The sequence below is a fragment of the Pipistrellus hanaki genome, assembly GCF_964339955.1.
Source record: "Pipistrellus hanaki genome assembly, chromosome: 18".
NCBI classification, from domain to species: domain Eukaryota; kingdom Metazoa; phylum Chordata; class Mammalia; order Chiroptera; family Vespertilionidae; genus Pipistrellus; species Pipistrellus hanaki.
Genome location: NC_140520.1, coordinates 37,682,095 through 37,752,059, shown reverse-complemented (window position 1 = coordinate 37,752,059; position 69,965 = coordinate 37,682,095). Strand labels below are relative to the sequence as shown.

At 53.5% G+C, this 69,965-nt stretch overlaps 2 protein-coding genes across 3 annotated transcripts; one reads left to right on the top strand and one right to left on the bottom strand.

Annotated features, from left to right (window-relative positions):
- The first annotated feature begins 26,752 nt into the window (after nucleotides 1-26,752).
- Nucleotides 26,753-39,471, top strand: POGK (pogo transposable element derived with KRAB domain). The gene is made up of 6 exons (XM_084866620.1): nucleotides 26,753-26,870; nucleotides 28,287-28,420; nucleotides 32,777-32,903; nucleotides 33,455-33,553; nucleotides 34,634-36,105; nucleotides 37,802-39,471. The coding sequence occupies exons 2-5, from the start codon at nucleotides 28,289-28,291 to the stop codon at nucleotides 36,091-36,093; spliced, it is 1,818 nt and encodes a 605-aa protein (XP_084722746.1). The 5' UTR covers nucleotides 26,753-26,870; nucleotides 28,287-28,288; the 3' UTR covers nucleotides 36,094-36,105; nucleotides 37,802-39,471.
- Nucleotides 39,472-41,057: 1,586 nt separating this feature from the next.
- On the bottom strand, nucleotides 41,058-57,102 carry TADA1 (transcriptional adaptor 1). 2 transcript variants are annotated; one of them, XM_084866618.1, is made up of 8 exons: nucleotides 56,911-57,102; nucleotides 53,534-53,625; nucleotides 53,237-53,302; nucleotides 47,053-47,150; nucleotides 45,589-45,798; nucleotides 44,183-44,334; nucleotides 42,814-42,976; nucleotides 41,058-42,419 (listed from the first exon to the last, which is right to left on the bottom strand). In XM_084866618.1, the coding sequence occupies exons 1-8, from the start codon at nucleotides 56,982-56,984 to the stop codon at nucleotides 42,267-42,269; spliced, it is 1,008 nt and encodes a 335-aa protein (XP_084722744.1). In that variant the 5' UTR covers nucleotides 56,985-57,102; the 3' UTR covers nucleotides 41,058-42,266. The 2 variants fall into 2 exon arrangements, with proteins under 2 accessions (XP_084722744.1, XP_084722745.1); XM_084866619.1 differs by having other exon boundaries at nucleotides 45,589-45,793; nucleotides 56,911-56,985.
- Between the last annotated feature and the right edge of the window lie 12,863 nt (nucleotides 57,103-69,965).

Below are 69,965 nucleotides of genomic sequence, written 5' to 3'. Positions count from 1 at the left end.
GAGTCAACATTCAGTTCTCTGCGCGCCATGTGCGCACAACTCCGGGGGCCCCGCCTTTCGCCGTCCCCCGGGATTGTCTCCCCCTGCCAGAGCCTGGGTCCCCAGGGTCTGGCCCATAACTTGGGGCTCAGCGCTGCCGGTTCGGGGGTTCAGCCCAGGCTGGGGGTTCTATTTCCTTCCTGCTAGGGAACGCCGGGCAGCACCCAGCCCTCTCCTCCTCTCCGGCTGCGACCTCTCCGTGCGCGTGCGTGCGAGCGCACCGCATGTCTCCGTACCTTAGGCTTTTTTTCAGCTCCTCTGATTTTCCTTCTGGTTTTCTCCCTCCTTCCTATTGTAGAGTTTTCAGTCAGTCGACTACCTGTAGCTCTGGGCAATGTCCATTCTACATTTTAGTTGTATTCCCTTGAAATTGTTGTGAGCTGCTGCGGCTAGGTGTATACCCGAGCAGCCATCTTGGATCCTCTGAAAGGTATTCTTTAAGAAGAGGAAGAAGAAGAATAAAGATAAAAATTATGATCAACAAATACATATATATCAACAAGTGAATCTAAAAATCAAGTGAGTAAAAAATCTGAAGAACAGAATAAACTGGTGAATATAATAGAATCAGGGGCAAAGAAAGGGAGTGGATTGATAATTATCAGGGGAAAGGGGTGTGGGGGTGCAGGAAGATACTGGATTAAAATCGTACACCTGTGGATGAGGACGGGGGCCGGGGGGGGGGGGGGGAGGTAAGGGCAGAGGGTGGGGCGGGAACCGGGTGGAAGGGAGCTATGGGGGGAAAAGGAGAAACAATTGTGATAATCTGAGCAATAAAGATTTATTTTTAAAAAAATGCTGCAAGGAAGAAAGCCCGCCCTTTGCTCCTTCCAGGAAAGACGTAAGTGCAGGAGTGTGAGAACTGAGATGGAGGGACCAGGAACGGCTTCTCCGTCACACAGGCCACGTGTCACACAGGCCACGCGCTGGGCCACCTTTCCGGTGCTGTTTGGACGCTCTGTGCCCAGAGACAAAGCCTCGCTTGCTGCAGATTAGGAGGCCGAGGGAGACTGAGCATCCTCCTCCCTGAACACCTCCTCACCTCCTCCCGGCGGTCCCCCGGCGCTGGTGGGCACTGAGGCCTCGGCAGGGATTCTGGGGCCATGTGGAGGTACAGCTGTTGTGGAGCGGATGTGAGCGACTGACCACTGGAGCTCAGACCAAATTAAAATTTAGGGAGCCTTTATTAGCCAGCCCGGCAAGTGACTAGCCGGGCGACTGCTCTGCCTTTCACTTGTCCACACCGGGGGCTAGCTCTGGATGGCGCGGTCCCGGGAACAAGGAAAGGGCTCTCGTATCTTGGACTCTGCTGGTGGGGAACAGAGACGTGGCCGGCCCGTAGCAGGGGAAGTTAGGAACCAAGATCTTAGACTCCCATCCTTCCTCCACACACACACATCCCTCCGCCGGCCTCCCGGCCCCAGGATTGGAGAGATTAGAAAGGAGGCTTATGTGATGTCACCGCTAAGTGATGTTCTCTGAACGAAGTCCCGATGACAAGTATGCTAATGGCCCAGGGACACAGGGAGCGACTGCCGAGCAAGCTACCACCGCGTCCTGTCCACTGTGGGGCCTGCCCACCGCATTGGGTGTTTGGGGTGGTTTTGTAATCCTGCTGGCAGGTCTCAGCAAGGATCGGGTAAGCAGTCCCTCCACACCCTCACACAGACCTGGACTCTTTGGGGAGACCTATGTTCCCACCTGCTCATGAGAGGAAGAAAGAGGAGCGTTGTCTGACTATCTCTGATTTGATCCCTTTTGGCCACCAGGGGAAGTGGCAGACTCAGTTTACTCTCTCATACAGAGTAAGAATTAGAGAGGTATTCTGTATGTCCTCCTGTCAGGACAGAGCTCACTGTGGAGACAGACGGGACCCCGCATGGTGGCTGGGGCTCAGAGCATTCACCCGCTGCCCGTGTACTTGGCTCCCAAACGGAGGCCACTGAGGCCCGTCCAGCACAGCTGCCATGGAGCTGCCTGCGGAGGCGACCAAGCCCCTCGGAGATGGCGCCAGAAAACAAAAAATAACAAGGGGTTCATTGCCCTCTCCATGTTTCTTTCCCCAGGACTCACTTCCAGTCGGTGGCTCCCCAGGACAGGAGGGACCGGTTACTGTGGACTCTGACCCTGACGGGTCAGTCTGGAGCCTGGGGGCTCAACTTAACCTTCACAGAGGAACTCCCAACTTCCCCGGAGATCCACCCTGTGTACGCCACTCACATCCCTCCCAAACACTGGCCCGGATGCTTCCTTATAAAAAACAGCTAGCCCGGCCAGTGTGGTTCAGTGGTTGAGCATCGACCTATGAACCAGGAAGTCATGTTCTGACTCCCAGTCCGGGCACATACCCGTGTTGCCTGCTCGATCCCCAGTGTGGGGTGTGCAGGAGGCAGCCAATCGATGATTCTCTCTCATCATTCGTGTTTCTCTTTCTCTCTTCCCTCTTCTCTGAAATCAATGAAAATATTTTAAAAAATAGTCGTAGCAGCTAATATTTGTTGGGTACCATGTGTGCGGACGGCTCTGAGTACACAGGACAGAGGGAGACAGCGACAGCCATCGCACCATCTCCACAGGGGGCAGCCCCCCTGGGACAGGCCCTGAGCCTGCTGGGCGATGACACAGTGACCAGCCATGTGCCACGGGGAGCAGATAGCTTTCCAGTCCCGCTCTGTGACCGACAGGTACGGAGAGCTAGCTGGCCAGAGCAACATGTTCTAACTGTTCTTTCTTGTTGTTTTTAATCCTCACCTGAGGGTACTTTTTTCATGAGAGAATGGAAGGGGGGCAGAGATAAAGGGGGGAGAGAGAGAGAGAGAGAGAGAGAGAGAGAGAGAGAGAGGGAGAAACATTAATGTGATAATGTGAGTGAGACACGTCGATTGGTTGCCTCCTGCAGTCTCCCCAGCCAGGGCCAGGGATCAAACCTGCAACAAGGTATGTGCTCTTAACTGGGAATTGAACCTGAGACCCTTGGGTGTGTGGGCTGTTGCTCTAACCACTGAGCGAGCAGCGCCAGCCAGGGCTGATCTGACTGTCCTTACTGCTGAGACAGCTCCCTGAGGCTGCGCTGCACTGCCCTGCCCTCTCTGTGTTTGTGGCCACCTGGTGCCAGTGGCCACTCCTGCTGTGTGTGTGGCAGGAGGGAGCACAGCAGATTGCCCACGTTATGTAGTAAACACTGTGTCAGTGTTTGAACCCATGTGGTACCCAGGCTGGCTTCTTCACTCTACGGCCCATTCATTCTCAACAGATATTTCTCAGCAATTGACAGACTGGAGCACTGCAGAACCCTGCTAGTGTGGCATTATGTGTTTGCTTCACTGCTGATTGCTTGCTGAAGCAAGCACATCGTTCCACTGTACATAAACAAAAGCGGCATTTTCCTATCGGCACTGATACACATTTAAACAGAATGTCTCGTAGTAGTGTGTTACCCCCGCACCCTTCACCAATTGCATACGACAAGGATGTGAAGCCAGAAATATTTTTCAATCAAACTGTGTTTTCTCACATGAAAATGTTTGTCGTCTCAATCAATTTAAAATGTTTGAGTAGCAAACCCCAGGGAAGGAGGGGATCGCTGGGACTAAGGGGGAGAAATCAACCGAGGGACTTGTGTGCATACATAGGAGCTTCATCAATGGCCACAGATAATGGGGGGGGGGGAGTATAGGTGGAGGGTAGGGGATAAAAATACATATTTAAAATAATAATAATAAGAAGAATAATAATAATAAGAAGAATAATAATAAAGAAAGAAAGAAAGAAAGAAAGTGTGAAGTAACCGGAATCCCAAGAACACCTGAGATGAGAACGCCTTCACTGCCATGCTAATGGGCATCAGCTGTACGGTAATATAATCTGAGGCTATTGGGTAAGTATTTCTGGACTTATGTTCCTAACCCTTCACGGGTGGGAGCCCTCACCTGGGCTGATCCTCCTGCCCAAAGTAGTCACTGATGACACCAAACCCCTTGGTCATCCAGGAGGACCACGGGTGGGACAAGGAAGTATAATTACATAGGGGTCACCACCCAGCTGCCATTCTGTATGACACAGAATTAAACCACTGCTCCTTTGTGTGTAAAAGTAAAGAGAGGTTTCTGGCTTGTGAGGACACCAAAGGAAGAGACCATCACTACTTCCCCCTGGGAGAGGTACAGAAAATGTAACGAAGACCTTGTCTATACAAAAAGAAATTGGTAGCCAGTTTAAAATGGAATTGTCATGGCCTAGAGCAAAGAATATCCTTACATGATATTATTCTTCAATGTCATTGTAATTTTTCCCAGATTTGGGTTATCCCCATTACCTATAATAGTTCCTTGCACCATGGGGTATCAATAAAAAAATCATTTTATTATTATTATTATTATTATTAATTAATTAATTAATTAATTTATTTATTTTGGTGCTTGGAGACGAAGGTAACACATCTCTAGATATTTTAGAATTACAACAGCATATTGTACAATTATCCCAAACAAGCTTACAAACCAATCTTTTGAATGTCTGGCAGCAATTTAAAAACGACATGAAAGGATTTAATCCCTTCCACTGTGTAGAGGGCCCCCTGGGAAGGCACCTGAGCATTCTACATTGGCCCGACTTACCCTTGTGGCCAAGAGTGATGCTCTTCTTGTGGTTCAGGTGCCCACAGCTGTTGCCTGACCTTTCAGTTCATGCTGAGGTTGAAGCATCATGCTGGCTGGTACCATGGATCTCTCTCCCGCCCAGTGGGGTGAGCTGGGCCCTCTCTGGAGAATAAACATTTGGGTTCCCCAAAATATGAGATTAGTGCCCAGGCCTCACCAGCAGGTGAGGGGTTCCCAATTTTATGGCAGGTGCTGGGTGTGGAGCCCATGGGGGCATAGGCTACCAAGGAGTCAGAACCAAATCTTACATCACCCTGCTTTGCCCCGGAGGATGGCTGGTTAGCCAGAGATGGGTAAGATTCCTCAGGGAAGGAACAACCTAAGACCGGCACAGTCACAGAGCCATCAAGAGAGAACTTGGGGGTCAACAGAGGTGAGGCACAGACCCTTACACGCCCCCCCCCCCTCCGCCCCGCAACTTGGCACGTGATTTCACTCATGTCTGGAATCTAATGAACAAATTGAGCTGCCAAGCAAATAGAGGCAGACTCAGAGAGAGAGAGAGAGAGAGAGAGAGAGAGAGAGAGAGAGAGAGAGGGCAGACAGATAGCTCTGATGCAGGGAGTGTTGGGGGCGGGGGAGGAGGAGGGATTGAACAAAATGGAAAAAAAAAAGAGAGAGAGAACTCATAGACATGAACAACAATAGTGTAGTGATTGTGAGAGGTGGGGGATGGAGGTAGAGGAGGGTATGGGGGGATAAATGGTGATGGAAAAATAAAATAGAGAAAAAAGACAGTGCCAACCACATCTTTCCTCCCACCTGAGGCTAAGATCATTGAAGAAGCAGGTGCGAAGATGAAACCTTCTCCAGCCTGGGCCCCTGTAGCCTGGTCACATAGCATGAGCTTCTGTGTGAGTCACCGGCAGACAGGGATTATTTGTTACTGCAGCATAACCTAGTTTACACTGATAGGTACATTGACACAGCAATGGTTTCCATTTCTTCATGTTCCCATCACACTTAGTCTACATCTTGTGGCGGCCATCTTGTGTCCACAGGGGGCAGGATCTTTGACCACATGGGGGCTGCCATTTTGTGTGTTGGAGTGATGGTCAATCTGCATATTACTCTTTTATTAGATAGGATGTTCATGCTCAGAAAGTAGTAGATCTCTCTGACCCAAATGAAATCAAAGCTTTACTTCATCATAATGTACACTTGCAGATATATCTACAGGGTACAATTTCGAAGTCAGATTTTTAAGAAAAGTGGGGAGTATCTTGAAAAATAAAACAAACAAACAAACAAAAAACAGCCCAAAATAGTAGGAGGCAAGAAATGTGCTTTAAACATTGAAGGCGGAGAGAGAAGAGTAAAGACAAGGTAACACCATGGCCGAAGCGCCATGTGCGGCCCAGAGGAGGGCCTCCCGCCTCCGCCTCCGCCTCCGCCCGGGGTGGCCAGCTCCAAAGGGAACCAGGGCTCATCCCACACAGGCCAGAGCCCAGCTCTCGGCAGAAATGCCTTTTTAACATTAACGTTTTCTGAAGAGAAAACATAAAATCTAAGCTTAGCACATGATAAGAGGGGATAAAAGAAGTTCTCTATTAGACCTCTAGTAAGAGCTTAACTTCAGGACAGAGAAGAACTTGACATTCTCCCCCCTGAAAAAAGCTGCCTGTCTGAGACAGACGGAGGCGCCGCCGCGGGAAGCCTGGTGCACCCTCCCTGCTCTCTCCGGCGTGGTCAGTGTGCAGGGGCCGCGGGCCACGGTATCAGCTCGGCACTGAGCCTCCGGGTGTGCACAGGAAGGAAGGCACCGGGCGATGGCAGCCAGCAGCAGGGACATGGTGGTGCGTCCAGGGGAATCAGCTCCCGCTGCCTCCTGGGCAGGCAACACCATCCTGCGGGCAGCACCGTCCTGGGTCAGGCAGCACCGTCCTGCGGGCAGGCAGCACCGTCCTGAGGTCAGGCAGCACCATCCTGCGGGCAGCACCGTCCTGGGTCAGGCAGCACCGTCCTGCGGGCAGGCAGCACCGTCCCGAGGTCAGGCAGCACCGTCCCGGGGTCAGGCAGCACCGTCCCGGGGTCAGGCAGCACCGTCCCGGGGTCAGGCAGCACCGTCCCGCGGGCAGGCAGCACCGTCCCGCGGGCAGGCAGCACCGTCCCGGGGTCAGGCAGCACCGTCCCGGGGTCAGGCAGCACCGTCCCGGGGTCAGGCAGCACCGTCCCGGGGTCAGGCAGCACCGTCCCGGGGTCAGGCAGCACCGTCCCGGGGTCAGGCAGCACCGTCCCGAGGTCAGGCAGCACCGTCCCGCGGGCAGGCAGCACCGTCCCGGGGTCAGGCAGCACCGTCCCGAGGTCAGGCAGCACCGTCCCGGGGTCAGGCAGCACCGTCCCGCGGGCAGGCAGCACCGTCCCGCGGGCAGGCAGCACCGTCCTGCCGCACGGCCTCCCCTCACAGGCAGGCAGCCCAGGGACACCCAGCGGCTCAGAAGGGCACTGTCCCCCAGGCCAGGGCTGGGGTTGAGCATTTCAAGGAAACTGCTAGAAGCTCCAGCCCTAAACCTGCCACACACACCTGAGAGGTGGAAACCACTGGCAAAGGTCCTGGCACCTGCCAGTCTTAGGGTGCAAGTGAGGCTCCCACCAGCTCATGACTGTGCAGCCTGGAGCCTGGGCACGCATTGAATTGCCCGCATCTATGAAATGTAGACCTACACCCAGGACTCTCTCCTGGTCCAGCTGGGACACCCGCTGCTTTCAATGCATCTATAGGGCTAGGGCTAGGGCTATGGTTAGGGCTAGGGCTAGGGCTAGGGTCAGGGTTAGCATCTGGGTCTTTGGATGCACATTGGAATAACCTGGAGGGTTAGGGTAAGAGTTAGGTTTAGGGGTAGGTTTAGTGTTAGTATTAGGGCGAGGGCTAAGGTTAGGGTTAGATTTTATGGCTGAGTAAGGTTTAGAATTAGAGCTGGGGTTAGGATTAGGGTTAGGGCTAGGGTTAGGGTTAAGCTTAGGGCTATGGCTAGGGTAATGGTTAGGGTTAGGGTTTAAGGTTAGACCTAGATGTAGGGTTAGGGCTACATTTAAAGTTAGGAATAGGGTTAGGATTATTGTTATAGTATAGGCTCAGTTTAGGTTTAGGGTTATATTTAAGGCTAGAACTAGGTTAGGGATAGGGTTAGAATTAGTGTTATTGTTAGGGATAGATATAGGGTTAAGGTTAGGGCTAAGGTTAGGGTTAGGGTTAGGGTTAGGCTTAAGATCAGGGCTAGGGTTTGGGTTAGAATTAGGGTTAGGATCAGAGATAGGGTTAGGGTTAGTGTCTGTGTCCTTGGATGCACATTGGATTCACCTGGAGAATTAGTGTTAGTTTTAGGGCTAGGGCTAGTATTAGGGTTAAGGTTAGGTTATGGTTAGTGTTAGGGCTAGGGCTAGGACTAGGGTGAGGGTTAGGTTTCATCACTTCTGGTTCCATCATTCCAATACAATCCTATATAATAAAAGCATAGAATGCAAATTGTCCCCTGGACTGGAATTCTTCCGGGAGTTCGACTAGGGATCGGATTGGCAGAGCAGAAGGGAGGGAGGCCTCAGGGGTGGCAGGCGGCCAGGGGGAAGGGAGGGAGGTCCGGTCAGCAGCCGGCAGCCGCTAGGGACCCTACCAGTGTACAAATTTTGTGCACTAGGCCTCTAGTAATTAATAACGCGATGATGTTTCTTTTTGTAAACTATGGCCTATTTTGTTTTACCATATAAGTTATAAGCATTAACTAAACATTATTTTCATTAAAATTTTTCTTTATATAAATGCATTAAAATATCCTTAACATAAAATATCCTGACATGATAACAAATATTTTACTTGTGAAAAGTGAAATAACAACATTACTTAGTCTCCAAAATATTTTCATACTCTTTCCAGTCAATGAAAAGTATTTACTTTGAATGGTTTTCGCAATGTGCTGATTAGTGTTAAAATTCACCACAGACCAGTACCTGTGGGTGTTGTAAATTCTATGGAATTATACCCAGTCTCTTCCAGAAAAGGCTCATGGCAATTTCTTTTCATCCAGATTGGAGGAGTCATGGGAAAGGATTACACATGAACAAATTCAATAATCTATAAAAGTCTTTAAATTGCTGTGAATAGCTTTATTTTAAAGAAGACAGAGGGAGCAGTAAATCTACTTTCAATGAGAAACTGAAGTTAAACTTGGTTTGCCTTCTTTTTAAGGTGAGTCTGTTTTCTTTACCTCATTATATATATATTGCTTTGTGGGAGCAGTCACTAATGTATTCCATCTCATTACGGTTGTGTGGTATATTACTGTCCCAGGATGTTAGCAAGTACAGAAAAGTAGGAAAGCTTAGAAGTGAATTTGCTTCCACAAGTTTGGTTCTCAAGGCATTTATTGGGTATCAGCTGAGTCTCCACTCACGCCAGGTGCTTTTTACTTATAAAACAAGGCAGGCAGGATTATAAATAATAAAAAGATGTGCTCAGTGCAATATAGAGATCTGTGCAGGCACTGCCAGTCACCGTCTTAGGATGGGCTTACCCATCCATGCCTGAGCAGCTCATGGAGAATGTTACACGGAGGGTATTTCTACAGTGGAAACAGCATTTGAAATAAATGGCCGTTTCCACAAGAAAAGGCAGAGGTCCCGTCAGAGGAGTGGTCCAGCGAGGTGGAGTGTCTAACCTTCACAGTCACAGCTGGTGCCTTGGTCTGCCCTCCTTCCGACGGGAGTCTGAGGCAGGGGCTGCGCCGTGGTCCTGTGGCCTCAGCAATAGGCACTGTGCCTGGCGGTAGTTGGGGACCAATACGTGCTGAACCAATAAGTAACAGTGAGTGAGCGATCTAAGGCTCACAGATACTAAGTACTAATACTTAGATAATTTAAAAAATACAAGGTTTTCCCACTTTTAACCCATCTTCATTACATGTGCTTTTATTCTTCCAATTTAAAAAAAATATATATTTTATTGATTTTTTTACAGAGAGGAAGGGAGAGAGACAGAGAGCTAGAAATGCCGATGAGAGAGAAACATTGACCAGCTGCCTCTTGCACACCCCCTACTGGGGATGTGCCCGCAACCAAGGTACACGCCCCTGACCGGAATCGAACCTGGGACCCTTCAGTCTGCAGACCGACGCTTTACCACTGAGCCAAACCAGTTTCGGCATGTTCTTCCAATTTTTATTGTGCTATAACTTGCACATGATATGGTGAATGTGAGGTGTAGAGTGTGATGTAATACATTTATATATTGCAATATGACTGCCATCACAGTGTTAGCTAACCTCTATCACATCATATCGTTCTCATTTTTGGTGTGTGGTGAGAACATTTGAGATCTAGTCTCTTAGCAACATTACAAACTTACGGTTAGAAGATGAGTGAGTTCTGAGCTCTAATGAAAGCACAGCATTGCCACTGGTCACCAATCCTCTGTCAGAAACTTGGAAAAGAGTTAAGACAATTTCCCCCGTTCCTTCAGGTAGCTTGTTAGGTCATCAGCCAAGGAGCACTAGGTCAATGCGGTGAATTCACTCTGCTTCCATCGGCTTTTCTGAGTGTAAAACAGTTACCGTACCTACTGTCGTTGGCCCCTGAGATTTAACCAACTTGTTGGTGTTCCTTTAATTCCTGGTCCAGGACCCCCCTTACCATCAACCGCCATAGGAGTCAATCAACAAACACTTGCTATCACAGTGCCTCTATGACGCCTAAAAAGCCATCACAATGAACTCTAGGGGGTTAAGGCAAATGGAGAATTGAAGAGCCCTTAATGGAAGTCAAGGGACTTGAACTTGGACTGTGGTGGTCCAACTGACTAGCTGAGTTACGTGTGACAAATCCCTACCTCTCTGTGTCCACACACTGACCCAACCATTGGTAAAATGAAAGGATTCAATCTTCTGAATGTTAAAATGTAATATGTTCTGGAAATCATGACCCGATTATGATATAATCTATATATTATTGACTAATGATGATATATTTTTTAGCTTTTGTTGTTTGACCGCTTCCTTGCTCAGACACTCCCCGTGGGGAGACATGGAGTATGTACACGTGGAGAGTTTCAGGGGGAGATGTGGGAGCATGTCCAGAGCGGGACAGTCTCAGAGCGGCAGACAGAGTGGGGGCTGTGACAGCCCTCAGCAGAGCCAGGGACAGACAGGCGTCCGTCGCTGGGAAGGGAGAGAGGTCAGCTTGGTGAAGAGCAGCCGGTATCTCCACAGAGAAGGGTAAATGCAACCAACCACCACCAGCCTCCTGCGTCACCATTTCCGCAAAGACCCCGAGGACGATGTCACGCAGTCAGACCAGGGAAAACGGTTGGGAAGTAAGTGTTCATTCTGGACGGGTCCGAGACAGGTCCGTTGCCTCCTGTAGCAGATCCCTAACCTGCAGTCAGGACCCACAGGACTGTTTGAGTTGACTCCCTTTTGAGCGCCGTGAAATGCAACATTAAGTGTCAGGGCCATTCACTGACCCGGACTCAAAGGCTGCGCTTTCAGAGCACACATCACACACGTTTTACTCTGTGATGAGCTGTCACGCGAAAAGGAGTCCCTGTAACGAGAAACCCCCTTCTCCCCGCTCCGGCACTGACGAGTCCAAGTCCATCACGTCCATGGCCGAGCACAGAAGTCCCGAGGACGCCCCAGCGGAGAGTGTCATCGTGGTTGCTGTGGGGAATCCTGGCGCCGGCGCTGGCATGGGGCTCAGTCACGAGCAGAGCAGGTCTGTCCCCTGGAAACGCCATTTCCCATGAGAAGCCCCTGCTGAGGGGGGACCGCCGGAGTGAGGCCAAGGGCCTGGCCTCAATGTGTTTAAGTCGCAGGAGGAGAGGGTAAATGTAAATCCAATGCCTCCTATCCACAGTGGAAAGCACGCAAACAAACTGTAACACCCAGTGATGAAGTAAGACATTAGCTAGATGAAGGGGTAGGTAATGAATCTGACTTCTCTTGCTACCGCAGTAGCTCCCGGCTCCTGAAACAGACTCCAATGGTGGTAAAGACAGGAAACTGGGAGTCCGTCCGGGATCAGCCGATTTTGGGGGCAGGATTTCAGGCCCTCAGAGGAGGATCAATAGAGATGATCGTGGCTGGTCTCCTTGGCGGGAGGATGGAATGCAGCCATGCAGCCCGCGACGGAGGCAGGTGGGAGGGGGTATGTTCTACTTTACGTATATTTCATGTCACACAAAGCAGGTTACCCAAGAACTTCACTTACAATGGATTATCCAGCATTCTTTCTGCCACTGGGAAATTAACAGTGCTCCGAGTTCAGAAGAAAATGAGTTACCTTTTGAATGCAAGTTTATTAACTATATTTAACAAATTTTAATGGAAAAAAAAAACCCAAAAACTCAACCTGCTAGGCTATTCAGGTATCCTAATCATGTTTACTTATAGATTTTTATTTATAACCACTTATCTTAAGCTTTGAGGAGCAATTGCTATGAAGCCACCTACTAACACTTTAATTTTTTAAAGGTTTGACGAGCATTTTAACAGGTAAATGCATCGTCACCAACCCCCCAGCCCCGTACCGAGCTACCTTCTTCCAGGTTTGATCAACAAGAATTGGGATTCAACATGATTACTTCAAGATTAATGCGACACCAAAATCAAATGAATAATACAACATATTTTCTAATCGTATCAGAATACAGGAAGTTTACAGAAAGATGTGAAAGTGATTCTGGTTGTATGCTATTAAGCAAGATACTAGTCCTGAATAATATGATTAAAAAATATATACTGGTAGCCCATCACGTGATATGGCGCACAGTAGGCCTCCTGCTGCTTCTGAGGGAGCCAGCGGGAACCACAGCACACCAATGGGAGGTGGGCCCACCGTCTCCTTTCTGGGCCTATTCTCAGCTGCGGAGGCTGCAGGCCGGCCCCCTGTCCCTGTCCATGTACGCTCTGATTCTGGGGGTCCAGCCCTAAGCAAGCATTCCGCCAGGCCGCTCACACTGCCTGCTCTCAGCAGCTGTCTCCCCCCCCCCCCCCCCACACACACACACAAACCTCTGGGACTGGGGGACTCCAGCAGGGCTGAGAGGACTGGGCGCTGCCATCTTTCTGATAGAGTGATGGTTAATTTGCATCTTACCCTTTTATTAGATAGGATTTTTATTGACTTCAGAAAGGAAGGGAGAGGGAGGGAGAGAGAGAGAGAGAGCCTGGCCAGGGGGAGGGGACATAGGTGGTTGGCCTGCTTGCCTGCTGGTTGAACTCCTGGTTGGGGGGACAATTTGCATATTAGCCTTTTATTATATAGAATATACACTGAGTGGCAAGATTATTATGCGTTCAGAGATCATAATAATCTGACCACTCAGTGTAAATTAGGAAGGATAAAAATGATTTGATGAAATAACTTCTCTTAGGTTCACTCCAGCACAATCTCATAACCATTGCAGTCTATTCTTCAAAAATCCTTGACTGCAGAGGAGACACCAAGATGGTGGCTTAGGTGAACACCTATACTGCTGCCTTGCACAACAATTTCAAAACTACAACTAAAAGACAAAGCAGACATCACCCAGAACCACTGGAAAGCAAGCTGAGTGGAAATTCTACAACTAGAAGGAAAAAGAAAAGGACACTGAGATTCAGGAGTGGTGGAGGGCAGAGGTGCAGAGATATGGAGACGTGTGTGTGCTCGAGAGGAAGGGCTGGGTGGCTGAATACGCGGCTGGCTTTCTCGAACTGGAGTGAAACATAGACTCCCCATAGCGCTGAAATCCAGTCCCGGGCAAGACTTGGGGAACCCAGACACATAGGGGGAGAAACTGGACTGTCTGGCAGCGGGCAGGGCTCGAGAGCAGCTTTCTCTCAGAGGTGCGTGCAGCCATAGCCGCAGGGCACTGAGACTCAGGGGAACTGTGGAAGACAGAGGTGTGGGACGCAGAGACGTGCACGCAAGAGTGGAAAGGCAGGGCGGCTGGATATGCGGCTGCCTTGTTAGCTCCGGAGGGAAACAAGGCCTCCCGACTGCACCGCACTCCAGTTCTGGGTGAGACTTTGTGCACCCACACTCATTCAGAGAGAAACTGGACTGTCTGGAAGTTGGCAAAACTTGAGAGCAGCTTTCTCTCAGAGCAGCCATTGTTGTGGGATACTGAGATCCAAGCCTCTTAGAGCGGGGCTGATAGGAAACCAAGGCTGCCTACTTCTCCCTGAGACCCCACCCCATCCAAACTGAGCACAGAAGCTCTCCCAGTGTAGACACAGCTAATTCTCACAGCCAATTGGCCTGGAGGTCAATTCCACCCAGTGATAACAACAATAACCAAGGCTTAACTACAACAAGACTGTGCAGCCCATAAAGGGGTGCACCAAGAGTGTCCACCTCAGGTAACTGGGGAGGCCGAGCCACTGGGCCCAAAGGACACCTCAGACACAAAGCCACTCCATCAACTCAGGGAAGCAGCTAAAATGCAGAGACAAAGAGGCAGATCACAAATGAAAGAAATGGAGGAAAGCAGGAGACTGGACATAGAGTTCAAAACCACATTTATAAGGCTACTCAAGAATCTGCTAAAAACCTCTGAGAAACTTAGTCAGACTTTTTAAGGATCTTAATGATAATGCCAAAAAAATGGAAAAGGACCAGTCAGAAATTAAGCATACACTGTCTGAAATAAAGAATATACAGAAATTCAACAGTAGATCAAAGGACCCCAAGAATCAAACCAAAGATTTGAAACATGAGGAAACAAAAAACACCCAACCAGAAAAAGAAAAAGAAAAAAGAATCCAAAAATATGAAGGAGCCTCTGGGACAACTTTAAGCATACCAACATCAGAATTATGGGGGTGTCAGAAGAAGAGAGAGAGAGAAAAAAATATTGAAAACCTATTAGAAGAAATAATGACAGAAAACTTCCCCTACCTGGTGAAAGAAATAGACTTACAAGTCCAGGAAGCGCACAGAACCCCAAACAAAAGGAATCTAAAGAGGACCACACCAAGACACATCATGATTAAAATATCAAGGGTAAAATACAAAGAGAATCTTGAAAGCAGTAAGAGAAAAACAGTTAGTTGCCTACAAGGGAGTAGCCATACGACTGTTAGCTGATTTCTCAACAGAAACTATGCAGGCCAGAAGGGAGTGGCAAGAAATATTCAAAGTGATGAACAGCAAGAACCTACAACCAAGATTACTCTACCCAGCAAAGCTATCATTTTGAATCGAAGGTCAGATAAAGAGCCTCACAGACAAGAAAAAAACTGAAGGAGTTCACCAATACTAAACCAGTATTATATGAAATGCTGACAGGTATTCTTTAAGAAGTAGATGAAGAAGAAAAAGGTAAAGATAAAAATTATGAATAACAAATACATGTCTATCAACAAGTGTATCTATCAACAAGTGTATCTAAAAATCAAGTGAGCCGGGACGGTTTGGCTCAATGGATAGAGCGTCGGCTTGGGAACTGAAGGGTCCCGGGTTCGATTCCGGTCAAGGGCATGTACCTTGGTTGCAGGCATATCCCCAGTAGGGGGTGTGCAAGAGGCAGCTGATCAATGACTCTCTCTCATCGATGTTTCTAACTCTCTATCTTTCTCCCTTCCTCTCTGTACAAAATCAATAAAATATATTTAAAAAAAAATAAAAATAAAAATCAAGTGAATTAAAAATCTGAGGAACAGAATAAACTGGTGAATATAATAGAATCAGGGACAAAGAAAGGGAGTGGATTGGTAATTATCAGGGGGAAAGGAGTATGGGGGTGCAGGAAGAGACTGGATTAAAATCGTATACCTATGGATGAGGACAATGTTGGGGGGGAAAGGTAAGGGCAGAAGGTGGGAAGGGAACTGGGTGGAAGGGAGCTATGGGGTGCGGAGGGAAGGAGAAACAATTGTAATAATCTGAGCAATAAAGATTTATTAAATTTGCCGAAACCGGTTTGGCTCAGTGGATAGAGCATTGGTCTGCGGACTGAAAGGTCCCGGGTTCGATTCTGGTTAAGGGCATGTACCTTGGTTGCGGGCACATCCCCGGTAGGGGGTGTGCAGGAGGCGGCTGGTCGATGTTTCTCTCTCATCGATGTTTCTAGCTCTCTATCCCTCTCTCTTCCTCTCTGTAAAAAATCAATAAAATATATTTTTTAAAAAAAGATTCATTCAATTTGAAAAAAAAAAAAGAAAAGAAAAAGAAAAAAATTACTCTAAATTTTTAATACCAGAAATAAGCATTTATATTCAACAAGCAGCTCCTTACTAGTATGTTAACACAAAGACTGGATTGATAGCCAGGCACCCAACCCCGCCAGCTGGCTGGCCTGGTCACCTGGCTGACTCCAGAGCAGCCTCTCCACACATTGGACAGGTGTGATCTTGGGGTATCAGACGCTCCCAGATGCCTTCTCCTCCCACTGACTGACTGACCCCCCAAACTCAGCCTCTGTTATTTAGCTGCGGGGGTTCCTGTCTCCCTAACAACAGAACCCTCTGAGGTCATAAAGGCAAGGCGGACCCTGATGGTGGACAAACGCTCACACAATGCTGCTCAGGTGGCCGGGCAGCAGAGGCCCCGAACCCACGTCACATGCCCAAAAGGGGAAACAAGCCACACCTGAGAGACCCCTCCTCCCCCCAAGAAAATGCTTCCCGCCTCCGTTAAACTCTCCACACGTTCACTTTGGGGAGGAATTGTCAACATCGCCTTCCGAATCCAATGCCTCCGGGTCACAGCTCTGAAGGTGCCCATCAGCACGTTCATTTGGGTGACTTTTTTTGTGTGTGTGTGTGGGGGTGACTTTTTTAATGAAAGTTATAAACCACACAGGTGCTGGACTGAGAAGAAAGAGAAGTTTTCTTGGAGAGGAGTCTGTGGGTGCGAGGCCTCAGCACCTCGTCTGCCCCGAAGGAAGGCACCTGCCCAGCATGGCACTGTGGCCCGATCCCTGGCACTGCCCTGCGGGTCCTCCAGGCGTCGCACACGCTGCAGGTGAGGAGGTGACTGGGTGCTGGGAGGGCCTGGCAGACGCGGGCTCTAAGGCCTGTCCTGGAGGATGGACCTGCAGCCGCCATGGCAGTCCAGACGCACACACACAGTGCACACCATGCTGAGGAAGGCGCAGCAGAGAGCCCGGACAAGCGGGTCCTCTCCCCGGGCACAAAGGAGCCTCCCTTCTGTCTTCTCAGACAGCACCCAATGGGAACAGCGCCCCACGAGCCGGGCACACTCTCCGACGGAGGATCTCCCCCGGCCGGGCGCAGGGCCGAGGGGGTACCGAGGAAGGAGACTGGTTACCAGCTTAGCATTGGACACGCGGTTTTCCCTGGATCTTCACTATTTTGGAGTCTATTCCAAAATAGTGACAGGTATAAACATGGGACAGCTTGAAACAGGAACTGATCACCCTGCTCAATGACCTTCAGCTGACTGTCCCTTCTCGTCTCAGGTGGCAGCAGAGCTGTGGGCTGGCTGGCCGCAGGCACCCCGCCAGGAGGGTCAGGACCTGCGGCTGGAGTCACACCCTGGACAAGCAGTAACCCAGGGTCGCCATGGCAGCCTCAGTTACACAGCGACACCTGGTGACAGGATCCCAGGCTCCCAGTTTCCCCACTTTACTGCAGTTCAAGCTGGAAGTGCAGCGGCCGGCCCCTGCCTCAGCACCCCTGCCGGACACAGCTCAGAGCACAGACAGTCCTGGCAACCTCCCAGCCCCCTCCCGGGGCTGGCTCGGGCACCGCTTAACCAGCAGACAAAGTCAGGCAAAACCGGCCCCCCCTGAACCCCGGGAGGCGCTGCTGTGTCAGCGCGGTGCCAGCAGGATTTTCCATTCACCAACTTGGCTCCTTGATTCACTCGTCAGTACAAGTGTTCCCTGAGCTCCGGCCTGTCCGGGGCCCTGGGGACCGAGCAGGACACAAGCAAACCAAGTGCCTGCCCCTGAGGAGCCACACACTCGGGGGGCAGGTACTCGGCAGACAGATAAACACGATGCCACGCAAGAAACATGAGGAAAGCACGGGGAGAGAAGGTGTTTTCATGCAAAAAATACCCCTATCGTTTTTCTGCAAAAATTGGGACATGCCACCTCTACTGTGTTGTAAATTCCATGATTTATTTCAGTAACCTACTACCTGGTGTCTCCACATGCTGGGATTTATAAGGATAGCAGGCTGAGGACTAATGGCACAGGAGATGGTAACGAAGGAAAACTTTAAACCACTGAGAGGCCTGAGGGCTGGGAAGTGTGCCCACAGCTCCCCGACATCACTGTCCCCCCGGCCCCCACACCTGCAGTCCCCTCCACAACCAGGCATCACCCGGCAAGCCCTGGCCCAGCCCACACAGGAAGTGACTCAGGGCCTTCTGCTCTCAGCCTCAGGGACCCAGACAGAACATGGCCTGGGAGCGTGGCCTGGCTCCCTCCTTAAACTGACCGATCCCTCCCTGACCACAGACAGAACCTTCTGAACCCCGAGGCATCCTTCCTCCACCCAGCCTCTGCCTCCGACCCCATGCTCACCCACTTCCTGCCGCACACCTGCACCCGGCCTGGCCAATGCGGGAAGGTGGACGGGACAGTGGCACTGAATGCCCAGGCGGACAGCGGGAGGGCAAGAGCCGAACGGAAGAGCCGTGGCCTTGCCCCATCGTCCCTCAGCGGGTGTGGGCTCTTCAGGGAAGCCGGGCTCTGCTGAGCCTCTCTCTCCGCCCACATTTGCCTCCCATTTCTCAGTCCTCACTACACTTCCCTGGGCCTGCCCTCACAGCCCTGGACCATGTCAGCGGCCTTCAACACCCCCTTTCTGTTGCTTTGGATGTTTATTTTCCAGCAAAGTTTTATTCTGCTCATTCCTTCAAATCGCAGACAGGTCCTTTGCTCAAAACTTCATAAAATACAGCTTTCTGAGTCTAAACATTAAAATAAGCATATAAATAACATTAATCAGGACATGATTATTTAAACATATCTGAAAAAATTACCTCTTTGGTATGCTGAATATGAATTGTCCGATTCAACTTTTTGGATAAAAGCATTTTCCTTTTCTCCAGGAATGGGGATGTCTGTGAATCGTGAAACTGAGGAATCTGTTCCAAATCCGAAAGAGAGTTGGAAAGAGAAACCGGGGAGGCAGCAGGTGCGAAGCCGAGGCCATGTTGTAGGAATCTTTCTGGAAACTTGATTTCACTGCAAACTGAGCGCACCACTGCCACCTGGTGGCGGAATTCTGACCCACAGGGGCAGTTTTACAAGGCCACCGAATCCCTTTGGTAGGTGAATATGCAAAATTCAGATTACGAAATGAACCCTATTCGTCCCATTTAACTAGAACTTCTGGGGCAAATCGAGGGCTGGTGAGTAACAACAAACAGTAAGGACAGAAACTGGGACACGCAGACCTTCCTGGGATGCCAGACCGTCATCCATGCATCCTCCAGGAGGGAGCTCTGCCTCTGTGCGGCTCGCCCAGGGCCCGGGGCAAAGGCGGCCTCCAGAGCAGGCGGCGTGACCCACCGGGTGACCGCAAGCTAGAGCCTTACAGGCGACCCACAGACCCACGGGCTATGTCAACGCAGTCCTCTCTCCGACAGGTGATGGCGTGGACTTCATGTAAGCTCCTATTTCCAAGGAGAGCCCAGAGCTTTTCCCAGCCATCCGTACTGAGCAAACAGGAGCTAGTACTGAGCAGCAGACCGCTGGTCCCTCACCCCCGCTGTCTGCACCCACCTTCTCCCGGGGGTACTCTGAGCTGACCGGAGGCCCAGGTGACGACATGAAGGGCAAGTGATGTGAGCGGGTGACGTCAGGCGGCTGCTGACCTGGCCGGGTGACAAGCACTTTCTGGCTTCTCCCCGGGCCTGGGAGCTGCCAGCCTCGCTGCTCCGGCGCTTTGGGCCGCTGTGACGTCACGTGACGTTGGTGTGACGTGAGCACAGCCTGCGAGGCCCAGAGGCTCTCAGTGCCCGCGGGCGGGGCGTCTGGAGCGGGACGGGCCGGGGGAAGGAGGGGCCCGGTCCCCCCGGACTGAGTGGACCTTCCCGCTCCGGGCCTCCGTGCGGTGCCAGGTGGCGAGGCCGGGGGGCGGCCTGGAGGAGCCGCGGGGACAGGCAGGCGCGGCCAGACTCCACCGCCGCCTCCCGGCGAGGGGAGAGCACCCGGCCAGAGGGGCTTGTGCGGAGCAGCGGGCGATGCGGGAAGGCAGCCGCTGAGCGAGGCCCCTGAGGGGCGCATTGCTGCAGGGTCTCAGCCGCGCGCACGTGATGGGGCGCACTGCTCCCTCCGCAGGGAGGACCCGCCTCGGACCCGTGCAGGGAGCCGGGGTTATACTGAGACAGGATCATTCCTCCCCACGGCCCACATGCTGCTTCCTCCTCGGAGACTGGCCTGATGGTGGTCCTGCCCCCTCTCCTGCAGAGTGAGTCCCGCTGTGCACGTGGCAGCAGCGATCCGCAGCCTCCCAGGCAGCCCCCGGGGGTCGGAGCCGAGGGGCAGCTGACAAGGAAGCAGCGGAGAGAAAGGGGTTTCACCCGCAGCGGAGTCTTCCCCTCCACCGTCCTTCAATCTGGGGGCGATGTTACAGCTCGTGAGCTCCTCGGCCTTTTCATAAACAAGCTAAACGTCCATTTGAGCTTAAACTCTCTGAATGGAATTACTGCCAGCGAAATCTCGGTTTTTGTAATTTCGGCAAAGCTGGCACGGAAAGATGATCGAAAAAGCTACCGTGTATTTAAAGCGAACACGTCAAACTCGCGGCCCACGGTCCACAGGCTGTTTTATTCCGCCTGTGTTCGCCTCTGAGTTTGACATGCTTGGTTTGAAGCATTGAATTCTTTCAACATTTCTGGTTGTGGGCCTTCTCCAGACAGTGTGCTTGGTCCTGGGGACAAATACGTAAGGTTTGGCCTCTGCTCGCAAGGAGCTTACAATCTAAGGCAGATGAGAGTGTGGTTCTATTTCTATAATAATCATTCAAAATTATTATAAATAAGAGCATGCTGGGTCTTATTGGGAGATTCACATAGAGTGTGTCTGGGTGTCACGGGTAACCTGGCGTTTAATCCCAATGGCTTCAGTCTGCCCCCACGATTCTACTCCATCTGGTAACTCAGCTCTTCACCGAAATGTCTGCTGAGTTTTGCAGCCAGAGCCCAGTGCTTGGTTGCCTAGCGGTCCCCGATCCAACATCCTGGAGCCCACGGTCTCCCGTCAGTTATTGTTTTCAGAGCGGCTGTTTTTCACCCCCTGCCCCGGCTCCTGAACAAATGAGTTGAGGCACTCTCCTACATGGCTGGGCCCTTGCTTTGTCAGACCCCAAATTCCCCAAACTCTCAGCACTCTTCCAGCCTTAAAGGAAGTCTGTGGCATTCGCTGACAATGTGCACGGCTTTCTAGAACAGAAAAATTAGTCTGTGGTTACGAACATAGCAGTGATTACGTAGGCCTCAAAGGATAGTGGGGGAAGGGAGGAGGTTCACTGGGAAGGGTTAATGGAAATATTTTAAGTCTTGACTGGGGAGTGGCAACACAGATCTGCAGGAGGAGCGAGGCCTGAGCGAGGAGGAACAATGGGCCTGAGCAGAGGCTCACCAGGGTGGAAAGGCGCTGTGCCCAGCAACCGGCACAACGACAAGCCCTGCAGGACCACCGCCTCGGTGTTAGCCTGGAGGTGACACCGAGCTCTGAGCCAGAGAAGCAGCAAAATCAGAGGGAGCACAACACCATGGCGACATCAGGCCCAGCATTGACCAATGACTCCTGCCTGGTGCTGACCAATCAGTGGAGACCATGAGGGGGCACACCTGGAAAGTGAAGGAATGTTCTACCGAGATCCTCCCCTGAGACCTCCAGATAAAAATTCTTCAGGCAGCGACACCTGGGCTTGTCTCCCTCTCTCCCTCCCTCACTCTTCCCCTTCCTCCCCAGTGTTCTCTCCCTCTCTCTCTCTCTCTCTCTCTCTCTCTCTCTCTCTCTCTCTCTCTCTCTCTCTCTCCCTCTCCCTCTCTTTCTCTCTCTCTCTCTCTCTCTCTCTCTCTCTCTCTCTCTCTTTCTCTCTCTCTTTCTCTCTCTCTCTCTCTCTCTCTCTCTCTCTCTCTTTCTCTCTCTCTCTCTCTCAGCATGCCAGCACCTTTCCTTCCCTCTTTCATCTCTCAGCTCAAAGGGCCCTTCCTTTGTTTCTATAACTTATTTCCTAGGCCCATTTCTTTTGTGGCTCCCTCTTTCACCTGACTTTCTACAATAGATGAACTTTCTCTCATAGCTTAAGTCTGGGCTCTGAATGTTTTCTCAGCCAGAATTTAAGTACCAAGGTCACTGAGCCAAGGTCTAACACCTGCTGCCGTTTCGTCTTATCAACCTGCATAGTGACTGGCCAGTGTGGCTCAGGGGCTGAGCGTCGATATATGAACCAGGAGGTCACTGTTTGATGTTCCTATCTCTCCCTCTCCCTTCCTCTCTGAAATAAAAAAAGAAACTGTACATTTAAAATAGATTATTCATTTTTTAAATAAACTATACACTAGTAAACTTAATTTAAATGGAGAGAGAAGCGTCAGGGTTCAGACCCTTTCCTCAGAGGAGGCTCCGGAGCTCCTGGCACTGTCCACCCCGGGCTGTGATGCCCTGAAGCAGCCGGGGGACCTTAGGCAGGCACAAGGAAGAGAGCGTGAGTCTTAATCTGCTCGGCATCACCAGCACCTAGCCCAGTTTCCTAATAAAATAAAGACATTTAAATAAATAATAAGCACACTTAATAGAGAATAACTTATAATCGTGGTTCCTTCCCATGCGAGTCTGAAAATGCCATTCCACAATTTAAAAAGTCAACCCCCTCAGATGACACTAATGAAACTGCCAATAACTATTGATTGGGAAAATATGGTTCCACAAACCATGGTTCGACGACCATGCATTCCGTCTCACCGAGCCCAGCCTCGCGAGGCGCCGGCCCGCAGCTCCCGCCTGCAGCGTCCGTGCTCGGAGCCACGGGAAGGTGCGGACTTCCCGGGACAGCTCTGGCCCCGCTGAGGGGGCCACTCCTCTGTCCCCTCTCTGGTATCTCCCCCAAACTGTGCCGCTCACTCAGACTCTCCTGTCAGCGTTCTGAGAGGATCTCCATGAGGAAGACATTGGTATGAAGAAGCTTTGGAATAAAGTTCCGAAGCGAAGTCCCACCTCCGCCACATACAGGCTCCGGTCCCTTGGATAAGCTACAGACACATAATAAGCCCCGGTTTCTTCATCGGTAAAAACGGAAAAGTGATAGATCACAAACTGGACGTAAGTTAAAATGCCATTCAAGGCTACAAACATTCAATTATAGAAGATAAATAACTTCCAACAGAAATGGCTGCAGCCACAGAGCTAGCAGGAGGCTTGGCTCCACTCCAGGATACAAAGTTTCAATTGTAGAAGATAAATAAATCCCAGATACCAGGGCCTCTGCTTGGGTCTCCAGGGGGCATGGCTGGCCTGCAAACCACCACAGGCCCCTTGCCCAGGCCGCCCCACGCCCCAAGGGAACCCCCACCCTGATCTGGGACACACTTCAGGGCAAACCAACCGGCCCCCACCCATGCACCAGGCCTCTATCCTATCTAATAAAAGAGTAATATGCAGATTGACCATCACTCCAACACACAAGATGGCTGCCCCCATGTGGTCAAAGATCCTGCTCCCAATTGGACACAAGATGGCCAGCAGGAGAGGGAAGTTGAGAGGGACCAGACCTGCAAGGGAGGGCAGTTATGGGTGATCAGACCAGAAGGGGAGGGCTTTTGGGAGGGACCAGGGCTGCAAGGGAGGGCAGTTGGGGGCAATCAAGCCTGCAGGGGAGGGCAGTTAGGGTGACCAGGCTGGCAGAGGAGGGAAGTTGGGAGTGACTGGGCCTGCAGGAAAGGATAGTTGCAGGGGGGATCCAGGCCTGCAGGGGAGAGCAGTTGTGGACACCTCACCTGTAGGGGAGGGCAGTTAGGGATAAACAGGCTGGCATGATAGCAATTAGACATCAATCAGGCTGGCATGGGAATGGTTAGGGGGTGATCAGGCTGGTAGGCAGAAGCAGTTAGGGGCAATCAGGAAGGCAGGCAGGTGAACAGGTGGGAGCCAGCAGTCCTGGATTGTGAGAGGGATATCTGACTGCCATTTAGGCCTGATCCTGATGGGACATCCCTTGAGGAGTCCCAGATTGGAGAGGGTGCAGGCTGGGCTGAAGGACACCCACCCCCACCCTCACCCCCCACCCCCCACCCCCACCTCGTGCACGAATTTCGTGCACCAGGCCTCTAGTTTTTATATAAAAGACATTCCTTCTTAGAATTTCCTTCTTTATAATCCTCTAGGTCCACGATTCTGCCCTTGGGGATTTGGTAATGGATCTTCCATGTCTATGTGGCTCCTTTTTTATTTTATTTTTGTTATTTAGGAGATTGCTCTATTTCCTTTCTAACCTGATTTGTTTTATTCTATAGTTATTTGCTATTACTATTTAAACATATTCTTAACAGGCAATCCCTAATGAGTAATACTTTTTACAAAACACATTGTCCCTTAGCTATTTACTGATAAATAGCTCAAATTATCCTGAATGATGTGAAAAATCTGGGCCTTTAGCCATCTAGTAAATAGCAACATTTCTTCCTTATTTTAAGTAATGTCCTTAGTTCTCAGCCCCATTTCTACCCTTACAATCATTGAAGACCCCAAAAAGATACTGTAGGTTACCTCGGTTGATATTTACCACATTCGAAATTAAAGCATCGAAAAATACGTACTTGCTTTTTGATGAAGAACAATAATAAGCCCAATGCCTATTAACAGAATGTGTTTTATGAAAAATAACCCCCTTTCCAGAACAAAGACATTTCAGTGAAGGGGGTGGCATTGTGTCTTTCATTCTGCAAATCTCTTCATTGTCTGGCTGGACAGAAGACTGCTGGATCCTGGCGTCGCTTCTCCATCCAGCCTGTTCCAATCTGCTGCTTCTCAGCCGTTATGGACAGAACCAGCTGGGAGAGATGTTAGTCCGGAGGGTAAGCCAAAGGGATGCCTGCCGTGTGTGGGTTCCAAAGGCACACAAGCCAGAGCATAGGCCCTGAGGCCTAGAGAGGCAGATCCACACCAGCCCACCCCGCTGGCGTGGGCGAGGCTCAGAGAGAGCTTCCTTCCTGGGTGCCCGCCCTGAGCTCGGAAAGCTTGAGTTTGCATATATAAAGCTTTAATGAGCCCCAGCAGCATCTACCCCACTTACAACCATTTCATTTATTCACCCACTCATCCGAACGGATATAATATGGACCACAGCTGTGTGATATCACCACTGAGCTATTTTTATTAGTTAACAATCAGCATCTTTAAACTTTCATCAGATTGTAAATGTTCTGACATTTCCATGAATTATAAACGCAATTATCACACCAAATGGCTCTTCCTCAGGCTTCTCTGGAAATGTCCTTCGAGTCCTCCGACATTATTTCTCCCTCGGGGTCCACTAGCTTTTGATCCCGTTTATGAGTCTCCAGCCTTCGAAGGACAGGGTACGGTGCATTCATTAACGCCTCCCCTCCTTCCTACCTGTTGAGCTTAACACTCACGGTCTTGCCGAGCCCACCTGTCCCAGGAAGCCTCCCAGCCCCCAGCTCTGCCCACACCACTCCTGGGGGCAGGTGCCAGGGAGTCAGAGAAAGGTTTTTGTTTCTTGGTTGGATTGGTTTGGTTCCCGTCCCAGGAACGGAGGCTTGTCCTCCTTCAGAGAGGATGCCTTTTCCGTGGTGGCTCTGGAATTGAGTAGGCAATTATTGAGAAGGACACGTTCACACATTTTCCATAATGGATACGTGTCAAAGAAAGTAGCAAAATTCCAGCATCTATAATAATAAAAGGATAATATGCTAATTAGACCGGACATCATTCTGGATGTCCGTCTGGATGAAGCAGGGCTGGAGGGAAGCCCGGGTCCCAGGTTCCAGAGGGGAGCCGGTGCCAGCAGCCAGGGGAAGGAAGGCCTACTCTTGCATGAATTTTGTGCATTGGGCCTCCGGTCTCTCTATATAAAAGCCGATGTGACCGGTCGCTATGATTGTGGTGTGTAGGGGAGGCAACCAATCAATGTTTCTCTTTTTCTTTTTCTCTTTCTCGCCCCTCTTGCCTTTACACCTATCTCCATAACCCCAAATAAAGACTTGCTTTCCGTTGTCATTGTGCCAGAATAACTTTTTCTTGAACGCATTCCCAACATCCAAACCCAGAATCTTGTTCTAGAACAAGAAGGGCTTTTGGCTTATCCACTCTTGTATGGTCCACGGAGTTGCCAGCAAACAGCTCCTTTGAACATTTTGGGCAGGATCCTTCCAGACACTTGGTTTGGAATTAAACAGGAAGTTCCTTCTCCACGTATATGAACAAGTTCTGCACACATGTCTACTAGAATACAGCAAGATCAACCCCAAAGACCACACACACACACACACACACACACACACACACACACACACGCACACACACCACGCCCCTGCGGCCCTAGCTGGTCACTCTGCACACCGCCTTCCTTGAAGCAGAGAGAGGGCCTGCTGAGTGCCCAGCGCACAGGGGCGCGCGCTCCCGCTGTTCCCGCCGCCGCCACCGGAGGTCGCGCGCGGCGCACGAAGGCCGAGTGCACGGGGCGCGCGGGCGGGAGGGGCGCGCGGGGCGCCGGAAGCCGCGGGAGGAGGGGGGCGCGGGCGCGTCCCCGGGCGCCCGGCCGCTGACATCAGCGCGCTCCGCCCCGCGCCTCCCAACACCCTCCGCTCGGTCGGACCCTCCCTCCGCCACCACGTGTCCCCGCTCCCTCCCGAGGGGCCGTGCGCGGGGCCCGGAGAGAGGCCGGGATGGCGCAGTGACAGCCGGGCCCGGCTCTCGGCGTCCCCCGCGCCCTGGCGGGCGGCCCGGCGGTGAGTGCGCGCGGCGGCGGGGAGCGCGGGGCGGGGTGGGGGCCGGGGCGCGGGGCGGGGCGGGATCCTCCGGGCCGGGGCGCGGGGCGGGGGCGGGGCGGGATCCTTCGGGGCCCGGGGCGGGGCGCAGGGCGCGGGGCGGGGGCCCGGCGGGATCCTCCGGGGCCGGGGCCGGGGAGCGGGGCGGGATCCTCCGGGCCGGGGGCCAGGGCGCGGGGCGGGGGCCGGGCTGCGGCTGCACCGGCGCCGCCTTTGTTGCGGGCCGGCGGGACGCGGGAGGCGATCGGCGCCGGCGCTCGGCAGGTGCGCGGGGCCGGACGGGGCCGGGCCTCCCGGGCGCGGAGACGGGAACGGGGACAAGATGGCTGGAGAGACCCGTGCGGCGCAGGCGGCGGCCAGGCCCGGGCACCCCGCCTCCCACCCCGACCTGCCGCCCCGGGAGCCGGCGGGGGGAGCGCGGCCAAGTTGGGGCCCCGCGCGGGGATCTGAAGCCCGTTCCGTGTACCCCAGCCCCTTCCCAGCTGCACTCGCCCGTCCTTTCAGGAAATACGGGAGAAGCCGACTTTGAACTCGGGAGCGATGTTTTCCCCGCTACCCGGGAGGTCGGGCCCCCGGGATGCGCCCTGCCTGCCGCCTGGGGACCCAGCCCGCCCCCGAGGGCAGGAGCGCGGCCCTTTGTGCCGCCCCGAGCGCCTCAGGAGCTCCGGGGGTCGGGCCCGGACGGCCCTGGCAGATGGGTGCACCTTGTCGGCTACCGGCCCGCCTCAGTGTCCTGGCTCCAGCCATTGCTTCTGAGCCTGCTCCGGGACAGAACCTCTGAGTCTGGAAAACCCAGTGATGGCGATTCTGAGCCACCCAGCCTCCCGCTGCCCGGCTGGCCTGCAGGAACCCCCAGCGGAGCCTGACCTGCCCGCCTTCAGAGCCCCCACATCCCCGGGCTGAGCCGAGCTCTGCCCTTCCCTGCTCTCTTCCCGGAAGGAATGTTTACCCCTCCGCCGGTTCTGCCCTTGGGTCCCTGCAGAACCAGGCTGGCCTCCTCCACAGAGAGCTTTGTAAATTGTTTATTGATTGAGTGTAGAGCGGTGGAAGGGAGCGAGAAAGAGAAACATCGATTTGTTGTTTCGATTACTTACGCATCACTTGGTTGATTCTTGTATGTGTCCTGACCTGGGACTGAACCTGCAACCTTGGCGGATGGGAAGGATGCCCTAACCCAGTGGTTGGCGAAGAGCATATGTTGCTAGCCACATGTGCTCTTTGGCCCCATAAGTGTGGCTCTTCCACAAAATACCACGTACCCTAGTTAGAATAATCACAATATACCTACCTATGTATTGATAGTTTAAGTTTAAAAAATTTGGCTCTTAAAAGAAATTTCAATCATTGTGCTGTTGATATTTGCCGACCACTGCTCTAACCAATGAGCTACCCAGCCGGACCCACAGAGCTTTTAAACCTGTGAAGGCAGCCACATATGCTCTCTGCTTGCAGCCCCTCCTTCCAGCCTCCCGGTGCCCCCTTCCTCCCCAGCCTGACTGTTCCCTTCCTTCCAGTCCAGCAGAGCTTGGGGCTAAGAGCTTGGCGGAGTTGTGTCTCCCTCCCCCCATTACACACACACACACACACACACACACGCACACGCACACGCACACACATCCGCCCTTTCAGGCCATGAGAGTTCACACTGGCCTGGTTTTTCTGAAAGAGTCTTGCTTGCAGACATGGAGTCCACAGCCATCCCTCTGAACCTGACCCTGAAAGTGGAGGAGAGCGAAGAACAGATTCAGAGCCCGGAACTGGAGGATGGCTGCGCCGACATGCAGAAGGTCCGCATCTGCTCGGAGGGCGCCTGGGTGAGTCAGGGTGCGGGGCCCACAGGGCTTGGGGGAATCCTTCCGGCCCGGACAGGAAGGAAACAGCCCAGCCCCGCTCCGGTGTCCGCATTCCCGGGAAAACAGTGCCGTGGCTTTAAAAGGTGCCGTGGAAACAGCGGTCACCTGAGCAGGCCCTTCTGTCTCGGAGGCCAAGGCCCAGTCCCTCCGCACCCCCGGTGCCCACACCCACTCAGTGCCAGCACGTGGTGGGCACCGCTGTGTGCTGACCTGTGTGAATGCTCTGACAGCTGTTCCATGGAAGGAGGGCCTATCCGGGACCACGGAGAAAGGGGTCCCAGTGTCATAGGAGGGCACACAGACCTGGCTCCACACCAAACACAGTAAAGGGGGTGTTACGGCCAAGAGGCAGCGTGGAGGGTGCGTGGATGAACAAGTGCTTAGGATCCGGGCTCCTGGCTGAAGGCAGGTCGGGGTGATGGGATATTTGGAGTGTGTGTGGGGAGAGGTTTCTACCCTGAGCTGGGCAGGGAGACGGAGGGGACCTCACAGGGAAGGAGCTGGTGTCGCCTGCGGCTGGTTGAAGGGGACCACTTCTCAGCGAGCCTTGGGGTCACTGAGCTGAGGGAGAGCTGCACCCCCAGCTGGCCTGGATGCAGGGGCCGGGGCTGGGCAGGCGGAGGGGGAGCGTATCCACACAGAACTGTGCAGAGAACTTGGGAAACTTGTAGACATGTCGGAGTAACAGGAGGCGTTGTGTTAGGAAGTTACTCGCAGGCCTTACTGGACTTCGTGGTAAATATTCTAAACGAGCCACAAGCTGACATTCCTGCTCTCGGCTTCGTTTGCCCTGCTTGTCCGCATCGTCAGTGTCATCACAGCCTTCTTTTTCCGTGAGATCTGTGGTCGGAGGCTCACGGTGCTGCCGCCCCCGGCGCTCCCCCGCCTGAGGGAACTGGGGTGCAGGGAGCTTATGCTTTTCCCAAGGAAACACACGGACACTGATTGTTCTTAAATGCCTCCTGAGCTAGACCCTTAAAAGCTATGCGTTTTGCATATCTCAGCTTTATAAAATAAAGACACAGCGCGCCGCCAGGCCTGGGCGCCGGTCTGGCTGTGGGGGCCGCAGTCTCTTCGGGTTTTCTGCCCACCCGTGCTCCCGGCCGGAGCGGCAGCTGAAGAGACTCCAGGCAGGGGAGCCCACCCCGCACCCCGGTGGGTGGAGGACCCGGGAGACGGGTGCAGGGGAAGTGGTGCCTGAGTGTCGGGACAGTGAGACATGTCCAAGGTGAAGGCCGTGCTCCCCTAGGCAAGGAGGAAGTCAGCTGGGAGCACCCGGTGCTGGAGCTGTTGAGACAAGACCTCCAGGCTCACGGAGTCGCTGTCTCACAAGGCCGACAAGGAAGCAGACGACAGCACAGGATTCGGGGTGCAGCAGTGGAGGCCAGCTCCTGGGGGCCTCGCACTTAGGCTGACCGCTTAATTGGCTTCCTGCAGAAGCTGGGCCTGGGCCTGGGCCTGCTCAGTGGGCTCCCCTCCTAGGGAATTTGGCAAAATCTGGAGACATCTTTGGACATCGTGACTGGGGAGGGGGTGCGAGGTCTGGCTGGCATCATCCGGGCAGAGGCTGGGACGCTGCTGAGCATCTTCAGTGCCCAGCACAGCGCCCTGCAGGGAACGGTCTGGCACAATGTTGGCTCTGCTGAGGTTGGAGGTTCGAAACCCTGCCCTGGGGCATCCAACCCCGGGAGGGGAAGAATCCGTTTCTCCCATGTGTATTTGGCTTGTGGAGCATGTGAGAGGGTGATCAGTGGCTACGTTGCAGACATAGACCATGCTGGATGCTAGAACAATGCAGCGTCGAGAGAAAGAGATGGATTCTGAGCCCAGCCTTCGTCACCGGTGGATCCCGCCAAGGGGAGGAAGGGGCTCATGTTCCCGGCGCGGAGGCCCGATCAGAAGCTGGGGCAGAAGAGCTGGGAGCAGGTCCCGGAGCCAGAACCGAGAGCATGGCGGGGACGGGGAGTGAGAAGTGGGCCAGGCCCGGCCAGGGAGGCGTCGGGTGCTAGCGGAGGTGGAGCCCTCTCCTTGGCGGCTCTGGGGGAACCAGGCCTGAAGCATCTTCCCAAGGGCAAGGCCTGAGCGCGGAGAAAGCACAGGCTTTGGGTCAGACTTCCCTCCGTGGCTTTGCACATGTTACTTAACAGCCTGTTCCTCCCCGTGAAAGGATGCTGACCCCATGTCTGTGTGTCATGTGAGGGATGCAGTGAGATAACACACAGGAAGCAGGCCCGCCCTCGGCTCCGCCATCCCCGCCGGCTCTGGACCGGGCAGTGTGTGGGCGCAGCAGGCACTGCCCCGGAGATAAGCCTCGGGAGGACAGCCCGCCGGGCAGCGGGGATGGTCTGAGCGGAGGGAGGAGCAGGGCTGAGCGCCCCTCCCCGGAGGCCAGGAGGGGCCTGGGGTGACCTCGGGCTGCGGACCCCTGAGTCTTGCCGGGCCGCCGTTGGCTTCCGTTGTGCCGGGCCAGAGAAAGGGCTCGGTGGAGGAGGGAGGCGCTCGCCCCGGCCTGGTGCAGCCCTGCCGGGGCCACGGGGCGGCTGGGAGGGACACCTGAGCCTCGGCTGTGCTCTGCAGCACAGTGTGGGCTCGTTGGAAGCGGCTCTGTGGCTCGGACGTAGAAACCCAGCGATGAGCCGGCACCGGCCTCCGGCCGCCCCTCCCAGCCCAGGCGCCGATGTTCGCACGGACCAGGGACCAGGCGGCTGCCTTCTCGCATTGATTGCCCCAGGGAGGTGACAGGCTGGGCAGCCCTCTCCGTCCTATCAGCAAAGGGAAGGGGCTACAAACGGGTGGCCAGGACCTGGCATTTCCTCGGGGGCAGGCCACAGAGCCGGGGGGAAAGGGGGGAGCGGGAGGGTCAGGAAGGGGGAGGGCAGCTGGGACAGCGCTGGGTCCTCCTGGGCTCCACCCGGGGTTTTGTCCACTCTCACTGCAACGTCTAGGTCCGGGTTTGTGTCAGGTAAAACCCTTTGCAGCTATTCCAAGTGGAACGAAAAGGAATTGGAGAGTCTTTGCCTAAACCTTTTATTCAAAAGTATGTAGAAGTGACCCGGGAAACAGCAGGAGGCGCCTGGCTCTCCCTCCGTGGGCGTGTGGTCTAACGGGAGAAGCAGGCGCGCAGCCAGTATTGACGTCCCTGTGCGGGCTGGGTGGGGAGTGCCTCTGCAGAGCGGGGCCCAGGCCGTGGCAGGGACGTGGAGGGGGGCACCAGGCAGGTCCCGGGAATGGGACGTGGAGGCTGAGTCCTGGATGTGGGTGGTATTGGCCAGGCCAGGAAGGGAGAGGCCGAGGAGAACCCTGTGCGGGGCGTGGCAGGCCGAGAGGAGTTGCTGGGGGACAGCTGAGCACGGAGGCAGGGAGGCCTGGACACCGGGGGGCCACTCTGCTGGAGCCTGGACGTCAGACTGCTCGGTCCCGCTTACTGGCTGTGTGGCTTTGGACAGCGACGCGTCCTCTCTGAACCCGCTTCCTTCCTGCTTGTTTGAAAGGGGAATGGGGGGGAGGGGCAGTGAGTGAGTCCGACTTTCTCTGGGAGGGAGTGCTCCCTGCGTGTCGCGAGTGTGCTCCAGCTTTGGGAACAGCTTGGAAAGCAGTAGTCAAGGTAGCCAGCCTGCAGGAGGCGGTCCTGCATGTGGTGACCTTGGAGTAGGGTTCTGAGTGACCGAAAGGAAAAAACGTAGTAAAAATGAAAGCAGACGGCTGAGGAAGCACGGGGAGCTGGTGAGGTGGCTTGGCAGCCTTTAGCTGCCCAGCGTCCCCTCCCAGCAGGGGCCGTGAGAGGGGCCGCCCTCGTCCTCAGGGCTCTAAGCGGGTCCAGTTTGCTCCGGTCTCATTACCACCCAGGCTGCCATTAGCCCTCTCTCCTGCCCGTGTGCCCTGGGCCAGCCCTTCCCTCACTGGCGCTGCTCTGGGTTCAGAGTCCAGCACTGGGGCCAGTGGGAAATGGACACCAGCGTCTGGAAGCCACTGAGGTCCAGACAGCAGTGACCCCCAAACTCATACCCAGACCAGCCCCTGCTGAGGGGCTGTGACAAAGGGGAGGGAATTGCGGGGTGGGGTGGGGGGTGCTTTCAGGGTGTCCCTGGCTGTGGAGGGTCTCCTACCGGGGATTGGAGCCTGGGGCTTCTCCTGGAGCCTGTTCTTGTCTGCGAGCGACAGGGATGTCACCGCTCCGGGTGCGGGCCTGTGCTCGGGCCTATTGGCCTCTAGCGGTGTGTGTGGGCAGGCAGCTGGCTCCCGGAGGGCCCTCCGGAGGGACGGACTGTGAGGCACTGCGTGTGCCCGCTGGCCACTCAGAGGCCTGTTCCGCCCCAGGTGCCCGCCCTGTTTGACGAGGTGGCCATCTACTTCTCCGACGAGGAGTGGGAAGTGCTGACGGAGCCCCAGAAGGCCCTGTACCGGGAGGTCATGCGGATGAACTACGAGACGGTGCTGTCGCTGGGTAACGCCTCGCGCGGTCCCTGTGCCTCGCGCAGTCCTGAGCCCAGAGAGCGTTCCCGCGTCTCCGGGTGGTGGGCCGGCACCCTCTCTCCGAACGGCTCTGTCCCCTCAACACCTGTGCCTTTCATTTCCCCTGTGACTGGGGCAGGGACATGTGTCACTGTACCCAGTCACTCGCGCTGGTCTCAGCCCCTCATCCAACCCAGGCGTTCGCGTCAGAAGACAGAGGTTGGGCCTGAGCATCCCCTGCTCCTCGGCTCGCTGTCACTCTCGCGGCCTCAGAGGCTGGGGACGGGCCCCGGGCATCCTTGCTCCCTCCCAGCGCTGACAGTCAGGGGACAGCCGGCACCACTGGAGGTGCCGGGTCTGCCGGGGCCAGGCCTCATCGGCAGAGCCAGGAATTCCCGTGGACAGGCCCATTCCCCATCCTCCTTTCTTTCCACGTCCTGCGCCCTTTTCCCTGTTTTTCATAAATCTCCGATGGAGGAGGGGGCGGGTGAGGGTTAAGGGCTGATTGGACGGTGCTCCGAACCTTGGTTACTTCCCCTGCAGAGTTCCCGTTCCCGAAGCCAGACATGATCTCCCGGCTGGACGGCGAGGAGGACTCTCAGAACCCGGACCCATGGCCGCTCCCAGGAGGGAGCTTTGCAGGTACCGCGATCCAGCCGCCTGCACGCACCATCCCATGGGAGCTCGGGAAGCGGGGTTTTAAGTTCCCGTGTTTGCTCTGTGGGCTGCGTGAGAGGGGGCGGGGCTGCCAGGCAGAGAGGACGGCTTTGGAGTTTGAACATCTCCCTCTGGTGCGGTGCGGCCGTAGGCAGTCTTTAAGCTCTGAGCCTCCGTGCTCCGCTGTCTGTGTGGTCGGAGGCTCAGTGCCCCGTGGGCCAGTGAGGCAAACGGAAGCTCGAATGGCACTGTGTGTGTGCAGACCCCAGTGCGAGCAGCCACCTCCGGCGACGAGGGAGGACAGGTGACAGGCATGGCCCAGAGTTACCGCCTGGTTCCTGTCCCCTTCACCTGGGAGACAGGCAGGGCCGGGCATGGCACACGCTGGAGCACACATGTCTAAGGCACATGGGCTTTCGTCAGGAAGCGTGGCAGTGGGTGGCGCTGGCTGCATACCTCCCGGCAGCCAGGACGCTTTGCTGCCTTCTCTCTGTAGGTGGGAGGTTAAAAGACCGTATGTCAATGATTCTAAGACGTCTCCCCCTGCCACTCGAATGTCTCTGAAACTGAGAATGCCTCTTAAAATTATGATGCTTCTTGCAACTGATGACATCTTAGTTGGGTGAGATAGGGCTATTTCCCCGAATCATATTCAATTTTCTGACGCCCTCCACGTACACACACACACACACACACACACACACACGGAAACCGGTTCCAACTGGCGCGCGAGAGCCTCTCGGCTGCCTCGGAGCCCAGGCCTGCTGAGTGCAGCTCCTGCCGCAGACCCTCTGGATCGAGGTGTGGCTCAGCCACGGAAGGCCACGCGCCTCGTGGTCTGGCAGGACGGGCTGTATTTGACTTCACACCCAAACGGGAGGCATTTTGGCCCAAACACGGCCCCCAGATTACGAGGCTCCAGCTCGGTGCGTGTGCCCCGCTCGGCTCCACCTCTCTGGCTCGGCTACCGTGACACCTGCCGCCCATGCTTGGCTTTCCCACCTCAGAGTCAGGAACACGTGGGCTCCCTGTGCTCACCGCTCTCCCCTTCCTGTTTGTCTCCAGAAAACGAAGACGCTGACGTCAGGCCCCCGGACTGGGCCGGCCCGGTGCACACCATGTCCCCGTTCCCCCAGCCGCAGCCCCTGGACGGCTTCGGCCTCCGCCTGCCGCGGGACTTCGCCGAGCTGCCCGAGTGGGGCGAGGGGTACCCCTTCTACATGGCCATGGGCTTCCCGGGCTACGACCTCTCGGCCGACGAGCTGGCCGCCAAGTTCCAGTTCAGCCGGGGCATGCGCCGCAGCTACGACGCGGGCTTCAAGCTGATGGTGGTGGAGTTCGCCGAGAGCACCAACAACTGCCAGGCGGCCAAGCAGTTCGGCGTGCTGGAGAAGAACGTGCGGGACTGGCGCAAGGTGAAGCCGCAGCTGCAGAACGCCCACGCCATGCGGCGGGCCTTCCGCGGCCCCAAGAACGGGCGCTTCGCCCTGGTGGACCAGCGCGTGGCCGAGTACGTCCGCTACATGCAGGCCAAGGGTGACCCCATCACCAGGGAGGCCATGCAGCTGAAGGCGCTCGAGATCGCGCAGGAGATGAACATCCCGGAAAAGGGGTTCAAGGCCAGCCTGGGCTGGTGCCGCAGGATGATGCGGAGGTACGACCTGTCCCTGCGGCACAAGGTGCCGGTGCCCCAGCAGCTGCCCGAGGACCTGACGGAGAAGCTCGCCACCTACCAGCGCAGCGTGCTGGCCCTGCGCCGGGCGCACCACTACCAGGTGGCGCAGATGGGGAACGCGGACGAGACGCCCATCTGCCTGGAGGTGCCCTCCCGGGTGGCGGTGGACAACCAGGGCGAGAAGCCGGTCCTGGTGAAGACGCCGGGCCGGGAGAAGCTGAAGATCACGGCCATGCTGGGCGTGCTGGCCGACGGCCGGAAGCTGCCCCCCTACATCATCCTGCGGGGCACGTACATCCCGCCCGGCACGTTCCCCAGCGGCATGGAGATCCGCTGCCACCGCTACGGCTGGATGACCGAGGACCTGATGCAGGACTGGCTGGAGGTGGTGTGGCGGCGGCGGACGGGCGCCGCGCCCAAGCAGCGCGGGATGCTGATCCTCAACGGCTTCCGGGGCCACGCCACCGACGCGGTGAAGAGCGCCATGGAGAGCATGAACACCGACATGGTCATCATCCCGGGCGGCCTGACCTCGCAGCTGCAGGTGCTGGATGTGGTGGTCTACAAGCCGCTCAACGACAGCGTGCGCGCCCAGTACTCCAACTGGCTCCTGGCGGGGAACCTGGCGCTGAGCCCCACCGGCAACGCCAAGAAGCCGCCGCTCGGCCTCTTCCTGGAGTGGGTCATGGTCGCCTGGAACAGCATCCCCAGTGAGGCCATCGTGCAGGGCTTCCGCAAGTGCCACATCTCCAGCAGCCTGGAGGACGAGGACGACGTGCTGTGGGAGATCGAGGGCGAGCTGCCCGGCGGAGGGGAGCTGCCCGCCGAGGGCAGGACAGAGAGCAACTGACCGCCGGCGCAGGTAACCGCCGGGGTGCCCGGGGCGCGCCCACTGACGTGTTTGTGTCCACAGGCAGTCTTGTCTCGCCGCGCTTGTCCCCTCTCAGGACCCCAGAGCCCACGTGCGGTGCTGAGGGTGCAGGCCCCCGGTTTGGTCCTTTCGGGTGAAACTTCTGTGGCTGGGTTTCCTGTGTCCTCGGCCCTGTGGCTGGACCCGAGCACTTGCATGGAATCATGTGCCGGGGCCGGGGGCCGCTGCGGACAGCACCTCAGCTCTGTGATGCTGGCTGCGGGGCTGATGGAGCACGGGCTGACCGCTGGCTAAAGTTTTGTCTGAAAAGCCCACTTTTTGTTTCCTTGCTGGCCAGGAGGTCCAGGACGTGAGGCAGCACCGAGTGTGCCTTCCACCCGGCCTCGGGGCTCAGTCCCCCTGGGGGGGCGTGAGGGGGTCTGTGGGGCCCCCTGTGAGGTGGCAGTCATCGCCTGTGCTTGCTTCTCCCAGTGTGTGCCAGTGTCTCTTCGTCATGGCCTCCACGTGGGGGAGCAGTTGATGTCTTGTAGCTCTCAGCTGTCTGAAGGAAGATACTTTTCAATCGAATCTAATAATAAAGGATGCATATCTAGGGGCTGAGGCTGGGGAACAGGCCTGTGGCTCACAGCTGCGTCTAGTCCAGTGGTCGGCAAACTCATTAGTCAACAGAGCCAAATATCAACAGCACAACGATTGACATTTTTTTGAGAGTCAAATTTTTTAAACTTCTCCTACTGCCACTTCTTCAAAATAGACTCGCCCAGGCCGTGGTATTTTGTGGAAGAGCCACACTGCAGGGGCCAAAGAGCCGCATGTGGCTCGAGAGCCGCACTTTGCCGACCACAGGTCTAGGAGAAAGGCTCAGATGGAAGTGAGTCTAGCAGAGAACCCCAGTTCCCCACCTGGGGAGAAGCCGCGGACAGTAGGGACACAGAAGAACAGGGTTCGTTTTTACCCTCTTGTTCTTGTTTCTGGTACTTGTCCCTCCAAACACAGTGCGCACTGAATATGCAGTTGCTGTACTGGACGGGGGACTGAGAGCGGTCCTGACCCACCTTCCTTCTAAAGTGTGGCGAGGTGTTTCCAGGCTGCCTGCTTCCTGCTCCATCCGAAGTGCTGACAGAAGGCTCTGCCCTGCGAGCTGCCCGGAGACCGTCTCCTCCCTACCCCTAAGTCTCGGGCTGCTCTGCTTCGGGGCCCGCTGCCGCGTGGCTCCCTGGAATTCCAGTGCAGCCCAGTTCCTACCACGACATTCGAAATCTCCAAAGCTGTCTGTTCTCCTGTCCCCGCCCCCCTCCCCGGTGCAGCCTCCCTTCCCGCTAACCACTCCCTGCCATTGCTTACTGCGTTGACTTAGCGAGTGTTCGTCCCTTCCTCACTTTACCTTGTTTCCTCGCCTTGTTAGGTAACATTTTTGTGCGTTTTTTATGTTCTAAGCTCATTGCCACCCAGGGGATTGGGTCTGAGTTGCCAGAAGAGGGGAGGGAACAGAGCGATGCTTGTGCCCGAGAAACGTGGGCGCTGATGCGTGGCCCCCGGCCGCTCACAGACAGGGAGGCAGCAGACGTGGGCGTTCCACGGCCCCCCGTCTATTAGCAATCTGACGAATGGAAAATGACGCTTGTTAACAGTTACACGCCATCCAAAGTTCCCGGGTTAATTCACACTTAGGTTCTCTCTTTTCCAGCAAACGGGACTGTGCTGGAAGTGCTGGGGAGAAACCCGGAGGAGGGCGCTGGGAGCGTGGCCACAGGCACAGCGGGCCGGCCGCAGGCTGCGCGGGGCCGGTCCGGACAGCCTGGCACCCGCCCGGACACAGCCCACCCCCGAGGGGTCACGGAAGCCTAGGACCCTTCGTTTCATCAGAGGCACAATCAGGAAGGAAACCGCTCTCCCGTTTCTAACAGCGGTGACTCCGGCGTCCGCCAGAGGAAGCCCGGGGGGAGATGAAAAGGCACTTCCTGGAGGAGACCGCCCTTCAGCGGCCACGGGCTCCCGCCGGCCACTCCACCGTGTCCTTTCCGGGGAGAAGAGCCTCGTCACTGCTTCTCTGCCTCTAAAAACGCCCCCCGCAGGGCCTGCCGCCAGCAGGCCGGGCCTGCGGAGAAGGCCGTGTAGAGACATTTCGTTTTTGTACTTAACGCATTTCCTTTTTGGAAAAGGAGATCCTAATGACCACCACACTCAGACACACTGGCCTGGTGCCAGCCGTGGCTTTTCTACAGACAGACTCGGTTGTTGGGGAAGATCCCGGTTAAAACAAACGAGGCTGCTTTATTAATCTTCCCAGCCAGGTCGGCAGCTAGCTTTTGGGGTTTCATGATGGTTCTGTGTAATGCAGGGCAGCGTTCGGTCCACAGGTCCCTGCTCCTCAGGCTGCTGCACGTCAGCAGGAGCTGCCTGCTGTGCTCACGGACCAGGGCTCACGGACTCCTGGCGCTGGTTTTGTTCATTTTTGTATTTTTTCACGAGGGTGGTGAGAGGGCGTGGGCCTTCAGCCACAGCTGTTTGAGACGAAGCCTTCCCCCTGCAGGAGATGGGAGGTCACTGGGTTTTTACATGAGAGTTTGCATTCCCACCTAAGCCGAGTGTTACGGAAACAGGAAATGGGCCAGCACCTCGCAGAAATGTCATTTGGTGTCAGGCCTGTGACAGGCTCCGCGTCTCCTTCCTGTCCACCCTCATTCCTGCTCGACACTGTTCTTGGCCTCATGAGCCACTTACTTCTACTCAGGTACTCATCTTCCTGTTGACGAAACACCTTTCCCCCTTTTTTAAAACCAGTTTTCCTCCCAAAGGGGAAATTTCACTTAATTTCTGGAATCGGAATAACTTCCAATATTTGAATTGCCCCACTGGCAAACTGTGCTGAATTCTCCGTCATCTCAAACGGCGCCTTTTTGAATCCCAGCTACTTTGCATTCCAGAACTTTCCATCCCCTGCAATTCCACTTAATTTATCCTCCACCTTCCTGGTTCCCGGTACTTCCCTCGCTGCTCTTTCACTTGCGTGGGGCATGCTTATAAGACCTGATTTCGGGATCCTGCATCGGAGCCAGAGTTCTCTGGCAGAGATGCGTGGGAAATGGGTCCAACTCCTGATTCATTCCGCCAATCCCGCCGTCTCTGCCCCGATGGCGGTGCCTTCCGGCTGCTGCTCTGGGATGCTCCTTAGTGACAGCTCTGCTGTCGGGGTGTCTGGGCGCGTGCTTCCACGGACAGCCTCTGCCTCACGGAGCCCCGGACAGCTGCGCTGCAGCGCGGCCGTGGCCCCGAGGGACGACAGCACATGTTGAGACACAGATGTACTTACTCCTCAGTAGGTAGAAAATGGCCCGCAATAAACTTTGATAGTAAGACCACAGGCTGTGGTGGTGTTTGCTTCTCACTGACCTGCTGGTGTTGTGAAAAGCCACGTGGCTAACGGGGACTCGTCCTTTCTCACCTATCACACCAGCAAATGTTACCCTCTCGGATCCACAGGGTCTGTTCTTGGGATGGCATATCAGTAACCGCGTCTTTACAGAGGAGAGCACAATGTGTGTGGTTTTAAACGGGTGGGGGGGTGGCATAAATAGCTTTCCCCTCACTCAGTCCTGTCTTGGCGCTGTGAGGGGTGGTACATTACCAGAGTCAGGAAGGAAGTCGTTAGGGGTGTGGGTATTAATGAGTGAAAATGTGCCAGCACGCTGACCAACAGAAACAGTGTTCCTTTTAAACAGGAAAGCGTGGCAAGTCCTCCATGTGCTCTTCCCTGGTGCATGTTTAGTAAAATCAGTCCCGCCCATGGATTCAGTGAGTAAGTTGTCTACTTTCCAAGAATAATCTGGACCACATTTCCCTTTAAGCCTTCAGAGTTAAGTTCTAAACCAATCTGTTGGCCACAGCAGGCACCACCCTAAAACCAGGCGTCCTTGTCCTGACTATGTCCTGGAGGCACCTCGGTGAGGGGTCCTTGCCATGGGGAACAGGCCTTCACTAGAGTCAACCACTCAGTAAGCGGTCGCCAAGGTGACGGGTGCCTTGAGGAGCCGTGCTTGGCCGGTCAGTGGGTGCTCAGGGTGATGGGCACGTGCTGAGCTAACACGACTGTTGAGGTTCCTGCAGGAAAAGAGTTTTGTTCTAAGTGTGAAGCATTTCCCCCATTGGCATTTCTCAAGGGGATGGTTAGCAGGAAGCACTTGGATCCTGGGACAGCCTCAGTGCTCCACCTGCTCACACTTCTCAGGGGCTCTCAGCACCGTTCTTCCTCCCTTCCAGCCCTCAGAGTGTGGGCCCCAAACAGGGAGTCCACACAGGAAGTCCACTGGTCCAAGGAGCCGGCGACTGTAGGGACTTAGGCGGGTTCAAGAGCAGAGATGAATCCAGCCTCTCGACGGGCCTGGTGGCCTCCGCACCCGGGAAACCCACAACGTGGAACACACATAGCGCTGAGGCCCAGGTGTGTGGAGTCCAAAACGTTTTGTCAGACACTGGTTCAAGTTCCTCTACACCCCGCGACTCCAGTATTCACTCATCTCTAAGTCCAAAGAGCTTTTCTGACTTGGGCCAGCGACTGAAACTCAGCTGTTTCCTTTCAGTCTTGTTTAATCTACAGACCACAGAAGAAAGAGATGGCATGCCTTAATCTTTCCCTCTAGAATAGGGGTGTCGAACTCAATCAGAGAAGGGGCCAAAATCTAAAATCCAGCCTAAATCGCGGGCCAAATGGTTTACTGAACAGTCATAAACTGACAATGTCATAAACTGACAGCGGAGTGCAGTGATGACAGCGCGGTGCGGGCCATATTGCAAGGCCTGGCGGGCTGGATTTGGCCCGCGGGCCTTGTGTTTGACACATGTGCTCTAGAACATTCTCTAATATGTTTTGCTAAGGTCTCACCACAGGGCTTTTCGTGTTTCTGCAGGAGGCAGGATCCCTTATCTATTTAATAAACAAACAGTTTTCTCCCAAAAGTTTTATTTGTTACATTTAAAGTACAAAATCAAACACACAGCCAGCTTCCCATATGTACATATTTACACGTTACTAAACCACAGAACCCGTTCTAATGCAGCCGACCCCGAACAGCACAGGTGTAAACGTGGGGCCGCGGATACATGCATTTCCCCCGTGAACACCTGCACGACGGAAGGCGCGGTTGGGAGTCTACAGACGTTCCACGCCATTAACGGACCCGAGCATCTGAGGGTTTTGGCATCAGCAGGAAGTCCAGGAACCAATCCCCCTCGGACACTGAGGGACAGCTAAGCTTAAGTTTTGGGAAGTCACAAGGTGTGAGTGTCTGACTGTGCTGGGGGTTGGCGTCCCTAACACCCACACCGTTCAGGAGTCAACTGCATCTCCACCAATCCTATCTCGAGTAAAAGGCAATGTGTCTCTAAAAAGCAACCCTGGTTGTAACACTGCCAAATGAAAATTATTTTCACTTTATCATGTGAAAGGATAGAAACAGGAACTGGGGAATTCACATAAACTTTAAACATTCAGGGGAATGATGAATGGATGAACCTGCCAGTCAGCGTCTGGGAATATGAACTGAATGGAGGGAATGTGAGTTACAGGAGACATTCCATGAGGTTAACCAATTCCTTCTAAGGGTCTGTTGTGGAGTTTCTGTCCGGTGGCACGGCCTGTCTGAGCCGTATCGTCCATGGAGGGGTAATGATTTATAGGGAGCTGCCTAAAGAATATCTGTTGAAAATTAAACCTGTCACTAAGGGAGGTATCTGATTCTTAACACTGCAGGTTATTTCAACCAAATTCCAAGAGCACGATTCTCTCCGAGTCCGGCGGAAACTCGGGCTGCCGGACACTGAGCAGAGGATGCCACTGAGCACACAGGTGTCCTGCAGGTCACAGGGGCAACGTTCTAACAGCGAGCGTCCTTGTTCTAGGAGGTCACCTCCCTGACTCGCAGACCAGAGGGCCCGGCACCTGCAGGCCACTTCCCCAGCGCCCACCCTACGGGGACGCGTCCACACACAGATATGGGTCCCTCACGAAGTCAGAGTTCTACTAACGGCTTCACAGTAGCAACACAGAATGTACTCCATGTCCCATTTCCATAGGAAAGGCTATATTTACACTGTCCACTCCAGGCTGAAGTGCGGACCCGAGGCCTCCGATGCTCAGTGAGGAGAGCAGAGGCTCAGTAGAGCAGCAGCCCCTCCTTGGCGGCCAGGCGCTGCCTGTGCACCTGGTCCTGCCGCAGCTCCTCGTGGGCGGGGTGCCAGAGCTTCGTGAGGACCCTCTCCACGTTGAGCGCGTACACCGTGTGCGTGGGGATGACTTCCCTGTGCACCTGCATCGAACAGGACGGTCTCAGTTACACTCAGGACACTGACTTTTCTAACACGGAAAAGGTTTAGATCCATAAAACACTCACACAAAAGACACACAACGTATAAACTTCCAGCCAGAACCTAACAAATCCCAAGCCAACTAACAAAAAACCAGGAAATAACAAGGTTCTGAGATAGAAATCGGGAACAGGGTGTTTTTCCCCTTTTCTCTCTCAGTGGGGAGGGGAGTGTGGAGACGGGGGAGAATCAGGGCGGACTCGGTCGGGCCCAGGACTCGAAAGTGAGGGGGTGAATGGCTTTAACAGTGAACAGCCCAAACTGAGAAACGAAAGACCGGAATGGGCAAGCTCCCGCATGCCACCCATCACCCAGGAAAACCTCCGGAGCAGTTACCTGCAAAGCTTCAAAAAGGTCGTGCATGTTCACGGGAGGCAGGGGCGCGGGGAGGGTGTCACCGGAGCACGCCAGCAGGAGCGCGGCCTGCTGCTCCGCGTCGTCGGGGTGCGGCTGGGCCGCTGAGTTCTGGCCGACACAGGGGGCAGGAAGGGCTGGCGGGCTGAAAACAGAGGACGTTAGAAACACGCCGCAACTCCAAGGGACTCCTAAAGGCGAGACTAGGAACAGGCGCAGGAATGCACCTATAAAAAGACCTAAAAGGGAAGTAGGAAGCCAGCTATTTTTTAGTGAGTGCATATACAAAGGGCAGAATTGTCATTTTTTAAGGCAGCCCATCTGGCATGCAGGAAACAAAATGTAGAGCAACCCCCTCCCTCCACAATATTAAAATATTCACTACACTCCAGATACAAGGCCAAGATTGTTCGCTGCCCTTAAAGAGCTTCTAGTTGAAAAAACATAATAGACCTTAATTCAAGGAAAAGGAAACAAAACGCCGACTTGGAGGAAGGTGGATATGCTGGAACCAACAGGATCCTGAAGAACCGCCAGGAGACATGGCCAGCACAAGGGCGGCCAAGGCCAAAGGCAAGCCCCTGGGGAAACCAACCCATGTGGCCGTTCCCAGGGCCCAGGCGCATGGTGGGAAGTCGGGCAGAGTGTCAGCACCAGAACACAGCAGCCCCCGTGCGACAGAACACGCTGGCTGAAGCCACACTCAGGAGGCGAGCGGAGGACAGCGTGGCCCAGACAGAGGCAGCCTGGTCCGGAAACACGCCCACCATGTTTGAGGAGCCCGGGTGACTGCATAGGGGAGAGGCGGGCGGGTGGCTCAGGCGCCTGGCAAGTCAGGGATGCTGTCCCCAGAATTCACCCCTGCAGGAGCCCCCTTTTCGGTTTGTTTTCTCTAGAATGACTTAAATGAGAACCAGAAATCTCAAACACAGGCCTGCAGGAGACGGAGAACTGACCGCCACCTCCCGGGTCGTGAGCTGGGCTGAGAAGCTGCAGCCCCTCCCTATGGCTCCAACACTGTCTCTCCTCCCACTTCTCCCTCCCTCCCCATCTGTCCCACCTCCCTCCGCCCCCTGGGCCTGTATCGCTCCGCCTCCCCAATCAGCTTCTCCCAAACCTCTCTCAGTCCACAGGACCAGACACACCATGCCCAGCACTTGCAGAATGCAGTCACTTCCGTTCCCACAAGGAATGGGTGTCTTTCCTTCCCAAAGGCTTTCAATCCGGACAGAATTTGTGGGAACGGATGGATGAACAACACAATAAAGTAAAACCATTCTGCTCTCAGGCCACACCACCCGCTATCTGACGGCGTGCACACACACAGAGCAGCGTCGCCGCAGGAACACACCTTTCTATTAGGCTGTTGTACACCACGATGCTGTTCCTCAGGTATGGCTGGGGGGTCACGTTACTGCCAAAGGCGTACTTAAAGTGACCATCTCGCACTCGATATGCTTTCCTTCTGGACACAACCGATGCCAGTATGTCCTTAAGGTGATTCTGTAAAACCAGAAGAAAAACAGCATGAAGTCCTGTTTAAGAGCAAATCCTCAGGCTTCCCTGAGCTGCTCACGCTCACGGGACACAGGATGGGATGGGTGCGTGCTGGACCCTGCGAGGCTCACCGAGGAGCCAGACCGGAGGGGCCAGCAGGGGGGAGGGGGGCTTGTTCTACATAGAATATAAAAGGTTTCCTATCTCTAAATTTGCTCCTCTAAAAATGATTTTCAGCCCGACTGGTGTGGCTCAGTGGTTGAGCTTCGACCTATAAACAAGGAGAGGTCATGGTACAATTCCTGGTCAGGGCACGTGCCCGAGTTGCAGGCTCGATCCCCAGTAGGGGGCGTGCAGAAGGCAACCGATCAATGATTCTCTCTCATTACTGAAATTTCTCTCTCTCTCTCCCTCTCCCCTCCTCCCTGAAATCAATAAAAAAAATTTTTAAAAATGATTTTCAGATAGCTTTAAATAAAAGCACAAAAATAAGTAATTTTCTTTAAAAAGAGGCAACACACCTTGAAACTTTAAAAAGTTTCAGGTTCTGGGACTTCTGGGTTACAGTGCCCAATCCTCTGAGCCCCTCCCCCGAAGAGAACTGGGGCTCTCTCAGAGCGATGTAAACACAGGGACACAGGAAATTCGGGTTCCATCCCTTCACCTTATGAAAGCCACGTATGTAAGAGGCCGGCGAAGGGACAGCCTCGCCCCAGCCTGCCTTGTTATCGGGACCAGGGGTGGCATTTCAGCGATACCAGTGAGAGCCTCTCCATCAGGAGCTCACGGTGCAGTTTACAATTTCCGCACCCGGAGCTCACTGTCATGTTTGTAACTTAAATCTCTGAGGTCGGGTGAGGAAGGGAGACCCAGGGAAGTGCCAGGTGACCAGCGTCCCTGGAGCCCCTGTGCGCGCCAGGCCCGGGGACGCTCTCCGGCAACGACGTGAAAAACCGAGTGCATGACGGAGCGTCTGCGACAGGGACCACTGCGCAGAGGCCGCGTCGAGCTCTCCTGAGGCCAGGCAAGCGACGATCTCATTTGCCCCTTAGAAACCGCTCCCTGTGACAGGACACATGGGCTCAGACACCAGTCCTCTGGGAAGCTTGCTGTAAAGCGAAGGCACTGGCCCGGAGTGCGGTGCGTTTCTCCCTCAGAAGAAAACCACGTGAACGCTGACAATTCTGAGATCAGTGACGTGTGGGCTCTTTTCTCACACAAGCTCCCCACACGCAGCCCGTTTCTGCCCAGCACACCCACCTCCACGGCGTAGACCACCGCGGACACGGCCTCCTCCGTGACGTGGTCCAGGCCGTGCTCGTACGCCGTCACGATCATCCGCCCCTCCAGCTGGCCCCGCGTGGGCAGCATCATTGTGTGCGAACATAGTTTCAAGTCATCGTCATCTTGGGGATCCTTTGCCACAAACTGCTGGGCTCCCGAGAGGGGGTTCTGAGGCTGGAATCTGTGCTGAGTAAGAAAACCTTTCAAAGTTATTCATTACAGTGGCGAGGAAGGAGACGCGAACAAGAGTAACCAAAGTCCTGGACTGCACGGCCCACAGAGCCATGCCGCCAGGACCACGCCGCCAGGTGAAAACCAAAAAGCACGCGTGGTGCACAAATAGTCCGGCTCATGCGTGTTTCCTGGAAAGAACGGAGGCGTGGCTTGTAATGATTAGCGTCTCTGTAACCACAGAGCACACGGCTCTGGGCTGGAGTAACCATCAAAAAGGTTTAAAACTATATTCAAAACAGTGAGAGCGAGTTGAGTGTACATGAAGCAGGCAGGTGCTGAAAGTGTCAGGCAGTCACTCCTTTGTAAGCCTGGGAAGTCTGACTACCCCGCAGGACAGGCTGACAGCCAGCACTCCAAGACAGTGCTGTGCAGTGTCCTGGAACTACTTATTCCTACTGCCTTCTCCTTGCAATTCCCAACAAGAGGCCGCCACACTCATTACTTAAAGTCGTTTTTCTCAGTCTTTCTTCTGCTCATAAAACCTCAGCCGTCCTCTGGGAGATGCTGAGAGCCCTTTATATTCTCCGTCATCACCAGAGACGGCCCCCTGGCAGCTTGTGTTTAAGCCCAACATGCAATACTTTGTAGCTAATACTTTTGACGTTTGTATTAGAAAAGTGACACCTGCTTTTTCCCATTTTCCAGGGGAAACACTGCACTGTACACCAAGCCTGTGCGTGAACAGGAGGCCCCCCGGGCCGATGCCTGAGGCTGAATGCTGCGGACCTCAAACAGCAGCGGCGATCGGTGCTTGTGGTGCTAACCCAGAGCTATCGCCTCCCAGTCAGCACCGAGAGCAGGGAGACTGTTAGGAAACCGTTCCCTCAGGAAAAGCCAGTTACTCTAAAACTGCACCAATTCTACAGCCAAGTGCCCCTGAGCCGCCTCTGCTGACCCACAGCTCGGGCTGCTGGGCAAGCCAGGCCCCTGCCCTGCGGCCTGCAGGCCCCCTGGCCGTGGGACACAAGTCCCTCGGAGAAACACTGCAAAGAAGGAACAGGCTCAGCTTCCAAACCACTGAAAAATCACCGATGCTATTGAGAACGATAATGGTTATGCAATAACAAACCGGGATTAGAAAAACCCAGGCACCAACTTCACAAACAGTGACACCTTCCCCCCAGGACGCCCCCATTTCCCCAACTCTAACACATTCATTTAAAACGTAAACCAGCGGTGACCCAGACCTGCTGACGAACAACCTACATCAAACTTCTGGCGCACAGAAGACATCTTCTTCCGCCCCTTCGGCTTCCCGGGCTTGGCCGCGGAGCCCCCCGTCCAGGGCAAGGAGCCGGCACCCTCTAGGAGACAGGACACAAGGACGTGAGAGGAAGAAACCAGTCGGGAACTGCGAAGTGTTTTCATTTTGGGCTAAAAAAAAGTATGGAATGCTCAAATAATATAAGTAAATAAAAAATAAATTCACATCTTTTTCTGTTTCTTCCTCCATTTCCTTTTCTAGCTGTAACCAAAATTACTCTCAGGACGACAGCTTGGTTTTCCACACCATAGCCATTGTCCCTGCAGCCGCGTCACAGTGAGGACCATCAGCTGCTGTTCCTGCAGCCGTGTCAGAGGGAGGATCACAGAGGGAGGACCATCAGCTGCTGTCCCTGCAGCCGTGTCACAGAGGGAGGATCACAGAGGGAGAACTGTCAGCTGCTGTCCCTGCAGCCGTGTCACAGAGGGAGGATCACAGAGGGAGGACCATCAGCTGCCGTCCCTGCAGCTGTGTCACAGAGGGAGGACCATCAGCTGCTGTCCCTGCAGCCGTGTCACAGAGGGAGGATCACAGAGGGAGGACTGTCAGCTACTGTCCTTGCAGCCGTGTCACAGAGGGAGGATCACAGAGGGAGAACCATCAGCTGCCGTCCCTGCAGCTGTGTCACAGAGGGAGGACCATCAGCTGCTCTCCCTGCAGCCGTGTCACAGGGAGGACCATCAGGTGCTGTCCCTGCAGCCGTGTCACAGAGGGAGGACCGTCAGCTGCCATCCCTGAAGCATATCACAGAAGCAGAGCAGGGTTTTCTAGCTCAGAATGGGGACTGAGCATGTGTGCTAACCTACTTTCCTTCAGGACCTGCTAAGAATGGCAACAGAGGGAAGTAAGGGCCCGCCCACACAGCAGACAAAGAGGACAATGAGCAGGGGACAAGATGAGATCTCGACAGGTTTCCAGTGGGCTGGAAGGTGCGGGCTGACAGAGCAGATACGAGTTGGCCATGACCAGCTAGCAAACCAACACATGGACCTCCTCACAGGCAGGGCAATGAGGTGGGAGTCAACCTGCCCAGGAGAAACCCAGAAGGATCTGGATTCGGAGAAGGTGAGTGCAGCGGGCACCAGGAGGGACCCGTAATGCCACCTGTGGAAGGTCTACAGGCAAAGGTCATCCACACAACCCCTTCCCTACCCAGCGGGCTCAGTAAGAGCAGAACGCAGGGTGCCCTGTTCAGACAGCTGCCTAGCCCACTGCCGGAGGCCAGCCCTGCTCACCGCATCCACGCGGTACCTGACACGGGGGGGAGCAAGAGGGCGCAGGTCACAGGGACAGCGTCTCCGGGGTTTACTAAGGCAGCGGGGCTGCATGCTGGCAACTCAGGAAGCCCATTCTTAACTATGAAGCCCCCGGCTTCTGACAATCATCTACCCGGAGCACCTTAAGAAAGACCAAGTTAATGCTAAAACCAGTTTGGCTCAGTGGATAGAGCGTTGGTCTGCGGACTGAAAGGTCCCAGGTTCCATTCAGGTCAAGGGCATGCACCTTGGTTGCAGGCACATTCCCAGTAGGGGGTGTGCAGGAGGCAGCTGATCGATGTTTCTCTCATCGATGTTTCTAACTCTCTATCCCTCTCTCTTCCTCTCTGCAAAAAATCAATAAAATATATTTTAAAAAAAAGAAAAAAAGACCAAGTTAAGCAAATGAAAAATAGAGGTTCAAGAGGTAAAGGTTCCAGGCTACACAGAGAACTCAAGTCACTCCTAGCTGGTGTCCTCAGAGAAGCTGTGCAGTCACATATCCATAAAACAAAAGAAGGTTCTATGGAAATGCTGAATTAAGGGATGCATGAGACAGAAAGGCTGAAAGGAGTTGAGGAAATCTCACAAAACACAGGGTAGTAAGATGATGAAACACGTCTAAGATCAGTGTATCTAGAGAGAGAGAGAAGGATCTGTATGAGGAGCTACTGAGGGCCCAGGACAGAAAACAGGCGTAGCTGTTTTCTAAAATAGCTGAGTTGAGGAAATCTCACAAAACACAGGGTAGTAAGATGATGAAACACGTCTAAGATCAGTGTATCTAGAGAGAGAGAGAAGGATCTGTATGAGGAGCTACTGAGGGCCCAGGACAGAAAACAGGCGTAGCTGTCTCTGAGAACAGAGTGAGGGTGGGAAGAACCTTCTGCATATCCTCTTTAGCCATCGACATATTGTTTAGTGTTAATGAAGAACAGTCAAAGTATTATAATACAAGCTCACTGTAACTCACTTGAAAAAATATCCTCCAAATTTTGTAAGAGAAAAATAAAACCACCCATCATCCTAGCAAAACATTATTTCCATTTTGAAGTATTTGGAAGGATGAGTTTTTAGTTTTCCGTTTTTACATTTTTTCTTATTTTTTATTTTTATTTTTTACATTTTTATTTTTAAAAATATGTTTTTGTTGAATTTAGAGAGGAAAGGAGAGGGATACAGCGATAGAAACACTGATGAGAGAGATACGTCCATTGGCTGCCTCCTGCATGCCCCATACTGGGGATGGGGCCTGCAACCCTCTTGGTTCATGGGCTGATGCTCAACCATTGAGCCACACTGACTGGGAGAGAAGGATGCGTTTTTAAAGCCTTGGGGAAAAATCCTCCAGCTCCTTGGGTTAGAAAGAACTGTTTGGGAAGTCTGGTCCAGGCATCTCGGCACCCAGGCCTCACGTGGGAAGGTCAGTCAGCCAACCTGGACCTCAGGTGATGGTGACGCTGCGCCCTGCGGCCAGATGCTCAGGGTGAGGAACCAGCATGATGACAGGCGGCGAGGACAGGAACTGCGGGGCGGCTGCTGGGAGCCACTCACACGTGCTCCTGGGTGGGGCCCTGGGAGCTAATTTTCTTGTTTTGAGGTGTGTCTCCTCATCTATAAAAAGCGGCTCAAACGCCCCTGGCGAGTTGCTGTGGGGATTAACGTGACGCTCGTGAATGTGCAGCCCACTGCAGCCGCTCTACACAGTTATTGACTGAGCTTTCCTGCCAGCCGGGATACAGACCGCCACCTGCAGGGGCTCTCGGTGCAGACCCACGTTTCTGTATTTTACTTGTAAGAGAAATCCTCTCTTTGTTGCTGGCCAATATTAAGTAATTTCATTTTGAGAAAATATATTTTGGTTGTTGATGGAGAAATAATGTCAGATTCCAAATGTTTCTTCACTTATCTAAAAACTACCTTTGTTTATTGTATTGTGATGTAGTAATACTTTGGGTTAAATTGCATAGCAGTCATTTCTGTTCTGAAGAGGCAGAAGATCTGAAACTTGTTCTGGGATTGGATTTATTCTCTGTTCCACAACCCATATATATTCCTTTTTCTACCTCCCCCAAGTTATTCCCTCCACAGTGTGATGTTCTGGGTTGTACATTTTGTTCAAAAGATTTAAAGAATTTATGAGTTGGCTTGGATAAGTTTAACTTTATTTTTAATTTGTTAATTATTTGGAATAAATGTATTAATCTAAAAAAAACACCAAAAAAACCTAGAGGCCTGGTGCATGAAATTCATGCATGGGAGCATGGGGGGGGCCTTAAGTCCAGCCTGCATCCTCTCCAATCTGGGATCCCGATGGAATCGGGCCTAAACGGGTGGTTGGACATCCCTCTCACAATCCAGCTGGGTGGGGGGGGGGGGGACCAGGCCGTCAGGGGAGGACAGTTGAGGGCAACCAGGCCAGCAGGGGAGGGAAATTAGGGGTGACCAGACCAGCAGGGGAGGACATCCCTCTCACAATCCAGCAGTTGGGGGGGGGACCAGGTTGGCAGGGGAGGGCAGTTGGGGGCAACCAGCCAACGGCTCACCTGCCTCTGCCTGATTGCCCCTAACCGCTTCTGCCTGCCAGCCTGATCACCCCCTAACCACTCCCCTGCCAGCCTGATCAATGCCTAACTGCTCCCCAGCCAGCCAGATTGCCCCTAACTGTCCTCCCCTGCCATCCTAGTCACCCCTAACTGCCCTCCCCTGATGGCCTGGTTGCCCCTAACTGCCCTCCCCTGATGGCCTGGTTGGCCCCAACTGCCCTCTCCTGCAGGCCTGGGTCCCCTGTAACTGTCCTCTACTACAGGTCTGGTCCCCCAACTGCCCTTCCCTGTAGGCCTGGTCACCCCCAACTGCCCTCTCTGCAGGCCTGATTGCCCACAACTGCCCTCCCCTGCAGGCCTGGGTCCCTCCCAACTGCTCTCCTCTGTTGGCCTGATGACCCCTAAATGCCCTCCCCTGCAGGCCGTACTGTGACGGCCATCTTGAGTCCACATAGGGGCAGCCATCTTTGACAACATGGGGGTGGCCATCTTGTGTCTTGGAGTGACAGTCAATTTGCATATTACTCTTTCATTAGATAGGTTAGCCAATAATAAACATTCAACTGCTCATTAAAAAAGGTTTTATTTAATTCAGGTCAACCAGCTATACTTATTAATAACTCTCCACATTTGCTAAGCATTTTTGTGGATTTTTGTGTATTCATCCTTACCCAAGGATATTTTCCCATTGATTTTTATGGAGAGTGGAAGAGAAAGAAAAAGACAGAGAAACATCAATGTAAGAGAAACACATTGATTGGTTGTTTCCTGATGAGCCTACATTAGGGCCCAGGCCTACAACCAAAGTATGTGCCTTTGACCAGAATCGAACCCTTTGGTCCGCAGGCAGACACTCTACCCACTGTGTCAAACTGGCTAGGGCACAGGCATTTTGTATTTTTAAAAGCACCTTTTTACTTGTTATTTCATCTGCTTATTTATTTAAATATATTCTTATTGATTTCAGAGAGGAAGGGAGAGGAAGAGAGAGAGAGAAACATCAATAATGAGAGAATCATTGATTGGCTGCCTCCTGCACGCTCGCCACTGGGGATCAAGCCCACAACCTGGGCATGTGCCCTTCATTGGAATCAAACCTGGGACCTTTCAGTCCGCAGCCCGACACTCTATCCCTGAGCCAAACCGGCTTGGGCTGCTTATTTATTTATTTATCCCGTAGGTTCGACATCACTGTCTCTATTTTACAAATTAAAGCTAAAACCATCCGATAATTAACTCCTTTCTCTAAGCTAAACCTGTACCCAGGGCTCCACTCAACCAGGGTTTTTACTTCAGATCACTTATCTCCTGGGCATGTGGAGCCTCACAGTACGCTCAAAAGTAAGATCTCATCCTCACGGCGCTGGTTCTCTGATCAAGTCAGCTTTTCACAGGGAAGTGGATTACCTCTGTGATCCACCCGGCCAAAGTCCGCTCTCAGCTGAACAGAACACAGAAACCTGACACTGTGAGCCCGTGCAGGGAGGGCAGTGAGGGTCAGGGATGCACCAATGGAGACTTCTTGGAGGAGGAACTGGGCTCCAGGAGACCTTTTCTGAATTCTTCATCACACAATAGGGGTGGCACAGGGCTGGATGATACAAAAACCGGCCATTTCTAGGTAAATATGGGCTTTTAATACATGATCATCAGCATCTCCATAGGCCTTTTTAAAAAAAATCAACTTAGTGACAGCAGGAGGTACCTAAGAATGCACTTTTAAACAAGAGCCCAGGCTAAGTTTTATCATAGGGCAAATTTTGCATGTAATCAATCATTTGTTTTGGACTAGTTGATTAAAACAAGATGGCTGAAAGAGGTGGCTTGTACCACCTAAGCTCCAGGCATTTAGGGATACAGGGGTGGGCGTTTCTATCAACACCTGTTTAGTTCAACCTCCCAACAGGCTGCGGTGAGGACCCTTTGTTTTTCACCAATCATCGGCCAAACACACACGTGGAAGCTCTAACTTACCTCCCAGGTGCCAGTATCTCACAAGTGGAAGCCCAGGGTCCCCATAGGTTGTGATCCCCACTCCCTCCATCCATGCGAACCCCGCTGCCCTCCCTGCACTGGCCTTCACCTCTTCATCCTGGCCACTCAGCCTTCCCCTCCTCACACAACTTCCGGGTGTGAAGTCCAGCGGGTGGGCAGTCATGACCGAAGGCGCTGAGTCTAGGGAGAGTGCTGCTTCACGTGGTCATAAAGGAACCTGCACCAGCACACACCCCCTCTCTCAGCCCAGAGGACATGTCGCTCGCAGGCACACGTGCCTGTTTCTGGAAGCTGAAGCCAGGGTCTTGGGCATGTTGCGGCTCCCTTACCTGGGGTAGACACCAAAATCTGGCAGCGCGTGAGGATGGCCAGGAGGAACTCATTGTGAGAATGCACTGCAAAGGGAGGGGGCAGGAGTAAATACACCATATTTACCACCAAGGAAGCCGCTACTTCAGTGCAGCTTTTAAGGGGTTTGGATATCCCCCATTCTGCCATTCTTTACACTTAATTTTAAACGTCCACATTATGAAAACGACCTTATATGCCACTAAAATTAAACTACTTTTTAAGTGAAAAGACTAATTTATTGCAAACCTGGAACCCCCCGGGGGTGGCTGTTTTACCATTATCCTGCGTGAGGAGTCTGTGAGCTTCCAGGTCAAACTCCTCTTTGCTGATCTTCTGCTTGAACCACAGCTTCAGGTTGGCCCAGTACCTGCAGGGGCGGGAAGTGCGAAGAGCCAGGCTGTTTCTTCCCCAGTCCACCCAACTGCTCCACCCCGAGGACAGTTTACTCCCTAGTGTGAGGGCGAGTGCCCTGATCTCCACCCAGAGTGTGACACCTGGAGACAGGGCCTTTCAGAGGTGCTCAGTTCCCGCGGATGTCAGGGGGGTCCTGACCCCCGTGACTGGTGTCCTTAAGAGACAGGTCAGAGAGCGACACCGGACAATGGCCATCGCCACGCCCGGGGAGAGGCCTCAGAAGAAACCGGCCCTGCTGACCCTTGAGGTCAGACTTCCCGCCTCCAGACAGTGGGAAACACAGGCCCCTTTCGGTCCCCCAGGCCGTGGCATTGTGATGGCCACCCGGCCGACTGGCACACCTGGCAACCAGAATGCCTGGCAACCAGAATGCCAACGGGAGGGCAGAGGAGGAAGGTCCTCCGTGAAAGGGGCTGACGGGCAGTCACAGAATCGGACTCGTGAGCCAAGTGGCCAAAAGCACAGCTGTCCCTTTCCTTCCTCACTGTCCCCTTCTAAGAGGCTGCTCCTCTCCGGGAGCCTGCATTTCATGTTCGCAGTTAAAGTTTTACTGGTTCTTCTACTCTGGTTTCTCTTCAGATCGTACAAATCTTTCGCCTTTTAAAGTTTTACTGGTTCTAAGGAATGCTGTGCTGCATACTGAGAGCTGCTAAGAGAGACCTTAAAAGGTCTTACCACAAGAAAAAAAAATGTTGTTGCTTTTTTGTGTGTGTTAATCTTCACCTGAAGAAATTTTTCCCATTGATTTTTGGAGAGAGTGGAAGGGAGAGAGGAGGATGAGGAGGAGGAGGAGAGAGAAAAAAGCATTGATGTGAAAGAGACACCCTCACCCTCCCACAACCGTGGGGACTGGGGACCAAACCTGCAACCCAGGTATGTAGCCTTGACTGGGACTCGAACCCGTGACCCTTTGATGTGTGAGCTGCCGCTCTAACCACTTAGTACATCAGCCAGGGCAACACATTTATGGTAATGATGGTAAATAGACTTACTGTGGTGATATTTACAATATCACTTTGCAATATTTACAAATACGAAATCATTCTGCTGTACATCCGAAACTATAATTCAATTTCAAAATAGATTTATATATTAAAATGTGTGTGCTGCCGAAACCCGTTTAGCCCAATGGATAGAGCGTCGGCTTGGGGACTGAAGGGACCTGGGTTCGATTCCGGTCAAGGGCATGTACCTTGGTTGCGGGCATATCCCCAGTAGGGGGTGTGCAAGAGGCAACTGATCGATGACTCTCATCTATGTTTCTAACTATCTCTCTCCCTTCCTCTCCATACAAAATCAATAAAATGTTTAAAATAAAATAAAATAAAATAAATGTGTGTGCTTTACGGTCTGGGGAGCGGTCATTAATACTGTTTCCGGCTGACCTCTTCCTTTCAAATGCAGCCCAGTTTCCATCTAACTGGCTGTTTCTAACACGGCTCACCGCCAAGAAGACACCCATAGATGTCAGAAACTTAGTGGTTTTTAAAGTGAAAGCCGTCCATCATAAGAATAACTAGTTGACTGTAGAAAAGAGAAGATCCAACCTTTTCTAACAAAAAACCGCTTGAAGCGAGTAAAATATATGAGTCTTTACATCCACACCTTGTTTCAGTGCTTAAGCTGCTCCCTGTTCATCAAACAAGGTTAATAAGTTAGTGCATATCTCATGGTCACTTTCAGTTCACACTCGTTTACTTTCCAATGCTCATCTGAGTTTCTAACAGGAAGAGAAAAAAAAGCAGAGATTTCTCTGCCAGATGGTTTAACGCCCTCACTGCCTCAGTAGGCCCCAAGCAGGGCCTCTCCTGTTCAGATTAGCTTCTGGGCGCCTCAGCATGACCTCTGCACACACCTCGTCATGATCTGTGAACGGACCTAGCCATGATTTCTGCTTGGACCTAACCATGATCTCTGCATAGACCTGACCATGGTCTCTGTATGTACATGGCCATGATCTCTGCATGGAACTGGCTATGGATGAATGAAATTGCAGCCAAAGCTGTGGGTTTGAGTGAAATTTTTTTTCCCCCCAAGAGAAAACATGTAGCCTTAATGGAATCTTAGTCACCTAAGACTTTCACTCAACAGCCAAACGTTTAGTTCCAGAGTTTGCCACCATGTTTCACACGCTCAGTATTAATAACTTCCCAACAGTGGACGCTCAGGGGCCTTCTTTGTTTAAGGACAGGAACAATTAGGAAGTGAAATGGAGCTCTTTCCGTCCTCTTCCATCCAACAAGAGGTCAGTAACACAAGAAACCTGCATCACTAGTTTACAAGAAAGATGCAAACAGACGCAGTCTGGAGCGTGGGAGCTGGTTCAGAGCTGAGACGAGGCTCTGCAGGGAAGCGGTTCCACCGCGGGGATGTCCACCTGCGGGCAAACTCTGTGCCCACACAGCAGTCCTGGCTATCGAAGGCTGACCCTGTCTTGGTCCCTATGCTGACTGTATGCCCACAGCCCAACGGCTATTTTCCTCAACACCAAAACCAAGCCAGCCGGCCTCTGAAGCCGAGGCTGTGAGTGGGTCGGACTAGGAAGCACTGGAGACACCTGGAGAGAAGTAACAACACGTGACCAAGTCACCCCAAACATTCAGCACCTGTTCGCACAGGACACTCATTGGACTAGACCCAGCTCCTACCACGCTGTTCGCCGGGACTGAATGACGGTTATGACACTCGCTGACCCAACAATGTCCTCGGTCCCCGGCTGTGACCTGGGGAGGTGTGGCTGGGCACCGGGGCTGTCAGGTATCAGGCCAGGAAGGGGAGGGAGGGTGCCAATCCTCTGTGCCTCTCTCTCTGGTTGAAGTCACTGAGCTCTCTGGATCGCCATCTTCTCCCCTATCCATGGGAATGACCGCACCTGGCTCGTCTCTGCGGTGAGGTTACAGGAGGCAGCACCGTGAGCGCCTGACCATACGAGCCCACTAACCGCTGTTACCCCCCCGGAGGGCCCCCAACGGCCGTCCCTAGGCCCGGCCCTCCCCAGCCCAGAGCCTCCGCCTCCAGGAAGCCCTCGGGGCGCCCGCGCCGGCCGCACCGCAGGGCAGGCCCGTCCCGGTGCCCGGCGCCCGGTGCCGGGGAGGCGGGGGGCGGCCGGCGGCCCGCCCGGCGCACAGGCCCCGCCGCCCGCGACGCCGGCTGCCCAGGCCCGGGCGGCGGGGCGGCTCCGGGCGGCTGGGCGGCCGGGCCGGAGCCCCGCGCGGAGGCCGCAGGCCGCGCCGCTTACTGTTTCACGTTGTCGCCCAGCGCCTCGCTCAGGTTCTTCTTGGCCGCCTCCAGCTCGCTCACAAAGGTCGCCATTGCTCCCGCTCCCGGCCCGACCGCAGGCCCGGCAGCCGCGCCGCGCAACCGAAGAACCAACGCGGCGGTGAGCTCGCGCCGAGGCCCAGCCGCTGCCGCCAGCCCCGCCCCCCGGCGCGCGGAGGACGTCGGTTTGGTTGTCGGCCCCGCCCGCCTGCCTCCCCCCCCCCCCCCCCCCCGGTCCGAAGGGAAGGGGCGGGGCCCAATCCGCGGGCCGCTCGGCGCTCCGGCTCCGCCCCTGGGTCACATGACCGCTCCGCGCGGCCCGGCTGCAGCGCCGCCTGCTGGACTGGCGCGTCCGCGCGTTCAGGGAGCCGCAGGGCCCAGTCCTTTCTTTCACCTGGTGACTTATCCCCAGACCCCACATCAAACAGTGACTGCAGCATCCGTTTTCTTTTCTTTCTGCGCTTCATTTTCCGCCGAACACCAGTCATCTGTAGGCCATTCAGTTGGATTATCTTGCTAAGTGTGCGCCCTCTCTAACTGAGAGGTAGTTCCCTTTTACCCCATGCTGTGTGCTCTGTCCCGGGGCAGTGCCTGCACTAACCAACTTTGCTAAGCGAATGAAATGATGGTGGAAATGGAGAAAATGCACCGAGGATAAGAGGGAAAGAAAGAAAGTGTGTTTTACCAAACTCTTTAACGGAGATTTCTTCCCCACGCCCATAATTTAGAATCATACTCTCTCTGCAGTTTTGATTGTTGGTGGGTTTTTAACATAACATAATAACAAGTATTTTTCTCTGGTGTTACATTGTCCCTTTAGTCCTAATTCTAATGCCAGCGTGTTAAATACCCCACGGATAGAATGTGCATAGTGACCGGATTCCTGGTTGCTAGAGTGCTCGCATTCATTCTATGTTAGAAGCAATAATGAACTTTATTCATAAAGCTTGGCCTCATTTAGGATTATAAATACAATCCTGTACAAATACTACACAACGGAAAGCCATCCCAAAGGTTTATTTTCACACGGCTATTTTACTTATATATCCCCTAAAAGCTTGCCTTTCTCTCCCACCCCCAACCACCTGCATTGACGAATTCTTCCCAATTCTGTATTTATAAAGCACCAATGTATTGGGCAGTAGGATTGGGTATTGATGGAGCTGTGAGATATCTCAGTTTGGTGGTGGTTGTTATGATGATGATGATTTCTCCCAGATAGGATATTTAGGTTCTTTAGACCTAGTTACAAACCACTGCCTAAAGCAGAAATGTGTTGGTTGACTTACTCCACGCGTTAGCATCAGCTGGTTAGCCTCCTTCCCTGAGCCCTGACAGCAAACGTGAGCTGTTTCCTCAGCGGTTCTGCTTCCTGAAAGGTTTCTTACAGTCCAGCTTTCAAACATCGATCCTTCTGGTTGCCCTGTTGAACTTATCATTATGCTGTTCACTGTAATTTGTAATCTTATTATGTGTACATCTGTTGTATATATATGGTTATATTATGTTACATAGTATATCTCACACTCAAAGTATATGTGTCTGCTAGAATTAAAAATTTCAGACAATACTATATAATGTTCTTTCTCAACTATATCTGTATTGATGTAGAAGTTTTAATATAGTTAAAGAGTATAGAGCAGAATGTACTAGGAAATAGTGACATTTATGGTTGAAAACAATGGGAGAGGCCTGTCACCCCGAGACCACACAGGTTTATTTTATGACCACCAGTGGAGGTAAATTGGTTCTTAATATTTTGGGGGGCCTTATTTATGGGACCTTGTTGGCAGTTTGGTGAAGCTTTGCAGCCCTTCTCAGAACAATGTTTCTAAATATATAAACTACATAGGATTACAGTCTGACTGGAACACAGCTCTGTCTGTGGGCCCAGCTTAAACCCTCTGAAGCTTTGTATCTGTAGTTGACCCTCGAGCAGCTCGGGTTTGAACCACATACCCACGTCTGCACAGGTTCTTTTCAGGAAATCAGCTGACCTTTCGTATCCACGGGTGTCACATCTGCAGATCCAACAGATCACGGCTGGAAAACAGTATTGCCACATTCCCAACTGCCAATTCCCAAGTGCTGTTTCAATCTGCAGTTGGTTGAATCCGGGTATTTGAAGAGCTGAGGTGTGGAGTCAAATTTTAAACACAGATTTTTGACTGCAGGAGGAGGGAGTGTCCCTAACCCCTCAGTGTCAAGAGTCAGCTATATTTATTTTGCTCATGATGCTATTAACAAAGTTCCACAGTCTAGACGGCTTAAACAACATAAATTTATTTGCTCTCAATTCTGGAGGCTGGAAGTCTGAGATTAAGGTGGCAGCAAACTTGGTTTCTGAAGGCCTTTCTGGATTATCTAGACAATCACATCTCTACCCTCACTTGGTCTTTCCTCAATGTGGGGGTTAGGGGGCACTCTCTAAAGTCTCTGCTTGGAAGGACACTAATCCTGTAGTACCAGGCCCCACCCTTATGACTTCATTTAACCTTGATTACTTCTTCAGAAGCCCCATCTCCAAATATGCTAAACACAGCCACACTTGGGGTTAATAACATATGAATTGGGGGTGTTGGGGGGGGGGGTCCACACCTTCAGTCCATAACAGTCCACATGAGTTAACGGTATCCCTCTTTCTTAGAACCCCTTAGTGGCTGAAGTTCTAGGACCCTGAGACATGGAAGGTGAATGGAAGATAACTCAGCAACCCAAGAACACTGACAAGTGAGCACAGTCTTCACCATGTTTCGATACCCTCCTGGTTGTAATTAGTGTGACCAGAACATTTTCCCTGGATCTGTGAGCCTTCCAATTGAGGAACAAACGTTTCCTGGGAGAACTGTAACAGGGATGGCAGATAATCAGAAGCTATCAACTGTACCTACTTGGGCTTTACGTATACAAAGCAAATAACTCCGCAAAGATTAACTCACCTAGTTCTTTATATATATATTTAAAATTACCCTACAGGAATTTCGTTTTCCTTTCCCCGGTTAGAGGAGAAGGTATGAGTATTGTTGCAGCTGTGAGCTTTAGCGTTAGAACAATCAACAGACTGGAGGTGCTGTAGGGGTTACTGTTCAGCTCTGAGGGAAGAAGGGGGCAGAGCTGGACCATGAATGAGCTTGAGGACACGAGGAGGCACAGCCTGTGGGCACAGCCTGGGGTCCCCAGGGTGTTCAGTGCCCCGAAGGGAATCCCAGAAGTACCCCATTTCCCCGAAAATAAGACAGTGTTTTATATTAATTTTTTCTCCCAAAGTTGCACTAGGTCTTATTTTCAGGGGTGTCTTATCTTTCCATGCACTAGGTCTTATTTTCGGAGGATGTCTTATTTTCAGGGAAACACGGTAGCTCCTCACATTCTGTTGCCTCTTCTTACTCTGGAGCCCGATGGGGACGCCCCCTTGGCTCTGTGACTAGTGAGAACACTTGACAGTCTGTAATGAGACAGAGCAGAGGGCGCCAGGAGCTCCCATTAAGGGTGAGGTATTATGGGACAGTCCTTTAAACTTCTCAGAACACAAGCCATTCCACTGCACACGCCGGAAAGATTTCTTTCCACCCCCGGGAAGCAGTGAGCCCAACAGGAAGTGGGAAAGCTTGGCTGAGGCCTCTGGCCCTGCTCAGAAGGCAAAGAGCTTCTTCACGGTGCTGACAACCATGTCTGGGTCCTGATAGGGGTCCAGCACGGAGAGACCTTCGGCACTTGGGGCAGGGAGAGATTGGAGACAAGCACCGTCACTGAGGTTGCTGTGGGTAGAGGGAGACCTGCTGGGTGGAGACGAGGCTCACAGGTCACCCCCAGAAGGAGGGGAAGCCACAGTGAATATTGGAAAGTTCAGCCGGGGGTCCTCGCTTGAAATCCAGGAGGTGATTCACTGCCTGGGGTACCGGCTGCAGTTGTGCCGAACAGTGCCTCCCGGCTACCTGCGGCCACCCCACCCTGGCCAGACAGAGCGAGGGACTGGGAGCTAGGACTTCCTCCCCAGTAAGGAGCTGCCTTGCATGTCTTTGGTTTGCTTCGTGCCTCATTTTTAAATTTTTTTTTATAAAGTGTCTTGCCCTGACTGGTTTGGCTCAGTGGATAGAGCGTCGACCTGTGGACTGAAGGGTCCCAGATTCAATCCCAGTCAAAGGCATGTGCCTTAGTTACAGGTACATCCCCAGTGGGGGGGTGTGCAGGAGGCAGCTGACCCATGTTTCTAGCTCTCTATCCCTCTCCCTTCCTCTCTGTAAAAAATCAATAAAATATATATATTTAAAAATTGTGCTACTGTTGTAAAGACATCTTTTTTGGTCTGTCCCCCCTCACCCCCCCATTATGTTATCCAATTTGTTTGTTGGTGCACTTAAGGGGAACTGAGACAAAAGAGCATCGTGTCAAAGGGCAAGCTCGAGCCAGTGGGCCGAGGTTGGCATCCTGGCTTTTCCTGTCCTGGCTCCATGGCTCTGGGCAAGTCACCTGGTCCCTCTGCCTCAGTGTCACCTCTGCAGGGCGGGGCTCACCCCAGTTCTGGCTGTTGTCGGAAGAACTGGATTATAACTCGGAAGAGGACATGAGCGCCCTTGGCCCCGTGCAGGCACTTAGCACTGAGGTCGCCACAGCTGGCTGCTTAGTGCTTCAAGTAAAGCTTATGAGGCTCGGGAACTGAATCTTTAATACAATTTGAACTTGAAAACCCACCTGTGGTAGTGGCTAGTGGCGCCAGTTTGAGCATCTCAAGGTCAGACTCTCCATTACAGGGCGGGGCACTTTTGCCCTGGCCCTGACTGCCACGCCCTCCTCACATTTCACTGGTAGGTACGACGTGGCCCGCACTCAGAAAGATACCCTGTGTCCCTGGTTGCTAAAGTTTCACCATGAATTCTCACCAGATGTGCAAATGCGTTTCTCTATCAGAGGATGGTCTGTTTTTTCCCTTTACTTTTCCCAGGTGTTGAATAACAACGATAGATATTTTTCCGATGTTAAACGCTCTTGTATCCCTGGGATAAATCCTCCTCGATCCAGATGCATTTTAAATGCACTGCTGCACTTGTCGAAGCCGGTTTGGCTCAGTGGATAGAGCATCGGCCTGTGGACTGAAAGGTCTCGGGTTCGATTCCCGTCAAGGGCATGTACCTTGGTTGTGTGCCCATCCCCAGTAGGGGGTGTGCAGGAGGCAGCTAATCAACGACTCTCCCTCATTGATGTTTCTGACTCTCTGTCCCTCTCTCTTCCTCTCTGTAAAAAAATCAATAAAATGTAAAAAAAAAAAAAAGTACATTGCTGTATTTGATTTGATAGCATCATGTGTAGGGTTTTTGCATCTATGGTCATTAATAATATTAATGCAAAGCCTTTGAGTTCGCCCTTGTCCGGGTAGAAACGTTGCATCGTGAAAGGAGTTGGGGAGCCTCCCCCTTTTCCTGGCCCCTGAAATGCCGTGGAAAAGGGAGAGAGGGCCCTTGGAGTTTGACAGACTCTGCAGGAACCCCTGTGGCAGGCTCTGCTGGAGAGGATGGCTTTTAAAATTCCTAATTCAATTCCTTGGTCATTGTTGTTTTGTCCATTGGTGTGTTTTTCTGTGTACATTTCCGTTTCCTGGAAGTTTTCAAGCTCAGTGCTGCCGCTGGTTTGGCTGGTCAGGATGGGCTCTGGGGGGATGGTCCCCCTGGATTAGCAGCACCCCGCTTTTCTGCAGTCTGTGGACTCAGCACACATCATTTCTTAAATGCCCCCCACTGTGGCCTACCTGCAGCGATTTAATCCAAAAGAAAACCCCAAACGGTCACTTGGTGAAGGAAAACTGGGCTGCAGGTTCTGTCTGTAATTTAGGGTCCTCCCGCCTTCCTGCCACTGCTTTCTAGAGAGGCAGTTTATTATTAATATTTTATAATTTTTTTTGTTTTTTTGTTTTGAGAGGCAATTTACTACGGTAGTAAGTTCTTGGATTGCACACCAGGGTGGGTGCCTGGCCCTCTTTTGGGCAGCCTAGCTGTCTCCGGGCTGAAGCTGTGGCCGCCGGCGCTCCAGGGCGGCCCGAGTCGTGTCTGCGGAGACCGCGGACCCTCCCGGGGAGGCGGGGACCCGGGGCAGGAGTCCGGAGCCCGGCCCCCGCGCTGCGTGGGGGAATCTCACGGCGGCGGCGACCCACGAGCGACCTGGGCTCCACCCCTCACTCCCGGGCGGCTCCCTCCGGGGAGACCAGGGTCCCTGGGCTGTAAATGCCCGGAAGGGCGGGCAGACGGCCTTGGGGGCGGGATCGCTGCGGCGCAGGCGCCCAGTACTGGGCAGCTGTCTGCGGAGCAAAGCGAGGATGCACAGGTCCCGCTCACCTGGGGGGAGAGGCGGCCCGGGCGCGCTGCTCCGCCTCTCCCCTGCTGTTTGCTCGGCCGCCACCAGGGGGCGATGCGCCCTCGTCCTGCGTTTAGGACGCCAGGGTCTGGGGTGCGGGGTGACCCGTGCGCATCCCTCCTGTGGCTTAGAAGGGGCCCGCAGAATTCTGGCCTTAGGATGCACACTGCTAGGCGGTCCCATGGTGAGAGCTCTCAGGCCTCGGGGGATGTTGGAGGACGTCACACAGGGGACATGAGGCCACCCTGAGGGCCCGGCTGCGGTGGGCTCAAAGTCATCGCCACGCTCCAGGTGTCACCTGCAGGAGGAAAGCGGTGAATGGCCATTTGGGGGAACAGCCTGGGAGCTCGGGACCAAAGGGGCCTTGGAGCCATGTGTGGGGAAGGCAGAGCTTGCCAACCCCAAGAGGGCAGGAGGCCCACTGTGAGGTGGCCTTCACGTCAGGCCCAGCCAATGATGGCACCTCCTGGAGTCCCCCCAGCGAGGTCAGAGCTCCCCCGGGCAGGTGGCCGGGAACCCGGGGCCTGTGCAAGACACGAGGGATGTCTCCTCTCCATTTCCGGAGCCTGGTGTGGCCCGCGATGACTGAGCTTTGCTGCTGCACCGGAGAACACTTCCTGTTTGGTGTGTCCCATTGTAACCCTGACAAGAGCAGAATCTCAGTGCGGGCCTTAGGTACGGAACGCCGTGCCCAGGCCAACCTCCAGCCTCAGTCAGAATGTCTGGGGCGCGAAGCCCAGGTCTCCGTGTTTCTCAGCGCCCTGGGCGTTTCCCGAACCCGGCAGGTGCTGCCCGCTGCCGGGGCCTGGGGGCTCCCCTGGTGGCCTGATGGGATTGGGGGCAAGTTCCAAGGAGTCTGGCGACTCAGAGCAGAAATCGATGTCACGGGTTTGCTTTGTAAAAAGGAACACAGGTGTGTTGAGGGCATCCCGGGAGGGAGGTGAACTGGCCTCTGTCACAGGGAGGGGCTGAGCCTGGGCCTTGGGCCCCAGAGTGTCCCACACGAGGACCTGTCTCATCTGGTGACCGCCCCATTGGTTATCCTTGCGTTGTAAGAAAATTCACGCCCAGAGGTGAACCTGCGGGCTCAGGAAGAGCCCGGGGGCAGGCAGAGAGAAGTAGTGGCCTTGGTTAGGCTGATGTGGTGGCTGGGCACAGCAGGTCAGTGTGAGCAGTGACCACAGACAGAGCGGAGCCGCGGCTGAAATGCGTGGAGTCACAGTGACTGGAACCTCTGGGGGTCTCTCCCCAGGACTGCCCCAGGCCCCAGCCCCCTGAAGGGAGGCCGGGGCTTCTGTGGAAGGGAGCGGGAGGGGCGGAGAGGCATCATTCACTGGCATTGCGATCAGGGTCCCCTCCGTTGTCCTGAGGAGCAGGTGAGGCCCTCCCCCCGCACACACACACTGGCTGTAATCAAATCAGGCCCTCCTTACTGAACCTTATCCACAGGTTCCTGGAACTGGGGCGAAATGAGGGCTACAGAAACCATGGTTGCCATAGGCCAGTGGTCGGCAATCCACGGCTCACCAGCCACTTGCGGCTCTTTGGCCCCCTGAGTGTGGCTCTTCCACAAAATACCACGTGTGGGCACGTACAGTGAGACTGAAACTTCATGGCCCATGTGCAGAAGTCAGTTCTCGGCCTGGGCGAGTCTATTTTGAAGAAGTGGCGTTAGAACACTCAAGGGGTTCGAGAGCCACGGTTTGCCGACCACTGCCCTGGGCTAATTGATATACACAAGAGTTAAGTTCTGACTTTGCATCTCATGGCAAAACGATGCTGAATGAAATGACGGTATTTGAAGCCCTGCAAATACGAGTAGGAGGGCGTGATGGACACAGCCCTGGCTCAAGCCCTGGCCAGGGTTCCCCTAAAAGCAGCCAGTGTCCATGGCAACAGCCCAGCCGCCGGGCGGAGGGCCGGGCGCTGTGTCCTCGGTGCGGGTCACGCTGGGTGGCGGTGCTTTAAGCCCAAGGCTCTTCCCTGCTGGCACAGTCACAAGCGGCGACACCAAAGCGAGCGGTGGTGTCCGCGCCCGTGCTGTCTGGAACTGCCGGCTGCAGCCCTCCCAAAGCCGAGTCTGGGACACGGGAGGCGGGGACCGCCCTGAGCAAGGACCAGCGTCGTTTTGAAACATCTGTAACATAACTCTTTACCATCCTCCCCAGCCAACATACATGGTCCCTCTCGGCATAATTTCAAGCACTGTGTCACCATAGAGATGATTCAGGTTCCTGTTGCCATGGTGACCATTCTGAGAGCTAGAACACTTCCATCAATCCTCCCCCTCCTTGCCACTGCCATATGATGTAAATAAACATACACATACACGCGATGTAAGAATCATATGTATGTACCCTTTCCAGAGCATGTACAAGTATTTTGAGGTCAACGAACGCCTTGACAAGCACAGTGGTTTAAGGTGACACCTTCTGGTTTCCCGTGACCGACGCCCCATACCTGACATTGTAGAGATCAAGAGTCAAATAAGGGCTGCGAGGGGGCAGATCACTCCCAAACACAGGGTTTTCAGGAGCCTCGGGAGAGAAGGCAGCTTTGGCCTGATGCCAGGGACAGCGACACCCATGTGCGCCCTTCCAGGAGAGAAGGAGGCGCAAAGGTGCTGACTGTCCTGAGGACAGGAAGGACAGAGGTCATGGGGCCAGAAGGGATGAGTAAGGTGCCTGAACATTCACCTTCCACAGTGGGGTGCGGCCCAGTGAGTCCAGCTAGTTCTCCTGTCCTGTTTGCACAGAAAAGAATGAAGAGGCAGCCCGACCGGTGTGGCCCAATGGTTGAATGTCAGCCCATGAACCAAGAGGTCACTGGTTTGATTCCCGGTCAGGGCACATACAAGGGTTTCTGGTTCGATCCCTAATGAGGGGAGGGAGGAGGCAGCCAACCAATGATGTTTCTCATTCATTGAAGTTTCTCTTTCTATCTTTCTCCCTTCCTCTCTCTCTAAAATCAATAAACACACACACACACACACACACACACACACACACACACATATATATATATATATATATATATATATATATATATATATTTTTTATAGAAAAAGAAGAATGATAGATGGAGAGGAAGGCCAGAAGTCCCCAGGTCTATGAACTTACGAAAGGGGAAGGCACCTTGCCCAACATCGTGGCCATGAAGTGGGAGGAATTATTAGGGACAAGCCTGGAGGGGGTGGAGGAGAAGGGAGGGTGTTCGGAGAACCCAGGAAAAGATCAAAGTCCTGACTAAGGTGGTGACGGATATGGGCACTGGATTTCTGAATTCAAAATGACCGGCGTGTCACCCAGGCGATGCCCTGGAACACGGAAGGCTCTGGGGTTCTCCACAGATGGCGGGAAAACAGCCTCCGGTGCCACAGTGCCCGGACTGGGATCCTGCCTGAGGGGGCGCAGGGCCCTGAATTATTGGGTAAGAACTCTGGGGATGCAGGAATGGACGCCTGCTGTCTGCCCAGCATCCCGCTTCTACTTCTGTCAGTAACCACCCCCTTTCTCTTTTGGAGAAATTGCCAGTCCACTGTCCATTCCAGCACAGAAGCTCATCCTCCTGGCCAGAAATGGACTCACCGTCTCTCTGGCCACAACCATTAGCTCAAAATGGGCACAGGCCTCCGTGTGAATCACCCCTGACCCTTCCCAGGATTGCCCCCGAATAAGGCCCTTTGTGTGTCTGGGTAAGTGTGACTCTTGGACCGCTGGGGGCTAGGGTCTGGCCGGCAGAGAAGGTCTGACCTCCCTGGGAAACGTGTAAATGTAAGGAGACAAGTAGAAGGGAGTGATGGGCACAGAGAATCTGACCCACCATACCCAGGTCTCCCGTCAGTCCCCACAGCTCCCCATCCGTGAGCAGCCCAGGACCTTCTCACAAACCACCTCCATCCTCTCCTGTTTCCCTCAAGCCCGTCGGAGCTGCCTGCCTGTCATTCCCCATCAGACAGCTCCTTACTGACATCGCCGCAAAGGAAGGAACGTGGGCGGCGTCGGTGGCCGTCTCCCCGGCGTGCAGGAAGGTGGGCCCGCGCCTGGACCGCACGCCCACAGGACAGGCTGCAGGAGGGCGGGTGGCCGTGTTGTCTATTCCACTCAGTCGAGCAAAGGACTTTTATACGAATGGCGCTAAAGGAGAGTATGGGCCAGGGACAACACTTTGCTGCTGCACAGACATGTGAACAAATGTAAGGAAACATCTAAAAGCAAAAATTGCTTTTTAAAAAGTGTTTTAATATCAGAGAGGATGGACTCTTCTCTGCTTGTATTTTAGAGACAAAGAGAGTGAGAAGCAGAGAGGGAGCCTGGATTCCTCTTTTCACAAGAAGCCGGGGACTGGCTACTGAGGCCTTGGGTCGCACCGTTCAATGACCTAAGTTTTACTTGTTAATGAGAAACTCGCTCCCTGATAATTCTGTGGCAGCAGAGTCTGGACTGCCTTCACCAAGTGCTTGTACCTAATGACGTCAAAAGCACATTTTAAAATAGATTTAAGTCAAGGAAGGAGGCGTGTGACCCGTTCCCACTTGGTCCCAAGCAAGAAACACGTGATCTCCACAGGAATCTGCCTTGAAGACATCCGTGGCAAGGTCTAAAGCTTCCGAACAGAGGGACTCCGCCTTCTAAATAAAGAACGCCCAGTGCACTTATTTGATTTGTCAGAAGTGAATGCATGCAAGACTTTAATTCAACGCAAATCCTGAGTCCTGGCAAGTCCGCCCCAGAGGCGCAGCCTTCGAGGGGTGCCAGTAGGTGGCGCAGCAGGCTAACGCACGCCCCTTCTCTGAGCCCTGGCTGCCTAGGGACCCTGCAGCCCCTGCCTGTCAGGTGGTCATCGCAGGCCACCTGCTAAGCGTTCAGGAAATGCTTAAACAGCTCAGCAGAAAATACCATTCACCTCAGTGGCCTGATGCGAATTACCAGGATGTCTCTGCCAAGATTTTTCAGAACCTGAAATCGGCCTATTTCTTTACTTCTTAAGAGGATATGAAAATAGGCCTTTTACATGGAAGTGAACGGTGTAGACATAAAATAATAGTTTTTGTCCCTAATTCAGTTGCCCACTTCTAATCTATCCTATGGATCTAGCCAGGGGTCTTCAAACTACGGCCCATGGGCCACATGCAGCCCCCAGGGGAGTCTGATCCTGCCCGCCAGGTTTTTTGGGCAGTGAGCGCAGCCAAGGTGTTACAGTAGGAATTAGTAGTTCATATAGTCCGGCCCTCCAGCTCTCTGAGGGACCGTGATCTGGGCCCCACTTTAAAAAGTTTGAGGACCCCTGATAGCCCTTCTTTGCTTCTTGAAAGATACCTAGATCCATAATGTCTCTGGCTGCTCGAATCATGAATGGCTTATTTACTTCTAACCTCCCAAACTGTCTTATTTCTGTAGTTAGAACGCTGATTCTTTTGTAACCATCGAACACTGAACAATTTGTGAAGTTTAATCTCCTTGTTCTCCCTTATCTCGGGCTCATGTTAGTCAAGGGCAGGGGTGGGGAGCCTTTTTTTTCTGCCAAGGGCTGTTTGCATATTTATAACGTAATTCTCAGGCCATACAGAATTATCAACTTAAGAACTGGCCTGCTCTATTTGTCCAGCATTTAATTAACTCACCCAAAACTCCTTGGCAGGCCAGACCCAATGATTTCACAGGCCTTACCTGATCTGCAGGCCAGACGTCCCACCCTGCTCTAGAGGCTTGCATCGGAGAGAAATGCGTGTACCTTCTAGATTTCCCCCCCTTCGCTTTCCCACTCCATCTTCGCTCAGTCACTCATTCCTCTCGGCCCCTGAGGGTAGCTACAGCTTGTGGCGTTATCATGGAGAGGACAGCTCCGGAGCAAGAACATCTTTCCTGGCTGGCACCAATGTAAAACGGCATTCTACCAAACACGAGCTCACAATCAAACCTATAAAACAGCCCTGGCAGCGTTGCTCAGTGGTTAGAACATGGCCTGTGCACCGAAGGGCTTCTACCCTGTTTTCCTGAAAACAAGACAGTGTCTTATATTAATTTTTTCTCCCAAAGTTGTGCTAGGTCTTATTTTCAGGGGATGTCTTATCTTTCCATGCGCTAGGTCTTATTTTCGGAGGATGTCTTATTTTCGGGGAAACACGGTAGTTCAATTTCCAGTCAAAGGCATGTAACTCAGTTGCAGATTCGATCCCCAGCCTCAGTCAGGGCACATGCAGGAGGCAACCAATCAATGTCTCATGTTGATGTTTCTCTCCGCCCTCCCCCTTCAGTCTTCCCTTCCACTCTCTCTATAAAGCAATGGAAAAAAAACAAACAAAAAGATATAAAACACATCAGGAAACAAGAAAGCATGAGTGACAGCAGAAGTAATGATCTTCAAATTTAGAGATTTAACCTCACAAACACTGCTGATTTTAGCACCACTGAGTATACTACTACTAGTAAAAGTGTAATATGCTAATTAGACCAGACGACCTTCCGGACAAAGCCGGGCTGTGAGGACAGGTACCAGCCTGCCGGTGGCCAGAGGGAAGCCAGGGCCCCAGTGCCAGAGGGAAGCCAGAGCCGGCGGGGGGTGGGGGGGTGGGGGGGAGGAGAAGGGGGGGGAGAAGGCCTACTCTTGCATAAATTTCATGGATTGGGCCCCTAGTAAGTAAAATACAAAATTTGTGCATTTAATATATTCAAAGAAATAAGTATTTTA

Bases quoted from the DNA above. Each gene is read 5' to 3' on its own strand.
- POGK (XM_084866620.1), top strand. From the start codon at position 28,289: ATGGAGTCCACAGCCATCCCTCTGAACCTGACCCTGAAAGTGGAGGAG. The intron at 28,421-32,776 runs GTGAGTCAGGGT...GTTCCGCCCCAG, and splicing joins TCTGCTCGGAGGGCGCCTGG to GTGCCCGCCCTGTTTGACGA. The intron at 33,554-34,633 runs GTACCGCGATCC...GTTTGTCTCCAG, and splicing joins CCCAGGAGGGAGCTTTGCAG to AAAACGAAGACGCTGACGTC.
- TADA1 (XM_084866618.1), bottom strand. From the start codon at position 56,984: ATGGCGACCTTTGTGAGCGAGCTGGAGGCGGCCAAGAAGAACCTGAGC. The intron at 53,303-53,533 runs GTAAAACAGCCA...CTCCCTTTGCAG, and splicing joins ACTCCTCACGCAGGATAATG to TGCATTCTCACAATGAGTTC. The intron at 42,420-42,813 runs GTAACTGCTCCG...TGTTCGATGCAG, and splicing joins ACCTTTTTGAAGCTTTGCAG to GTGCACAGGGAAGTCATCCC.